The 72089-nt window shown below is 42.3% G+C and overlaps 1 protein-coding gene across 1 annotated transcript; it reads right to left on the minus strand.

The window, feature by feature from the left end:
- Window positions 1–956: 956 nt before the first annotated feature.
- IFNGR1 (interferon gamma receptor 1) lies at window positions 957–26189 on the minus strand. Its single transcript, XM_086743993.1, has 7 exons — window positions 26012–26189; window positions 16453–16567; window positions 15868–16040; window positions 14222–14382; window positions 13318–13495; window positions 12159–12274; window positions 957–6151 (listed from the first exon to the last, which is right to left on the minus strand). Exons 1-7 carry the CDS (start codon window positions 26088–26090, stop codon window positions 5657–5659), a joined length of 1317 nt encoding a protein of 438 aa, XP_086600119.1. The 5' UTR covers window positions 26091–26189; the 3' UTR covers window positions 957–5656.
- Window positions 26190–72089: the final 45900 nt, after the last annotated feature.

The raw sequence follows: 72089 nt of genomic DNA on the forward strand, positions 1-72089 counted from the left end.
GGTATGACTGTTCTTACTGGAATGAGCCAAGAAACAGCAGTACTCATCATCTTAAGAAGTTACTCGGAAAGAGTAAATGTGTTGATAAGGAATAGAAAATGTTTTTAAATCGCACATTCTAGATTCAACAGACAAGTGAAACCAGAATTCTTCTAACAGTAGCCTACATTCTTTTATGTAAATTAGCATGATACTTAAAGACAAACAGTTGATTTCCAAGATACATATAAGAATGCATATGCTCATTATTAAGCAATAAACATGACATAAGGAAGAATTTTGTGATCATTTAAACTTCAAATAAGGTATTCAGTAAGAGTTTCAAGGAAGTCAAACTTTCCTTGCTCTGTAGCAATTAAACCATTGAAATGGTGCGACCACTTAATCCTTATCCATAGTTTGGGTAGAACATAAGGACAGTCCCCTGACTTAAGCAATACAACTGGACTGAAGTTATTGCAGGCTGCATCAGTTGCGTCAAAGGGCAAAAAAGAAACTGCAAAGCTGATGATGTAGCCAGAATTCCTGCGTGTCAGCCCTCATTCCTCTCCAAGATCAACTACTGGAGTAGAGCAAAGGCACCACCTCACATCTGTTCAGGAGAGAGACCTCTTTCAAAACAAATGGATGTAAATCATGGCCTCAAAGTCAGACTTCCACAACTGCCTAGAGGGAGTGGAACTTCACCCAAAGGGTATCTTTGACAAATAAAAAGTGACCTTAGTTAAAAACTAATTCTTCTACATGCTAACATATCTGGCAAGTAGAAAACAGTAACTGGCTACATATAATTATATACACACATACATGCTATACATATCTCCCACAAACAGTTTTCTATTAATTTTCAATAATGCTCAAGCATACACTACATATGTAACATGAACTGAGCAAGCTTCAAAAGCAGATTTAGTCTTCAGTACAAAAGCTAACAGTAACAAAAAGGTGAGCACACATTTTTGAGTTTTTAATTCAATGTACAAAACTTAAAATTAACAGTATTTACAAGTAGTTTAGTTACAAATTTCAGACAAGAACCAAAGTATGTTCAGCAGACCCACTGTGGATAATTAAGTTTCTGAAGTCAGGAAGACTTGCGACATTAAAAAACACTTTCTAGGGTTAAAGAACTCCCAGAATACAGTGGCTGATGGGGTCGTGGAATCTTTAGACAAATGTGTAAGAGGAACAAAGCAGTTCCGGGTACAAGAATGAACTGTAGACTCCTGGAGGTCCCACGTAGCCCAATGACTGTATGCGTTTAGAGAATACAGAAAGTGTATAACAAACAGGGGTTTTGTCTATGAAGGTCACTTATAAGATGAAAGGTGCTTTGTGTCTGGTTTGTTGTTTTGGTTTTGTCTTTTTTTTCTTTTTAAAGACATGCTGAAACTATTAATTTGAACCAAGTACAATAGCTCTTATTTATTAATACTAAACTGTTTACATGGCATCACTTCAGAGCAACCAGTTACTTCTAGCATTGAGGAAAACAGATCTTCTCATGCAAGTTTGTTTTCCTGCAACCTTAACTAGTGAAGGACTACATACAAATATAGGCACGTCTCTTCTAAGCAACTGGGACACTACAAGATGTCTTGTTTCCCCAAGATGCCAGTACACTTGGCAAGAATTATTTTTTTAAACTACATTATTGATTTGCTTGGAAAAAAGCCTAAAAGCAGAACATTTGATGCCGCTGTGCCAGCATGCATGTTACCACAATACTTCATTGTTAACTACAGACCTGATATTAAAAAGTTACAATGTCTGTGCAAAAGTGAGAACTAAAGGAGTTCTTAGAAATGTTGTCAGGTATTAAGCTAAAGTTCTGTGGTGCAATTTCTCTTACATAGGGTATAATGTTTTGGAATCTTATATTCCATCATCTCCCAAAGAGTCTTTAGCAGACAGGAAGCGAGGAATGCTGAGAAGTCATGACAAGGGTAAAAAAAAAAAAAAAAAAAAAAAAAAATTACCTGAAACAGCTTGCAGTGGTGAAACCTTCTACGTATGTCATACTGGATAGATGTATGTCTTTAAAAGGCATGAATATTAAATGATTTTGAACCTGATAAATGTTAGGCACTTATATCCTGTGTCAAGGTGCTATGCATGAATATCTAAAAGCTTAAGCAAACTACTTCTTAATCACAAGAATATTAATTTATTCAACTCATTTAGTAGTTAAGTGAAAACATACGGGTAAATACTGACAGCTTCCAAACCACATGGCTCAGATATTTGGTGCTACAGAACAGCAAAAGCAAGGCTAACTAGCTCTAGCTAGTAAGGCATTTCTACATTCCCTATCCCAAGAAGCCCTCACGCTGCAGGCTGCTGGACTGTGTCCTAGCAGAAACACCGTAATGCACTTGCCCTGTTTTTAGGCAATCTCTTTTCACCACTACTAGCAACTGCTGGAAACAAGACTGGGGGGCGAGAAATAGAGCTTATTGTACCAGGGAACACATTCTTGTCTCACTGTGGCCTCACGTTTTCAGCTAGTCAAAGCTAAAATGTTAAGAATGCTTTTATTTCACAAATCTAAAATCTGCAAGTTGGTCTGAGCAATTTAAACATCTAAACTATGCCCATGCTGTTGGCTCTTTGTTAGGTACACAGCACCCAGAAGACATGCTTGCAGAGAGGGTGATAATTCACTGGCTTCTGTAATTACAGTTCAGAAATTTTCATTTAAAAAAAGTACATTTACTCTTGTGATAGTTACAAGAAGAGGTCAGTTGTGCACACACATACGTATTTTGCATAGCACAATGCACTTGTACTCCTGTGCTTGATTTTTAGTTTACAGAATAACAGTGCCTCTCCATTATATGTAACTATCCACCATGTTGAATTTTTCCCATATGCTCATGATATATTTCTGTGTCACTTCTGATTGATCTTAACATCCTTGTCCTTAATTATATCCTAGCACCCGGCTGGTTCCTTTTACTCACACAGGACTCCATATGACTGGAAAGATTCAGGACCATGTACAACATAGGAATGTTGCAGGGGGAAGAGAAAAGAACCTGACACAGTCACTTGGTTTTAAAATGCATCTATCTGCCCTCACACAGGCCAAAAATATCATTCTTCCAGTGTGGCAGCAGAACCTTCTTACCAAAAAAAAAAAAAAAAAGCTAACCTCACAGTTTCTAAGGCTCCATTTCTCCCTTCTGACTTACCTGACATTTATAAAGTCCCAAGGTATTCGTTGCAGTTCATATTTATCAACAAACCTACAAAATGTGAAATAAATGACATCAGCTTCAAGCTGTGCACAAGACACGGCTGCTCATCTCCCTAGTAGACAGACTGCTAAAAGCACGCTTCAGTGGTGAACCGTATTATTAACTGACAAGTCAGTTTAGTTGAAGTTTCAAGTGCAAGTTGCACCAGCAATGCCTTCTAGGAACTCAACCCACAATATGGCATTGAAAAAGTTACTTGGGGGTTCCGCTACATTTGAACATAATGCAGAAGCAAATCAAAGCCAGCTAACACATACTGACATCTTTTATAGTTGGGCTTTCCATTACACCATGGCTACAAAATTCACCTGTTTGATTTGGCTTTTCCCAAAATTATCAAAGCCCTGCTAACAGATCTGTTATCCTCCCGTGAGCAGAGAAGGGAAAAATAGCTATTGTCTTTAAATCTTTGGGAATTCAGTATATACCATTGTGGTTAATGTCTGGTATCTGCAGGAATGGAAGCGGTCCAGAGATTGCTGTATAAACTAGCTTTATCTTTGGAATATTCATACCATTGAGAAGTGTAAGGACAGAAGTACTGGGATACTTGTTTTCCTTTAAAACCACCTGCTATAACATACAAACATTTCTGATAATCCTACAAAAAATGCCTTCTACAACAAAGACAAGATTTTGTATAAATGCACCACCTTGTGTCTGTAAAAGATCCTTCTTTCTGATCTAAGCTTCATTAAGAACTACTGTAAACATTTCCAACAAACAGAAAATATCCATTAAATCTTGGCTACTGTGAAATGAAAGCATTAGACTCAGAAGTTTTTAAATATAAAAAATAAAATCCTCATCATTCAGTTTTCAGAACTACAATCTCACACTACAAAATTCAGAGGGCTGTCAGATGTCAATAAACTTATGAATGACAACTTAGCACAATACTATTGTCTTGAGATGTACTTTTAGAGGGAGGTAATTTGGTGTAGTTCCTGAGTTATGTCATAAAAAGGAGGAAAATGGCTGTCATTTTCAACCTGCTTGAAAGCATGTTTGAAAGACGTCCTGTTGACTTCTGTTAAAAAAAAAATCATATTGTTCTAAGAATTAGGATAAAAGTGCTCTGGAGGAAAGTAGGCTTTTGAATTTTCAAAATGTTTTCTAAAGAAGTTGTGCAACCACCCATTACACACTTTTTTTTTTCCCCAATGACAATCAGCCAGCACACTAATACAAGAGTTATCCAGGATGTGACATGGTTACACAACTTACCTAGGTGATCCAAATGGATGCAGCTATATACAAATAACAGCACTTTTAAAAATAGCTTTTTTTAGTCACAGGACTTAGGTTACCAAGGAAAAAGCCTATTGTTTACTCACTGAAGTGTACAAAAGTAATGATCCCAGAAACACATACCTATAGTTGCAGAAAAGACTATAACTAACTGGTTCTTGGACACAGAATCAAATTCCTAAGAAATACAGAAAGAGGCTATAGGAATATTCTTACCTAAAAAGAAATAGTAGCATTTCATTTAATACAAAAATACTCAAGAGAAAAAGACAAGCAAGAGAATATCTCAAATAAAGGCAAAACCTCTCAGATATTTCTTGCAGATCTCTATTGTAGCCCAAGTGAAGGACCTCTTAAGCACTATGTTCATCAAATTAATTTTGAAAAGGATTTGAAACAAAAGGAAATAGTGATTCAGTTGCTGTTTCATATTCCTTCATGAAGTCTGTTCTCCATAGAGCACTGTTAAGAAAACACAGTGCTATTTCAAATAGGAAATAGTGAGTTATGTCATATACACAAACACTTCTAAGCGTGTTATGCTTTTTATGCTGTTCTCAGGCAATACTTTCAGTCTAATTTCAGGATCTCACTGTATTAAGTTGTGTACTTGTTACTCTGGTTGGATCAGAACAAGCTGGATCCTGGAGCAGAAGTCTTATGAGGAGCAGCTGAGGGAACTGGGATTCTTTAGTATGGAGAAGAGGAGGCTGAGCGGAGACCTCATTCTCTCTACAACTACCTGAAAGGAGGTTGTAGGGAGGCAGGTGTTGCCCTCCTCTCCCAAATAACTTTTGATAGGACAAGAGGAAATGGCCTCAAGTTGCAGCAGGGGAGGTTTAGATTGGATACTAGGATACTCTTTACTGAAAGAGTGGTCAGACACTGGAACAGGCTGCCCAGGGAAGTGGTGGAGTCACCATCCCTGTGACAGTGTAGGTGTGGCACTTCAGGACATGGTTTAGTGCACATGGTGGCGTTAGGTTGATGACTGGACTTGATGATCCTGGAGGTCTTTTCCAACCTTAAAGACTATGATTCTATGAAGTACAACTTGTAGATGTTCATAATACAACACAGACTTTCCATAATCTTTAATAATGCTGTTATTCCTGAGTTCTGGTTAAACACTTCAGCTATCCTGGTTATTCAGTCGGTCGATAAGCAATCACAGGCTGCTCTTCACCAACATCTATCAACATATCTAATGGCACATGAGGCTTGTCATAGCCAGAAAACTTGAGACAGCTGCTTGGAGTGACTGTTTGTTGTATTTCTGTGGCAGGAACTTCTGGACCTGAAGAGTTACTGCATATATCCATTTGGCTGCTGTCAGAAATGAAATAACTCTCTTTTACTTTGTGATTCTGTTCATCATCATAAGATACCTCCTCTGTGCCTTCCTGCACAGACACCTCTTCTGCTTTGGCTGGTGCCTCTGTGGGAGGAACAGGAGACGCTCCTTCACTGGAACTCCCAGGACTAACAGCTTCTTCTTTTGGCTCTGCCTCCAGCGAGGTTATTTCATCATTCACTGGCAATGCTGACTGGCCTGTCATGAAGCTTATTACAGATATGTATTTTGCCTCCGACTTTGATTCTAGAAGGCTATCTGCATTCAGGTTTCTTATCACACTGACCTTAAATGGAGAGGAAAAAAAATAATTACTTTTAGTTCCACATTAGCTACTAATTTATTGGCTTTATCTTCTGTCAAAGTTTCAAGGTTAAAAAAGATACAAATTTATAATACAAATTTAATGTAATTACAACCAATCCGAACAGAAATTACCAAATTACAATCTGACAAGGTCCTTAGCCTATCTCTATGACTTCAACTGTTTTGTTAACACTTTTATGCAAAGTCTCAAAAATGTTTTATATATGAAAACACAACTGGCAAGGATCAAACCCATTTCACATCACCCACTCTATTTTAAATCATTTGAAGTTTGCAATGTAGAGGAAAACAGTGAAGAAAAAAAGTTGTAATTCTCTTCAACTAACTGGGTAAACCTTTCATACTCTATAGCTGGGCACAGCACACTGAAAATACAGGTTGAGACAAATTTGGAAGAAAGGGATGTAGGTAGGAGGAGAAAAGGGGGAGAAAGATATGAACCTCCCAGTCCGTATTAGTCTAAGAACCAAGAGCACCATCAACACCAGATCATCAAATCTGACAGTACTTTTCAAGAATCTTCCTTTATCAGAACGCTGTGAGGCTGTATCTTTACATTTATACCTTCACAGTGTGCTGACTTCATTAGAACTTGCCTTCATCTCTCACTTCAGTCCCATACCTATCCCCTCAGTTGCCCCGGTATCTGCTGAAGGTACTGTCATTTACACTGGATCAATGAAACTACTTGAGTTAAAAAAAAAAACAAAAAACCAACAACAAAAAAACCCCAAACAACAAACACCACCACAAACCAAACAAACAGTCCCTGAGGAGCAGTTATTTGTAATCTAAGTTTTACAAATGGCTGTGTTAGCACCACTAAGGTGAGGTGATCCCCTCGGGAATCAAGGGCTGCCACTGGAAAACTAGTAAAAAGAGCATTAAGGAGGCTCCTGACACTAAGAATATACCACACTACAATCTAGCTACCATTGAGCCACTATTCTCTCTCGATGTTCATTTTCTCTTATGCAGAAAAAGTCAGAATACTAATAGAATATTCGCAGTAATTTCCATGAGTATGTATGGAAACCATCCATTCGTAACATGCTTAAAAGGCAGCTGCAGAAACCAGAATACAATCAATAATGCATAGATACTGAAAGTGTTATGAACAGTTGGTGGGGTTAATGTAGCTTTTGAAAACCTGTTTATACAGATGTAAGAAAAAATACTGGACACATGCTATACAACACTGACCTTGAAGGGACTAGCACCAGTATTTTTTTGGGGGGTAGCAAAATTAGTCACATAGTATGTGACAACAGAAGATAATTCTCTGTGTAAGCTAGAATACTTGAGGAATGTCAATTAAAACAAAATGCTATAGAAACTGTGGCTAAAAGCTGCATTGACAACTTCCCATCTCTCCAATACCAGTACATGCTATACTAAAGTTATAACAAAAAAACGATGAGTTCTTATTTCTGTCCTTTTAGGGTTTTCACATGGCTCTAGAAACACAGTCCTAAAATGTGTTAAGGGAATGCCCCGAACTCTTCACAGGTTCTGCATTTCAGTGCCAGCTGGCAATGCTTAGAGATAGACCCTGATGATAAAATAAGTACTCTCTGTACAACTGCATCCAAGACTTTTGTTCTCAAAAAGGAAACCCATTTTTCTCTTGGTGAGTTTTTGACCAAAGCAACATGGTGCAAAGACACTCCTGTTCCCACTCATGAAAGAAGGAAGCCATCAGAAAAAAAAAAAAACAAACACCCAACAACAAAACAAACAAACAAACAAAAACAACAACAAAAAAAATACCACTCTTGCGGCTTTCCTGGTACTAAAGGTTCTTTAAGAGTCACTGAGTCATGACTACAGAACAATTCAACAATTCATGCAGTTATTTCTCACTTCAAAGAGAAGAATTACAGCTTACTGAACTAACTGGAAAGCCATTCAAAGCACCTCACACAACAAGGGTAATTAAGATATGGATGCTATTTGAAGAAAAGTATTTACCATAGGTAAGTTAATATTTTCATTTCATGCACATTATCTTATACTAGCAAACTGACAGCTTAAGTGAGCTTAAGCAGTATTTCCTGGTATGTGCAGGCGCTCAGATATCTTCCTGTCTCCAATGAGGGCACCTAAGCTTTCAGGTCTTTCACTGTCTCAACAGACTAGGGAGATACAGCAGTGGAACCCAGGCCCTAGGATACATATAAATAACATACACCAAGGAATCAGTAACAGTTAAGCTAATCAACAGTTTCTTTCTTAACTTTCTTTTCTTTGGGCTTGTCTACCTACAAATTCCCACTAATTCTGAGGTGCACATTTTCTGGAGGGGAGTTTGAGAAGTCCATTTGGACTTTGACAAAAATCTGCATGGCCTTTGCATGGTTCCACAACAGATTAATGCTGGATCAACATATAAATAGAAGACTATGCTACTGCCCTATAGACACTCACAGGGAAAAAGAAAACTCTTCACAAGAGCTAATGAAGCAGCTTCTGTCTTGTAAGATGCCAATTATTTGTGGCAAATATCAATCAAAAGTTATAGCAACAATTACAATTTCTCCATATCAAAAATATATGTTGTATAACCAAAAAAGCCAGAGTCAAAGAAAATTAAGTGTTTTGTGAATATCCGTAAGTGTTCTATAACTATAATGAGAATCACTCCTGTCAGGCTCAGAAAATGCACCAGCAGGTAGCCTAAAAGTTGACTTAAGTATGAGCTAAAAAGGAAAGTTGATGCTTTTCAACAAGTCTCTTATACAGTAGGTGTTTTCTGCCTACTAAAATATTTGCCACCATCTAAAGATAGGAGGCACTAAAAAAAAAAAATAAAATAATACTAATAAAAAAAAAAGACAGTGAAGTTAGAGCACAGGGAGATGCCCGCAGCATATCTGTACATTATGGCCAGGCTCCTCTTAAACTGAATAAGCCCTTATCGCAATTCTTCTAACAAAAATCTAGTACAGGACAAATTGGAATAACTGAGGATAGCAGGTGAAAGGACAAAGCCTCTTGAAATACTTTTTGTGAGATAAATGAAGGAAAGTGAACGGCTCTAACCACAGCTGGACTGCTGAAATATCAGACTCCTGTGATCCAGCAGAAGACTAGCATGATGAAGTCTTGTAAAGGAGTATGTCCCATTTCACTACATGTGTATTCCTGGTGGGATCCTACTATGACTAAGGATGTTTAAAATATTTAAACAAGCACTTTCTCTAATCAAGATAACCGTTCAATGTCTATACTGAAAGGCAGTTGCACTGCGGAAGTAGGACCTGTACATAACTGACATGCTACTCTTGGGAGTCACAAACAGCACAGAAAAAGCAATACAAAAGTTCTTGAGATCCAAATGGCAATGGATTTTTTTTCTTTTCTTTGGGTACATGAGACTCTCAGTAAAGGCAGCTGCTTGACGGTTACTCTTCCTTATTTTTCCTTCTGCTGGAGAATTCCAACTTGCTGAAAGTCATTCAAACGATGTTTTAGCATCTACTTAAAGCTACCAGGGAGCAGGTCACTGGAAGGCAGCAGTGCTCCGGTGTGACACCTTGCCTAGCCTTTTAACAGATGGAAAAGCTCCCTAGCTGCTTCATTTTCAGACAAGCTCACGTAAAGTGCAATGGTCATAATCTGTATGGAAAGAAGTGTCTAGTACACATTCAAAGGCTCTCAGCTCCAAGATGTCTACAGAGATAACTTTGCATCATTAAACTTATTATTCATATTAATTATTTATTCATTAAACTATTACTTTTAATTATAGAGATAACCAATAATTAGTTATCAAATCATTAAATATTCATTTTAGATTCCCACATTATTCATATCACCTGTATTGAAACTACCCTTATGAGTTCTGCAATTTGTATTTGTCACTAGAGACTTCGAACGGATTTGGAGAGAATTACAGAACATCCTGAGTTGGAAGGGACTCACGAAGACGACAGAGTCCAACTCCTGACTCCACTCAGGGCAACCTAGAAGTTAAACCATACATCTAAGAGCACAGTCCAAATGCTTCTTTAACATTGACAGGCTTGAGGCCATGATCACTTTCCTGGGGAACTTGTCCCAGTGCTTGATCGCCCAGGTAACAATCCTTACAGTTATAGGTTTCATTCAGCTCCTTAACAACAAGGCATGATGTGGAATGTGAACCAGATTGTTGTATGCTGGAACCCAGATACCATAATATAACATATAGGCCAGTAAATTCAGGATATGAGCAAATTAGTTTCTACAAGGTGAGCTAAAGTGTGAACTTGGAGTACCCAGCAGGAAGCTTATGTGAGTTAAGGAGCACACATCCTATCTGTACACTATTCTTTTTCCTGATCCCTTAGATGCAGTACCACAGTGGTACTGGGAAGCCAGAACAACTATAGATCCATTAAGCATAGCACTGTCATTCTGGATGAGCTGTCTTTTGCTATAATGAACGACCTTCCCAAAAATTACTGGGTGTATGTAGGACATAGTGTTACATATTCAGACATCTGGTGTGAAGATGAAAAAAAATCTCCAGTGTCTCACTTTTTCCACAGGCCTGTGTGTTTTAATACTGGGGCCTAGCTGCAGATTCTATCAGACAGGTTTCTCACCTTTTTTTTTTTTTTTTAAAGTTTACAGTGTGAGTGGCTCTCTCTGAATCAGTCTCATGGCTCCGTCAGAGTCCATTGAAAGAAACAGGCATTTTAGAGAGTGTTTTGTCTGATCAGATGTCCATATTATTTTAGAATGAGACAAATTATCTCGTGCTGCACAAGTTGATGGACTAGATTACTGCTTAGTACAAAGGCATCCAGGCAGCACCACTGGCTTGGAGATCTCCATATAGTCAGAGCAACCTCACCTCCTAATATTCTATTACAAAGAAAGCCAGCTCCATGCGGATCTTGGGCATTGAGCTACCCCTGCACTATGAAGGGGTCACTTTAAAGGGTCTTGAAGTTGACGAACATGGAATTGAAGATCACTGCCTCTTCTCTACAGAAATCTTAGAGACTTCCTACATCTGCTGAGAAGACACACTCTTGGTATGATTACCATTTACTACTGCCTTACATAGCAGTTCTTGAAAGCTGTTTCAACTACTGCTGATTGTTCAGTTGCTGTGACTGAGACTAGGAGTACATTATAACAGTACTTGTCAGATACACCACTCTTGCCTGACGTGAAAGCAAGGAGTGCTGCTGCTCTTCAAGGAACACCCACTGTTTCTTAAAGGTAGCCACAGGAAGCTTTTAAGGTACAGCAGTTGCTAACCTCTCTTCCCTGTGACTGCTCAGTACGAGAACAGATTTCCCCTAGTTGTTCTTCCCTCTTCCTACAGCACTATTACTCCCTCCTCTTACACTACACATAACTTTAAGAACACTGTAACACTTAGCAGCATTACCATGTAATGAAGGAATCTCACAAGTGTCCAGCAACAAGAGGAAATGGGCACAAACTGAAACAGATGGAATTTTATCTAAAAGTAAGAAAATTTTTCCTGTGAGGTAAGCTGGAATAAGCTGCCCAGAGCAGTTGCGGAGTCTCCTTCCTTGGAGGTATTCAAAACCCAATTGGACAGAGTTCTGGGCAATGTGCCCTCACTGATCCTGCTTGAGCAACAGGATTGGACTAGACAATCTCAAAAATCTCTTCTAACCTCAGTGATTCTGTGGTTCTGTGTCTCTCCTAGTAGAACAAATACGAACCTGTCTGCCTACAGAGACATCAAGTTTTTAAGAGCTAAATTTTCAAACTCAACCAACTACTGCTACTTCAGTTAAAAAGAGACTGAAGTCTAGCCCTAAAACAAATACAAGGCACCCAGTTGCAGAGACTGTCAGAATATTAGACAGATTTAAATCCTAAACATCTACAAGACCATTGTAAAAAAAAAAAAAAATAGACAAGTCTAAAGATGTTATAGTTATAAAAGCTATCGCATCAGATCTTAAAATATCTGATGCAGATAAGTCTGAACTTACCAAAGACTTAGGCAGCTTTATGTTCTTCTTCCTTAGTTTCTTACAGCCACAGCATATTGCCAAAATTAGGCTCAGGCTCAGAACACCACCACACAGAATGATGACATATTGTGTGCCTAAGAGTTCAGAGCAAAATCTATTAGGAAATTCAGAAAAGTAAACCCCAGTTGTATCACTTAGAACAACTTCAGAAACTTTTAATAGATCAGAATGCTTAGCTGTAATGTGTGAATTTGTTGATTTACTATCTTTTTTCACTCAGTAAAACTTGATTTATAAAGCATTATATCGAGTAAATAAAAATTAGAATGACACAAGATTTTCAATTTATATAAACACAGTCATGTTTTTATAGAGGTAAAGGAATTTTGTAACTAATTTTTTGTTCCTTAGAGATGACAGATGGGGATCACACAGGTCTGTACGTTTTCCACGTGATTAGCATATTAACTAACATAATAATTACACATAGTTTATGTACAATAAAACTTCAAAGTGTAACCTTCCAAAACACAGAAGTGTTAACTACTGCTAGTAAGATTCCACTAGCCTGACTCTCCTTAATGTCCTCCTCCTCAGTCACATTGCTGCTTTTGTGCATAAAAGACAGAATACAACTGCTTCTATCAATTTTACCTCTTTTCTCTAGTGAAGTTTTGGGCCATAATGAAGTAGCATTAAAAAGTTTGTAAGAGGTTATCACAGACAAAGTTGGGTCACTAGCTGCCTTTGTTCTCTTTAACTAAAAAAGTTATTTATGACCACAAGTTTATAGTTGCTTCAAACTCAAGAAAGTCTATATACATTTTCTTCAGTGATAAGACTGCATGAAAAGCAGTGCTAGATGAGAAAGACAATGCTTTTGAAAACCATATAACTGAATAATCCATTTGTCATTTGTTAATTACAGCAATGATGAGGTGCAACAGAAACAGGTTTGTAATACCAATGAAGCAGGAAAAGCACCAAAAACAGTCAGGGTTACTTTAAAACTGGGAAAGCACATTTGGAAAAGAATGACCATGCTTTCCCTTTTTTTCTTATTCTCCGACAGACAATCCAAGTCATCCCATAGGTATATCAGAGCTCAAACACTTAGCTACAATGGATCTCTGGTCAAACTCAGTATCTTCTTACTAAAGTTTTAGAATTCTCTTACTCAATGTTTGCTTGAGAGGAACATGAATACAGCTTTCTTCTGATGGAGCAGTAAGTATCAGATTATCATACAAATTTCCCTTTGCTGAAACACAGTAAGTGGAACCTTCAGCGGGAACTGGGATACTAAGGCTGCATTTATACATCGTACAGCTGTCTTCAGGGAACTCTTCCTTACTCTGCAAAAAAAATGAAAGTCACATTATATCATTTGACTCAATACAACAACATAAATGTTGCAGTACGTTCCAACACATCCAAAAATGTTAAAAACACTATTACATGTGGCTCCTACATCATCTATATGCCTTGCAGAAGTTGTGTGAACTTTAGCTATCAGCTTATGAGCTACCTTAAGATGTTATATTTGATCAGACTATGGTGCTTTCAGCTGAAATCTGTGCTGTTCGTAGTCTAGATACACATTCCTAATTCACTTATAAAACTTGTACCTGGATGCATATGAAAAGTTAACTGTAAATAAACATACCTACTATCATTTTCCTCAAGTTCCCCCTCCATGTTGGCTAAATAAAGTAGTATCAATATACTGAAAGGTAATATTCTTAAATGAAAGGTCTAGCTGAACAAGTGAAAGGGGCACAAGTCAAGTTACCAAGGTTTTAGCATGTATGCAGGAACAACAGCATGGAAACAAGTAACTTTATCTTGTCTACAACTAACACAATAATCTCATTTTTGTTATGTCTATATGGATAATTAAAATCCAGATCTTCCAGTCACATATCTCATCATGACGCACTTGACATTTTAGGCCTTCAGTAGTCCTATGTTATGTTCAACTGTTTTCTTGCTGTTGCTGTGTGTCATAGGCGTGAACCTCTTGTTTACATGTTTAAGGCAAAAAAGTATTTTTAATCTGGAGTTTTCATTTTGGAACCTACCTGATTTTTAGTATCCCAAAAAGCCACTGAGTATGTGAGCATCGAATAAACTTCTCTGACCCAAGGAAGAAGCTCCACAGATGGGAATGCAGGATGGTAAATATCAACCATGATTTTATCATCGTGCCTTGAAAGATTCAGTTTTGGTGGTCCTATTTTTCCTGCAACACATTGCACCTTTGCTATTAGGCCAAAGCTTTTTAACATAAAAGACAGTATTTAAAGCTGGCTTTCGAAAATTCATCAGATATATGAGAAGAATTACATGTTTATTTCAATGCTGTTAATATTGCACAGCCGTGACATGTAGGAGTAACAGAGGCATTTGGATACACTCATGAATCTGCTTCTAAAATGGAAACAGAAATTATCCATGCAGAACTGCACTGTTAAGCAACCCAGCTTTCCTATACTCATAAGGTCATAAAAATCCAGCTCACTGACGAAAGAAAAAAACTAACAAAGCAATTAAACATATATATGTGAACAAGAACAGAACACTAAATACTGCTGACTAGATTCCACCATAAATCAAGCTCAGCTAAACCCAATAATGTACTGAAACAAAGGCGATCTGAAAATCTAAACAAATCTATTCTTGAGCAACAAGTACTTAGGAAGCCTGATTTCCCATGGCAATGGTGAATTTTTAGTGTCTAATGATCTGACTGAACATATGAGTTTCCTGTTCAATAGGAAAACAATTTTGTCTCTCTCCTCCATACTTGGCTACCAACTTTCTGCAAACTGTCAAATTCAGGATTACTACCATGACTTCTGTCCCTCTGTCAAACACTAGAAACCAGCCACTGATTCAAAGTCATGGAAGGATTGAGTGGGGAGGGAATAATAGGGGAAAACAAAGAGGGACTCCATGTCTTCAGCTCCAGCAATGCAGAAATCCAGCTCTATCTAAAGCACAGCCAAAATCAGGGAGAATCTCATGGACAATGTCCTGACTGAAAGATACATGTTGAGGACAGAGCAAGTATGAGAGGAAGTCTCCTAGTCTTTCCTTGCTCTGTTGTGTCTGCTTTGCACTGCCCATGCAATGCTGGGGCCTGCCCCACTGTTTGGATAGTTTGGCCTGGAGTCTAGAGACACAGTTTAGTTTTACAATATTGATGTGAAAACTGATTTCTCCCAAAGTAGCCCAAAGGATTTAAATTAAGAATTAGTAACTGTTAGTATCTAGCTACAGTGAACTCCCATAGCCTCTACATAGTATCTAGACAACCAAAGCTCAATGGGATTACAGTGTCAAGGAAGTCATCACCAAGCACCTAAATACTACTTCAATGATGCCTAAAGGTCCACAGCTTCCAGTGACAGTTTCCTACCCTAAATTGGTGTCTGGACACCAGGCAAGAATATGGGGAGCATGCACAGACTGTGCTGTCAGCATCACTTCCTTGCCTTTAGAAGTTTTGAAAAATTATTCAGATACCACAGTGACAGGGCTAACAAGTCCCTACAGAGGCAGAACTACAGAAGTTCCTACTGAACAATCATTATGGCTCATTTCATCCTGGACTCCTGACTTTATGGTATTCTCAAATGAGACACAATAATATATTGAAAAGGATATTTACTAACTTTTTAAATTTTAGGAAAAATTACACACTTTAGTTTATGATGGAACGTACCATGCTTTTGCAAAATAAACTCGTTTGTCTCAACATACTTAGACTGTTGTGACCCAACAACAGCTTTAACTCGAAGCCAGTAAGAGTCAAAAAGCCCATGTATTTCCATTGAGAGATCACAAAAATGAGCAGAAATGTTCACACAAGTTGAGATGTTCTTATAGTGACCTAACCTGTAAAACAGATCAAATAATAGTTAATACAATTTCAATTGCACAATATTGTACAATACACTGCCTGTGAAAAAAATGTCTGTGAGGGTGACAAAGCACTGCACAGGTCACCCAGGGAAGTTGTAGAGTCTCCATCCGTGGAGATATTCAAAAGCCATCTGGACGTGGTCCTAGGCAACCTGCTCTAGGTGATCCTGCTTGAGCAGGGGTTTGGATCAGATGACCTCCAGAGGTCCCTACCAACCTCAACCATCCTGTTATTTGACAAATTTGGCTTTAATTTACACTTAGGCAACCTTAATCCTACATTACTTCATCATATAGAAATAAAATAGTTTACCATGGAGTGACTACTTTTGGATGCTTCTAGAGAATATCAGGTACAGGAAGTGACAAAAGAGTAAGAACTTACTTGTAAGGTTTGATTTCCACAATGAAACGAGGAGTTTCAGACACAGGTGGGTACTGCCAATGCAGGATAGTTTTGAAATTTTCAGATGTTACTACAATCTGCGTTGGTGAAGGCACTAGAATAAATAGAACAATTGCACTTTGACAAACAGACCTAGTAAAACATAAGAACAGCCAAATATATTTCTAAATCATTTGGAAAAGGCAACACACTGGAAGTGACTGGAAAAACTAGACATAGAAATTGCAAATACTTCTCCCCAAATGGCCTAGTTTGTCCCCAGTACTAACACATAGGAGCCCTGCAAGCTGATTTATATTATTCTCGTCTGCAGAGACAGCAACCCAGAACCTCAGATAACCCACGCCCACTGAAAGCAAGTCCATCAGATAGTCCATATCAGACTCATAAGCTGCGATGATTATACCCCTATGTTGATATTATACAGATACACCAGCAAGACGACAGTATGAATTTACTGAAGTTATAGAGACCAAAGCTGCAGTGTCAGGGCCTCTGCTCCAGGGGCGTCCTACTGCATCCTATTGCCTTCTAACTCAGTCTTGCCAAAATACAACAGGCCTGCTGGGGAAGGCCTGGATTCGGTCTGAATTTCTGATAATGACAATTTTATCACTTCAGCCGTATTTTTAGAAAGCTGTGATAATAATAAACTACTAACATTTGTAAGGAATTTGAACGCTGAAGCTATCATGTAGTTCCATATTCAGGAAAGTATTTGAAGTACATTTAGTAATAAGCATCAATGGTAATGTAGTAAGCAATACAAAAATAAAAAGTGGCACTGATAGTTTCCTCATACAGCAAGGTTCTGTTCGAAGCACCAACAGCAACAGGGATATTGGGGGAGGAACTGGAAGGGAAGAAAAATTGCACAATCCTGCAACTATTGAAGGCTGTCACATGGCATTCAGAAGGAGAAAAAATGAAGGTCACTCAATTGATTTTAATCGTTACTTCTTAGCTTCTCAAGGTCTGGTTTGGCATCCTTAATATTCTCTTAATATAGCTTTTGTGAAACATTGACAGATAAAGCAAGTGCTCCAATTTCAGTCTGTGACTTGAGGGAAAGTAAACAATTTTCATCTCTTGAGAACAAGACCACAAAGATAACACTCTACAGAAAGTAATACACAGAGGCTGAGATACGCTACTAACCACGAAGGTTTGATACATGGAGCATATATCACTCTGCAAATGGTACTGTGGTTTAGTTATGTTTTAATACGCACAAAAGTGGTATTTCAGTTATTGGAAAAAAGGAACACGATCATCAAATTCTCAACCACAAGAAAAAAAAAAAAAAGGTGACAGAAGAGGTGTCAAAGCACACAAACATTACTTCAAGTATTTAGTTTTAAGGCACAGTGTAATAAGTCTTATAAAATGTTACTGTTGTGTTCTATTATACAAGTAAAAACTACACTTAACAAAATAGTGGAAAACTAAACCCCAGGACATATTTGAATTTCCAGTAGAAGCTACATGGCTTTTAGTTATGCAACTACACACCACTTTGCCTTCTCCTCCCATCCCACATTTTTCTTTCACTCTGTACATAGAGTTGCTACCCTGGATTTCAAGAGAGCAGAATTTAGGCTACTCAGGGAGGTACTTAGCAGTGTCCCCTGGGAATCTGCTTTTGACAACTTAAGGGTCCATAAGTGCTGGTCAGTTTTGAAGGACTACCTTTTAAAAGCACAGGAGCAAGCAATCCCATGGTGTCGTACGTCAAGCAAGCAGGGCAGACCTGCTCAGCTCAACAGGGAACTCCTCTTTGGAACTCAGAAGGAAAAGAAATCGTACGATCTCTGGAAGCAAGGTCAGGCTTCACAGAAAGATTACAGTGGTTCACAGGGAGAAGACACAAAAGGCCAAAGCTGAACTAGAGTTGAAACTGGTCAGCGCTGCGTCAGACAACAAGAAAGGCTTAAGTACATTAACAGCAACTGGAGGTCTAAGGAAAACATTGGAGCAGTACTTGTTGCAGACTGTCATCTGACTAGTGAGGATGCAGAAAAAGCAGAGGCATTCAATGTTTGGGGTTTTATTTTGCCTCAGCCTGTAACAATACTGATAGACCTTGGGCTGCCGTCTCCTCTTGAGTCAGAGGATCATGAATGCAGTAACAGTGACTTTCCATTTGTGGAAGGAGCCAGCTTTATCAGTTGAATGTTCAAAAGTCCACGAGGACTGATGAGATCCACTCCAGAGTACTGCAGGAGCTAGCAGATATTATGGTAGGATCCCTCTCAACGGTCTGCCAAAGGTCTAGGAAGGTCCTTGCTGACTGGAAGCTAGCCAACAATATTCCAATTTACGAGAAGGGCGTGAGGGAAGACCCAGGAAACTACAGATCTGTTAGACTAAACTCAGTAACTGGAAAAATTATAGAGAAGATCTTACTGGGTGCTATTGAAAGAACAATACAATCATCAGGCAGAGTCAACATGGGTTCACAAAGGGAAGTCCTGTTTAATCTAATATCCTTCTACAATAAGGTCACCTGTCTAGTGGATGAGGGGAAGGCAGTGGATGTAGTTTTTCTGGATTTTAGTAAGGCTTTTGATACTGTCCCTCACAGTATTCTTCTGGACAAATTGTCCAACTGTGGGATGAGCGGGTTCACAGTGCTCTCGGTGAAGAACTGGCTGAACAGCAGGGCTCAAAGGTTTGTAGTGAATGGGTTTACATTTGGGTGGTGATCGGTCACCAGCGCTGCTCCTCAGGGTTCAGTTCTAGGGGCTGTTCTGGTCAATATTTCTACCAATAATATGGATGCAGGAGTTGAACGTACCACTATCAAGTTTGCTGATGACACCAAACTGGGAGATGCTGTTGATACTCTGAGGGGACAAGAGGCCTTGCAGAGGGATCTAGACAGACTGCAGCACTGGGCAGTGATTAATGGGATGAAATTTAAAAAGTCCAAATGCTGGACTCTGTACCTGGGTTGGAGTAATGCTGGGCACCAATATAAATTGGGAAAGAAGTGGCCCAGGAATGTAATGCTCAATATTCACAAGTACCTCAGGATAACCAACTAGAACTAAAAAGCATCTAACGAGTCACTCCTCCACAGCTTCATGAAAGACTATTCAACCTAATCTCTGGATGGAAGAGTGGAGACTTATTTTTAACGTGCTCCAGCTCTGGAGCAAACGAGCAGAAAACAAGCTTTCCTCGTGAAAAGACAAGTTTCTTCACAAACTATACGACCATACAAACCACCCTACCAGCCACCAGGAACGTCACCACCAACATGTCAAGATCCCTGATGGCACTACAAGTTGGCCTTGATCACTTACAGGAACGAGTTTACACATACCATCAGCTCATCCTTTTCATCCTCACTTTTAACAACTTTGCTTTCAGTGAACAAGTTACTCAAACAAACACTATCTCCCTCTCTGATATTTCACTCCATATCCTCAAGACCGACCTAAAGGACACCTTTCAGAATGAAACGAGAAGCTAAAAGTCTTAATTCTACTTACAAACAAAAGCCAGTAAAGAAATATGTTTACAGCACATTTCCTCTCATGTTGTTAACTTCTGACATTCCACAGACCAAGAATTATCTCCCTCTTTTTCTAAGGGATGACACCTTATTACTCCTTCTACCACTTCCCTTACTGGACAGCACCAGCCATCTTGTCTCTCAAGTGGTCTAACCTACATAAAGTCAAAGGTAAATTGTTCTCAGCTTGTATTTATTTTTGAGGTTTGCTGGTTCTACTTTTAAGTCAAAGAAACCCTGAAAGCTCATCTCCTTTCACTAATTATTTTAATGGAAGATCACCTCTACCTGCAAACCTTGCCGAATCAACTGGAGTGACCAATGACCTTGTATTTTCACTTCGCAAAAATACACAGAAACAGTGCAAGTGACAGCAGCTTAAGATGCAGAAGTGAGTGCTCAGCACCACAACAGTTCAGATCAAAAGGCCTCAAAATGGCCCAAGAAAATGAATCAGCTTGTTACCACCCATAGAAAATCTACTTTTAAGACCTGGATCAGACAATTCTAGTCCCTTTCCTCAGGTTTGTTATCTCCCCTGCATGCCCCCTCTGCCAACCAATCAAATGGTCTTCATTGTCCAGCTCACAGTCTCTTTACTCAGGCTGCCTACCTGATTTCTAATGGTTTCTCCTCCAGTCAGTGCAGTGACACTTTTCACTCCAGCACCAAGACTACAAACCATAAAGAACACTACAGATTTTCAAAGTGCTAACATTTAATCTTCACAGATGCTATTTCTGCATATTGCTAGTTAAAATGCCATAATATTTTATGTGAACACTGTTTTACTTAATCCATAACAAAGCATTAACTATTTAAGCATGTTACACACTGTTCTATGTTGTTCAGCAAGCACAACTGGAGGAAGATGATAGTGGCTAGTGCCACAATGGTAACCGTTAAACACAGGCCTCCTAACTTACAATAAACATAAGTAGAACAACACTCAAGGTGCAAATTCAAACAGTGAGAAACTAAATGTGGAAAAAGTGAGAAGAAAATTGATCAGCAATTCGTGTTGTGATGCATGATACATGGCATTCAAGAAGTTCTAGTTTGCTTGCAGTTCAAATGCAGTGATTTCCATCATCAGTTAGTTCTGTTCACCTTGCCCTGTAAGACAGCAATACTGTCCGACAGAAAGGCAAAGACATCACCAAGAACAATTTTTTTCAAAGAAATTCAGAAATTTAATCGGGTATATGCATTGTGGAACAACATAAGAGAAACTTCAGACAGTAGCTCTATGCCCAAAGAATAAAGGAATAAAATGCAAAGGTAGGCCAGTCAGATCTACATTTTTAAAGAGTAATAAAAGAAACTAAGCATGCTTAGATTTTGAGGACAAAGAACTGGAATGCTGGAAAGCAAAGCTAGGAGAAGAGGGGTAAAAGCAAGCATAAGCATGACCGCAGGGTGGCCTAGAAGTAGAACATTTAATAGAAAACAGACATGGGAATGCAACCACACAGTTTATCTCAGCAAATTCACACCTGCATCTGTTTATAACCAACATATATAACTCACAGACATCTGAATATTTATTTGTTCATATAAAAACAGTCCAGACTAACTATTGCTTCCATACTGGTAGCAAAGACCTCATCAGTTGTGACTACTGTGGGGAGTATGTGTATATATACATATATATACATATATAAAATCAAATATCATCTCAATGTGCAATTATTGTAACTGATGTATTTAAGTTTTGAAGACATTTACATCTTCAGCAAACTTTCATAGCTGACAGGAAGGAAATACACGTGAGAGGAAATTAAAAACCAAATGTCACTGCAAGGCTTGTGTTTTGCTACAAATATCTGCTGCTTGGTTACAGGCTGTCAAGAAATAAGGGGGAGTTTTTTTGGTGGCACCCCCCCACCAAAGGAAGAGGAACAAGTGTACCTAGCTGCATCTTCTAACACTAAGGAAGATAGCACATAGAACTAACACGCTAGTTGCACACAATACATAATACAGTTCTGCTTTAAAAACACCAAACCAGAAAATTCTTGCTTGTATCTAAAAGACAAGTCTAACTTGTCTTGTTCTGTACATTCACTTCCCCAAGTCAAGTGCAACCACACTGCACACCTTTCACAAATCTCAGCAGAGTCAGACACATGCAAACTGAGAAAGCCTCATTTCAAGCTAGTATAGAAATCTATCTTGTTCACTACATAAATGCTCCCGAACAATACTACCTATGGGAAGTACCTGTGAGTTTCAAGCAGCCACACATTCAATAAAATATATTTTAAAGCATATACAGAAGGACTTAAGATTTTTATATTTCATATGTGTGTGTATGTATGTGTGTGTGTATATATATACACGTGTACATGTCTCACCTGTTCACTGAGTCTCAGTAATGCATTACCCAACAGCAAAAATTACGTCAATGAACTGGAGAACATCAGAGATGTAAAAATGAGAAGGCCTTTAAACTGATGTTATTATCTTGTGCAACACCGAGGTTCCTTCTTTCATTCTGGCAGACGCCACAAGGCATTACTGCATACACAGAGGCATTTGTTACCACTGTTCACAAAGTGGAATTTAACTGGAAGTGCAATAATGCATACAACAGAACAGGGCCTGGTGAGTCCACAACAGTCTCTGTCTCTCAGCTATCTGAGACAACAGTGACTTAAAAAAACCAGAGTTAATTCAAGTTGCATGTGCCTATTAAACAATTAAACACCATTTAGGCACTGAAACACAGATTGAAAGCACATACTGAAAGCTTAAAAAGACAAACTGTGAAGAAACAAGTAAAAAGATATTTTCAAAGTCTGCTCCTTTTTTGGATTTCCATGAAATACAAACAAATCCTTACGGTCCCCAAGTGACACATCATAGGAAATCAGTTTTAAGCCATTTCAATAGGCCAGGAGGGACAACAGTTTGAACTTTGCTGTGGATTCATGCCAAGTGGGTAACCCATCATTTAGCCTGTTAAAAGATATAATGCTATCAAATCAGTCCCTTCTGGGCCCCTGACTTGGAAACAGCGTGCCTTCCTTCTGCCAGCTCTGTGCTCGTGTTTCCACTTTAACTGCACCCAGAAAGGGTAGCAGCTTTGGTGGCTTCACAAATGTAAAAAAATGATTCTCCTCGGCTTTCATCACCACTAAAGGAGAAGACAAGGAGAAAGATCAGACAAATCGGCACTATTTGAGAACGCTTCTGTAGGACTCTGTAGCTATACACAACAAAAAAAAAATTAAAAAAAAAAAAGAAAAAGAAGAAAAAAAGAAAGGTGGTAAAAAGGCAGCCTATACCCTGGAAATCTGATTCAGAGAGTAACAATTCTGTGCTAAGGGTGAAAAACAGCACATACAAAGAGTTTAGCCTGTTTCCCAAAGCTCCATTTCCTTCTACAACAGACTTCTTTAACCATTTAGAGCCACGCTTCAATCTGTTCCAGATTGGACAAAATTGGCCTGTATTAAAGCAGAGTACAGCCATCTGGGAGCTAGAACAGGCCTAGGACTGTCCAGAACTGCAGGACAGAACTTCAGCAGGCAGAGGCTGGCATTCAGCACAGGCTGCAAGAGCACCACGAACGTGCCACGGGCAGAAATGGAAAATGACTGTCAGGGAAGTGACTCTGTCCGCTGCCACGTTCCGTGGGGCAGAGGGCGGTGTGTTTGTGGATTCAGCTGTTCAGACAACTGCTGTCAGGTTGTCTGGCTTTTCTAAGGAAAATTGTGCCCTACAACAGCAGATGAAGACGACTGGGCATTTATTTCCTCATTACATGCACAGCCTTGAGACATGATTACAGTAGTGGCACACTGAAAGCCCTACTTAAGGAAAAAAAAAAAAAAAAAAAAAATAGCCATATCATTGCAAAGGAAAGTGTCATAAACATGCTTTAGAATTCCCCCCTTCTACTTTCACCATTCCACTGTAAATGTGCATGTTTGTATCAATGTAATACTGAAGCAATTACACGGTATTAGTTCATTATTACCAATACAACCAGCGTTTTCATTTAGCTACTACACAGCAATATCTATTAGAATTCCTTTAGAATGTTTCTTTCATTAAAACCCTAAGTTTTTGCTTAAATTATGAAGTCTCTGGCTACAGAGGCTGTGGCCAACCTACGTGCTACACACCAGGAAAACTCTGCTTGTGGTTTCAATACCTAACTCAGAAGTATATTCTGCTCCTTTCATCCGAGGGTTTGCTACACTCAGGCACAGAAAAATGAGCTTTCTGCTTCTAGGCAGCTTCCCATGCATCAATTACACCACAACATTGCTCTGTAGTCTTACACCAAGGTAACTGTTGTGCTGGGCTGTGGCAGGTTTGTTTTATAACAAGTGATTTATTGGTATTGTGGTTTTACCTTAAAATTGCTCAATGCAATGTAAAAGTAGCATATTCTATTAGCAATAAAAGCATGCCATTAAAAGAGGTGAAGCCAGATCTCAAAAGACAGCATATGACATAACAAGCCTCCTTGCTGCTAATTTTTTTTTTTAAAGGAGCTTCGCTGTTAACCAGTAAACCTTGCCATCAGCCACCAACTCAAACAAACTGGATACTGAAGAGATAAGTGACAAGCCAGCACACATTACCATTTTTACTGCTCCTGGTCCACACCAGGTAAACCTAAGCAGTCTTCCAAAGTCCCATACAGCGTGGCCCATCCCCAGGGGCAACCGAGTTGAGTCACTCCACCTGGGCGTGGATCTAAACTGCACAAAGTCCCAGCGAACCTGCATTACGCATCTGCAGGATCCAGGGAGCTCGAGCACATAATCAGCATTTCTGTGACCAACTGTAAGCAGCACGTTAGCTAAACGCATCTTGCTTTGTGGGTAAAGCTCAGGAGAGCACTGTTACATTTATCTGATGTGCAGACTATTAGATAATGTCTGGACTACTTCAAGCTCTTTTCTGAAGGGCATAATGGGCAGCACCCTCAATATTCTTGAGGGCACTCAATTCTCAATATTCTTAAAAATTAAATGCACGTTCTCTTTTGATCCAAGCTATTAGACAACAATTTCTGCTTTTAATGAGCTATTGCAGTTGGGAGTGAAATTTGTAAGCCAGATTCAGTATTTATTTCATATTTTATTTATGACAACTCTTCCCAAACTGAGACAAAATTCAAATGTTCTTTGCTGGCAGGCCACTCCCCCTTCCCCCCATCAGTGCCTGGCCGAAAGGTACCCCCCCACCAGTGGTCAGGGCCACGATCCGGATGTCTTCTTTGGACTCCCGGGTCTCGCACTCCTCATCTTTGCTGCGCAATTCCCAGTTTCTCCACTTTTCCGGCCACACATATTTACAAAGCACAGTAGAGCAGCCCTGTTCTACGCACACCCTGCTCTTGCTTTACATGACAAAATGCACGAACACCTGAAATAACGGCCGGCACCAGCCACCGTTACGGACGGTAACCGACAGAGAAACCGTTAAGCCATCTGCAGACGGTAACCCCGTATTACAGGTGCGATGAAGTCGGGGTTCTGCCTGTAACACTGACCAGGCGGGCCGGGACCGGGTTCAAAATGCACCGACGGCGTTACCGATTTGTGTGCCACCAGATCATTTCCGCGGCAAAGCTTAATCTTGCACCCCAACGAGAGAGCTCAACCGGTACCGGGTCACCTCGGCGGGACAACACAGCACAGCCCCCGAAAGGTTGGGGAAGGGGCGGGTAAGGCTGAACAACGCGGGACCCGCTTCCCTCGCCGCCGCCACCGCCCGCCTGCTCTCCCCGCGGCAAGGCGAGCCCCGCCGCCTCTCTTCCGGCTCCCCGCGCCCGCGGAAGGCTACGGCAGGGACGCGACCGCCGAGGTCCCACGGCGGCCCCGGCGGTGCTCGGTCACGAACGACTCCGCGACAGGCTGGGCGGGGCACCGGCGGCGCCGCCAGCCCCGGGCCCGCCGCCCACTTCCGCGCCTCTCAGGGGACCCTTGCGAGCACCGGCTCACCCATCCCGTCCCGTCCCCTTCTCCCCGCCCCCGACCCAGCCTCGCTCGTTACCTGCCGGTGGCCGCTCCTCACGGGAGGCCGCGCCCCAGTGGGGGCCCAGCAGGGCCGCGAGGGCCAGCAGCACCCGCATGGCGCCCGGCGGCGGTTGGGGAGGGACTGCGAACGGGGCCACTCGTGCTCCCCCGCCGCTCTCCGCGCCGTTCGTCTCGGCTCCAGCGCCTGCGCGCTGCGGCCCCCCCAGACACGGCCGGGAAGTGGCGGTCGGCCCTGCCCCCCCGGGAGGAGGCCGCGCGGGGCGGGGGCGGGCGGCCGCCAGCTTGTCGGATGGCCTCTCGCCAGCTGGGCGGAACCGGCCTGAGGGGCCCCGCGGGCCCGGCGAGCGCCGCCCGGGCGGAGGCGGGGACAGCTGCGGCGTGGTGGCGGCGGCAACGGTTAGGTCGCGGTAGCAGTGAAGTTAGCCTCCGCGCTGCCCTGGCTTCGTTCATTTTGTGCTTTATTTTGGTGTTTTGAAGTGCCGGTACTGTGTCATAGCTGTCAGCCCCAGCCTCTGAAAAAGCAGCATCCTCCTGCTTGTCATGTCGGGACCTCTGCTTTATCCCAATTTCTTAAAAAACACAAAGCGTTCATCCTGTGGAGCTTTTCAGAAACAGTACTTTGAGCTTATACGTGTAGAGGAATCCTAAATTATGCTGAGGGAGTTTCTTTATTCTTGCAAATAACTTAGATTTATATGCACTTCAAAAAATTACATGAAGTGCTGCCAAAAAAAGATGGAAATGGCGGCTTTTTCTACCCTCCTGTTTGTGTGTCTCCCACCCAGCGTCCCAGTGCCAGATAATTCTGCACCTTAACCGTTCAATCTCAGGGCCAGCCCCTGGCCACATGAGAAGAAGGGTGCAGAAGAAACCTCTTCTGCTATACACCTCCCTGGCTGTAAGGAGGATGTAACGGCTTTTTAAGCTCCTGGCAGAGGCTCTGCAAGTAACTCTTTCTCCAGACCTAAAATGGAGGCCGCTTGAGGGATCCTTGATGCCCACGCTTCTTCCCAGCCTTTCAAAGAGGAGGAAACGGAGCTGCTGGCCAGAGTCATTTTGCTTCCCCTTTCTCATGCCTCTCTTGGAAAAAGTTACTTCAACTGCTTCCTCACCTTTTTTCCTGTTTCAAACTTTGTCCTGCTTCCTGGAGAAAGGCGTGCATTAATCGTTTCTCTTTCCATCCATATTTGCAAAACTGAGGAGACAGGACAATTTGCTGCACGGGAGGGAATGAGCAGCGAGGAAAGAGGAGGTCAAAGCCAGCACTGCTGCTGAAGGAAAGGCCCCACTGGTACGGCCTCAGAAATGATGGTGTTCCTACAGGTGGTGCTGTGGGGTGGAGGGTCACCGTGGGCTAGAGAGCCAGCATCTCCCAGCTGCACTAAGGCTGAAGAAAATGGGCTGTGAAACTACACTCACATTTATGTAGCAACACTATGCTCACAGACTGACCCTTGTGCTTAATGCAGTAATGAGGTTCACAGCCAACAAATGCTGAACTGTCTTGACTGCCACTCACTGGCATCTGGATTTTAACTTCCTGAATGGTGGCATGCTTGCATGATGTTTTCTAACATATAATGCATTTTCTAGCACATAACAATAGGATGAGGACGAGAGGAAATGGCTGCAAGCTGCACCAGGGGAGGTTTAGATTGGATATTAGGAAAAATTTATTCACCGAAAGAGTTTTTAAGCACTGGAACAGGCTGCCCAGGGAAGTGGTGGAGTCACCATCCCTGGAGGTATTTAAAATATGTAGTACAGACATGGCACTTAGGGACATGGTTTAGTGGTGGACTTGGTAGTGTTACATCTGCGGTTGGACTTGATGTTCTTAAGGGTCTTTTTCAACCTAAGTAATTCTGATTGAAGTGGTATTTTACACAAAAGTAAACGAGAACAAGGAATCACCAGCCCTGAATAGAGGTTAGGTGTTCTGAGAGTCATATGAAGGGCTGACAATGTGCCTAAGGTAGATATCACATCAGCAGAGCTTAATAAGGTTGAGTTCTTCTATGACAATACTGCTCAGACTCAATGGAACCTTGTGAACCTTGTGAAGAAAATGCATAAAAATTAAATCAGCTCTCTACAGAGAAATCAAGGAAATATAATTCCGCTTACAAGAGCTGTCCCTGGCACACCTGCCTGTGCTACCAGAACCTCTGTACACAGCTCCCAGCAGGGGCTGCTCTCACTTTGGTGTCAGTGGAGTCCATCCCCACCCAAACATTACAAACTTGCTAAAATTTTTCCTTGTCTTGAATTGTTGAACATTGGACAAGAGAAAGAAATTTGCCATTACACTGTAAAGCGTCTTGTAACTTCCTCCTTTGCATTCCTTTTCATGCTCAGCCCAAGTCATGGTCACATGCCTGTGAGAAAGGTCTTGACAAAATAAACAACTTCTCACTTCGTGGGATAAGTTTCCACAACCTTTTGCTTGTTTGTTTGTTTGCTTGTTTGTTTTTTTTAGCTATCACTTAATTGTGTCACAGAGTTATTGTTCCTTCATGTGCACGTGCAGTAGAGCACGTGCAGATAGTTTTGCTATCCTTGCAGAAGTAGTCAGAAGATTTTCACCTCACTTAGTCTGAAATGCCTCCTCCTCTGATTCATCCTGACAGTCATTGCAGTTACGTACATGCTTTCTCAGAAACCAGACTACGTTCCGGACCTTCAAGTTTTTAACTTTGAAATACCACCCCAAGGTCCTTTAAAAAACTAAGGCAGATACAGTATCAGTGTGGGAGCAAATTTGGAGCCTCTGTGAGACTGTATAGGATACTCTTTACTTTTCTTTAAGTGCCATCACGAGGAGAAAACATGGACACGAAGTTCTCTCTAATCAGAGCTTTTCCCGAGCGATTAAAAGCATTAGTTGTGTTCACCTTCAAAAGGTACAAATAATCAAACCACCCTCCCTCAGGAAAAAAAAAAAGTGCTCATTAGTGATCATTTAGCTTCTATACATCCCATGAATCTGTTAGAAAGTTCAGTGATCTTCTCATGCAGACTTAGGGTAAAAATACAAATTTTGATCTTCCAGGAGCATCATTCCTAACTCAAATTTCTTTCTATTTTTACCGTCCTCAGCTACCCATTCTTTCCAAATTCACAGTTCCAGGAACCAGAGAACAGAAGCAAAGAGACCTGAAGCAGTCTAAGCTGTGCTCTTATCAGAAACTTCTATTACTTGTTCCAGAAGAGAAAGAAAATCTTCCACTACTAAGGAAATTATCTAGATCCTAGGATTAAAGCTCTTTTAAATGACCATGCTGCATATCCTATAATTACCCTTGCTCTGAATCCTGAAGGAAGTAGATGAGGACAGGCGGAGAGAGTTGGTGCTGTTCAGCCTGGAGAAGAGAAGGCTCCTGGAAGACCTTACAGCGGCCTTCCAGTACCTAACGTGAGTTTATAAGAAAGACGGGGAAAAACTCTTCAGCAGGACCTGGTTTTATAGGACAAGTGATAATAGTTTTAAAATAGAGGGAGGTAGATTCAGATTAGACATCAGGAAAAAAATTTTTACCATGAGGGTGATGGAACACTGGACCAGGTTGCCCAGCGAGGTGCTGGATGCCCCATTCCAGAAAACATTCAAGGCCAGGCTGGATGAGGCTTTGACCAACCTGATCTAGTTGGAGATGTCCCTGCTCCTTGCAGGGGGGTTGGAACTAGATGACCTTTAAAGGTCCCTTCCAACCCAAACCATTCTATGATTCTAGGAATATTGCACTATGAAAATTGTGGTATCACCAAACGCTGTTATTGGTCTAGTGGCAGCTGACTAGGGTGGTCACCTCTCCAGTAAAGCAGCAGCCATGAGTACTACTTAGAAGTCAACCACCAAATCAAAGACAACAGATTTATTTGAGGCTGAGGAAGGTACTTGTCTGAATCATAATGTAAAAGAAAGCAAAGAGAGAAAGGTGGCAAGGGTAGATGAAGAAGACGGGGTTGTGAGCGGAAGAGCAAGTCTCTAAAAGGCTGCAGTGTTTTGAGTGTAACAGCTGCTCTGCTGTAGCTGCTGTGTTGGCGGATGACCTTTCATGCATGTGTAATCTGATATGTAGACAAAACTAGCCTAATGGACAGTAATGCAGACCAGCTGCATTACTGGTCTGCTCTCAGGCTGGGAAAGGTACCCTGACAATTTGGGATAGAAAGGAGAGTCATTAACCTTTATGAGTAAAAAGGGAGTGCCTAAGTTTACTTAGAGCTCTGAATGAGATGAAAGAAGGAAAACCAGGAGCTTCTCACTTTCTAAAATATATCTGAACATTCTGAGATGCTTAAAAAAAGAGAAAGCTAGACACAGTTACTGTGTTTAGGGGGTGGATTGTTTTTCTTTTTTTTTTTTCTCCTAATACCGTAGTCTTTTGTGCTTTATAGATAAAGTTCTTTGTAAACCTTATGTCCAGGTTTCAACTGAGATGGAGCTAATTTTCTTCTCAGCAGCTGCTGTGTTTTGCATTCAGTATGAGAATTTGTATGTGAAGAATGTCGATAATAATACACTTACGTTATGATTTGTGGCTAAAGAGGCCAAGGACACTTCACTTTTCAGCTTCCCAGGTTTTGCTAATGTTCAAGTGCAGGAAGCTGGGAGGTGTATCGGCAGTACAGTTGACCCAAACTGGCCAAAGAGAGTATTCCATGCCATAAGAGATTAGGAGGTAGATTCAGACCAGACATAAGGAAAAAATCTTTTACAATGAGGGTGGTGGAACACTGGAACAGGTTGCCCAGAGAGGTGGTGGATGCCCCATCCCTGGAAACATTCAAGGCTGGGTTGAATGGGGCTCTGAGCAACCTGATCTGGTTGGAGATGTCCCTGCTTCTTGTGGGGGGGTTGAACTAGATGACCTTTGGAGATCCCTTCCAACTCAAACTGTTCTGTGATTCTATGATTCTATAAACATCATCCTCAGTATATAAGTGGGGGTGGGCCAGTGAGCTGGCTTGCGTTTCTCCTGCTGTTCAGAATCGTTCTGGGATCGGTTTTGTTTTTTTTTTCGTTTCATGATTGCTGTTCAGGATAGGCTGTATTGGATATTGCATCACTGGGTGGTGAGAAATTGTGCATAATTTGGTTTTTATATTTTATTATTCCTATTGTTATTCCTATTATTATCATTATATAATTATATTTTCCTTTGCTATCCTAGTAAACTGTCTTTATCTCAACCCACAAGTTTTCTTTTCTTCCTGATTCTCTCCCTCATCACCTGGGGTGGGGGAGGGTGATTGAGCAGCTGTGTAGTACTCGATTGCTGACTGTATCTAAACCACGACACCTTACTGTGTGCTAGTGTAGTTACTGGTCGCATCCCCAGATACAAGTCTGAGTAAAAGGCTAACCTCCTTGCTTGTCAAAAATAGCACTGTTACAGAAATGAGACTGATCCACTGTCTTGATTAAGAGGTGAGGAAGGGATATCTCAGCATGTCTTTCCCTGAGCATGGGAAGGACAAGCATGATAAACAAAATAATGGTGGAGTCAAAAGCTCTGTGCAATGCTATTGTGAACTTCTGTATATTTACATCTGGCCTGGACCTCACAAGAGTCAAAGTGTAGACCAGAAAGATCATATCTTCTGTAACTTTTTGGAAAAGGATGCCATTAATCTAGGTGGAAAAATGTCTTCTGATAAAGAGTCCCACCTCATAAAACAGACTAGCACCATAATCAGTCTCAGAAGAAAAAATGTTGGGTCCTTTGTCTCTTTCAGTAATCCAATGTCTCTGTCCCATGCAAAATCATTGCCAAATAATGGCTGTGATTTAGAGATACTGCATATAGTGCCTTTAAAGACCCATAGTTATCCTGTTATACAAATCAATCTTATACAGACCACACTCTTGTTTGACAGACTACTGGGGATAAACTAAAGAATGGAAATTGTTTGCTCTGTTTAATGTTATGAATTTCTAAAAAGCATGTTCATAGCATGAACAAAGTATCACAATGGGAGATACTGCAGTTCTGCATGGTACCCAGTGATTAAAATTCATAGCAGAACCATCATGTATAGTCAGGATAAGCATTATTCCATTCAATCCAATTAAGTATCCTCTCTTGTAAATCTATGTAGGGACTATTCAAAAGCAGAATGGAATTATAAAGAATGAGGAGGTCTGACAATGGGCACAGATACTTTCAACAATACTTGTAATATAGAATAAAATACTTTATGAAAAAAAAAGTAATAACCTAACTTTAAGGTATTTTTTAATCCTTATGATTGGATGGATTCTAACTGAAATTTGTGTATGCTCGTAATATTGGTTGTGATTGTACAGATACTCTTACTTCATTGGAGACCCTTTTATTTTCATTTTAAGGTAATCTAAGAAACACCTCCCAGTGAGAGAAAGGTATGCAATATATTGTCTTCAGCAACAACCACAAGAACATGATATCTGACTGGCTGTGCTATGTGTGTGGACTGCTGAGCCGAGCAGCAGGTGTATAACACGTATTGGCCATCTAAAGTGCTGCCTTTGCCTAGTGAAGATGTCATAGGGGACATGATGAGAGGATGGGACTTGGGAATCAGCAACATAGAGCCGTAGGAAACGAGTCTTCATTAATTCTACTGCTCACAGAAAATTTTCTGTGAATAAGTGTTTCCTGGAGCAAGTTCTATTATCTGGAAAGAGAGGAGGCTTGTGATTTAACTCCAGCTGGCAACTAAGCCCCATCCAGCCGCTCACTTGCTCCCCGCAATGGGATGGGGGAGAGAATCAGAAGAGTAAAAGTGAGAAAACATTTGAGTTGAGATAAAGACAGCTTAACAAGTACAGGAAAAGCTGTGCACACAAGCAAAGCAAGACAAGGAATTAATTCACTACTTCCTATCAGTGGGCAGGTGTTCAGCCATCTGTAGGAAAGCAGGGTTCCATCACATGTAGCAGTTACTTGGGAAGACAAACACCATAACTCTGAATTTCCCCTGCTTCTTTCTTCTTCCTCTAGCTTTATATACTGAGCATGACACCATATGGTATGGAATATCCCTTTGGTCGGTTGTGGTCAGCTGTGTCCCCTCCCAACATCTTGTGCACCCCAAACCCCCTCGCTGGTGGGGTGGTGTGGGAGGCAGAAAAGGTCTTGACTGTGTGCAAGCACTGCTCAGCAATAACAAAAACATCCCTGTGTTATCAACACTGTTTTTGGCACAAATCCAAAACATAGTCTCATACTAGCTGCTATGAAGGAAATTAACTCTATCCCAGCCAAAACCAGCACAAGGCCAAAGCGTAATTGAAATAAGTACCAGAAAAAGAAGGTGGAGTCAAACAGAAAAATCAACATGTTAAAAAGACAAGGGGTGTACTGATACCAGCCAAGCTTTTTTTGTTTTTCACAAACATCCAAAGAGAATTAAACAGCCATTGCAATAGACCTCCAAGCGTTGATTAGCAGCCGGAAGAGGAAGCTGAGGACTTCCAGATACTCAGTGTACACAATGTTATGCTGTTATCCTTAGACAGAATTGAGATGGGGTAGGGCTGTGTTCAGAATCCCACAGGGAAAGTGAGTATTCCTGAACCAGGGTACTGTTGCGCTTGTCCATGGAAATGTGTTGCTGAGAGATGTCTCAGAGTAACCTCAGATGACAGAGACTAGTTTTCAGTTATTTTTTAAAAATGTTTTATGCTTGCACCCATCTTGCCAAATTTATCAATAATCCTTTTAACTGTCTGTTAGATATAATTTGTTGGTTTTATGCTTCTGCTGTTTAAAAAAAACTACAGCACATTTGATAAATTAGTGGTGGGTCAGGAAGCTAACATATGAGCTGAAGCCAGAACAAACACTTGGTCTTTATTCTATTCAATAATTTATTGTGTTGGGAAACTTGCTGTTATTGAAATGTGTGCTCATTATCAAGACTATGAGCAATGGTATCAGGATTTTTTTTAAATCAGTTATCAGGCTGATCAGTTGGAAGCATGTTGAATCCAGCAGAGAGAGTGAAATATAAATTCCATTGTTGGGGGAAGCAGATAGATGCCTTCTGCAGCGCTGCACTGGACTGCTCACCTCTGGCCCAAGAAGACAAACACAGCCAGGAACAGGTGCTGAAAGGAGCTATTCCCATCAACAGTTCAAAGTGGGTACCCTCTCTTCTGAGTAGAGGCTAAAAATGCTTGCATTGTCTAATCTGGCAAAAGACACAGCTGAAAAAGTGTGCTGATTTTGTCTGGGATAGTTAATTTTCTAGCTAGTATGAGACACTGTTTTGGATTTGTGCCGAAAACAGTATTGATAACAGAGGAATGTTTTTGTTATTGCCAAGCAGTACTTGCACAGAGTCAAGACCTTTGACCTTGAGTGTTTCCAGGGATGGGGCACCCACTACCTCTCTGGGCAACCTGTTGCAGTGTTCCACCACCCTCATTGTAAAAAATTTCCTTCCTTATGTCTAATGTAAACCTACCCTCTTTCAGTTTAAAACCATTATCCCTTGTCCTTTCACAGCAGGCCCTGCTAAAGAGTTTCTCCCCATCTTTCCTGTAGGCTCCCTTTAGGCACCGGACGACCACTATAAGGTCTCCCTGGAGCCTCCTCTTCTCCAGTCTGAACAGCCCCAACTCTCTCAGCCTGTCCTCATAGGAGAGGTGCTCCAGCCCTTTTATCATCTTCGTGGCCTTCCTCTGGACCCTCTCCAACAGGTCCATGTCCTTCTTATGTTGGGGGCTCCAGAATTGGACACAGTACTCCAGGTGGGGTCTCACCAGGGCAGAGTAGAGGGGAAGCATGACCTCCCTCGACCTGCTGGCCATGCTTCTTTTGATGCAGCCCAGGATGTGGTTGGCAATGCAAGCACGCATTGCCGGCTCATGTTGAGCTTCTCATCCACCAGCACACCTAAGTCCTTCTCCTCAGGACAACGTGATATGCAACAAATAGACAGCTAACCAACCAACTAGTAGTTTCTGTGATTTTATTTTCCTGAATTTTTGCACAACGTTTTCTGCAGTTCCTTTATGTTTTCCCTGAAAAACAGCATGAAACTTGTGGTGGCTTTCTGTTACTGGGAGAAGGAGCATATAGAGCCAAGAAGTTCAAAATCACTCATATGCCAGGAAATAGGGAGGGTCTCTGAAATGATGTATAAATATAAAATCAGATAAAATTACTCCACTCAAAAGTGTAAAGCTGCCAGGAACATACAGGTACAGTTTGTCCAGAACATACAGGTATCATTTTTAGTGCTTTTTCTCTAAACTACCTGTGCTCAGTTGCAGAGCCAGTAATCAGTTTTCTAGGAAAGACACTGGGAGAAAGAGATCACAGAGGGCTGAATGTGCACTGCAGATTTAAAAAAAAAACAGAGTGTGATAGGTGAAACCACGATGTTTGCATTCCAGTGGATTTTATTTGGTAGAACAAACTTCTATAGATAGAACAACGGACTTGAAAACCATGTTGGAGAGCAACTGACCACACAGAGGGACTGTTTCACAATTTGGTTCCCTAACCATCCTGTTCCTAAAACAAAACAGGATGCTGTCATTCAGGCAAATCTTTGCACCTACATTGTGAATGCACTGGAGACAAAACCACCCACAATAACATCAGAGAATGATGTACTGCTCTTTGTTCTCATCCAGGGCATTTTATTTTTATGGAAGTTAACCAGGAAGAAAAAAAAAATCATTCAGATATCTTGGGTAAGAAATGCACCTTTGAACTTCTTTGTTTTAGTACAAGTATTCAGTATTTGGGTATGTGCATCCGTAAAGACAGACTGTGGTGATCGCGTGCAGGACTCAGCCAAACAAATGCACTGACTGGACCCATTTTACATCCAACTGGCCTCCTTTATACCCTTTTTTGCCTACACCCCTCTTTGTTCCTCCCTGTGCCCCTTCCTCTCTGCATCTCTCAGGAGTTTGTACAGCTCTGCCCATTCCCACACCCCTACTGGTCCAGGTCTCCCAGGCTTACAGTCCCAGCTGTTGCAAAGTCCAGGCTGATCTTCCTGGAAGTGGTGCCAGTAGTTTCTTGACAGCCGGTCAATATATGGTTGGGTTTTGTCATTGCTTTGCCAGACCTGTGTCTTTCTCTATTTGTTCTGGGTTCCTCTCTTCTCCTTTTAGTTTCCCAATTGACAAGGTCCCCGATCAGATAACCTTGCTGGAATAAACCTTCCCACACTCTCACTCGCCCCCATCTGTTAGTGTGATTGACCAAGTTTGATTCCCACCACTGCCTTCCTTACCATTTGTCTGTCAGATTTGTGTCTCCATAAGTCCTTTTTTATGGCTTCATCCTTTTCTTATTATTCTCTTTCTTCATTGAAGAAGGTCTTTGACCAGATGCCCTTAAAGGAGAAGATACTCTCCTACCACTTTCTCAGACCAGAGTATACATTGGCAGATATCCAGTAGACAGAAAATAATTGTATTTTCCGTTTCCAAACTGATCTTTGTTGTTGTTGTTTTTCTGGGGTGATCTTCGCAATTACTATCTTTTCAGTACAAATGGAAGGAAAACCAGAGTGGCCTGAGGAGTCAAGTACTGTCACAGAAAAGCTTCAGAGGAAGCAATGTCCCAGTTTGCTCCACACCCCCCTCTCCCCCCCCTATAAATTGCTTGCATCTTTTTAACAACTTGGATTGGCGACTTCTTGCTGTAGCAAGGACTTTACAGAGCTGGAGAGTGGAGAAAAAGATTAGAGAATGAAAAACCACTGCAGGTGCCACCTGTATTTACAGAAAATTGGGCCAGTCAAAGACATTAGCTAAGACCGTCCAACAGAAAATGTGATCAGTTTCTTATTAATTTTTGCCTGTGAACACCCTGTTTCCCAGCAAAGGTGGGCCAGTTTGCCCACACTTAAGTAATACAAAAGATTCTTAACACTAGAGAGAATTCCTCTGTGAGATTTGTTCAGCTCAATTCAACTTCATGGTGCAGATAAATAGTGGTAAAAATGAAGAGGAAGATTCAGGCTGTCAGCTGGAGAGGTCCAGCAGAATTTAACCTCAGAAAAATATCTGTCTTATCCAGTCCAGGATGAGACTTTAATAGGAACCAGAAATAAATCTGAAGTAAGAAAAGAAGAGCCATAACCTGGAAGTGTGGTTGATCTGTGGAGAATTTTGCTTTTCTGAGATTCCATATACCGTGAAGACATCAAAATGGGACTGGCAATAAATGAAGGCATATAGGCACACGGCTACCTTTGGACAGGTGCATTTTGGTCTGTTGAAGGTGGCTGAGAATGTGTGGGCAGGCCATGGGATTTGTGGCAAACACAGTGGAAGACAAGAAAGTTTGAAGGGCACTCTTGGGGATATGCTGTTTCCAGATATTTAGAAGACACAAGGCATAATATTGATCAGTGCTGGCCAAAAGGGGTGGCTGCCTAGGTTGCTACAACACTGCTGCACTGACAACCAGTCAGCAAATAACTGGATAAAATGCGTGACACTGCTACCAGTAAGAACCAGAGCCTAGGACTCCCCTTTTCCTGATGAAGCCTTGTCACTGGTCTTCACAGCCAGACTTTCTCTCCCCCTAGCCAGATGCAGCTTCAGCATGGGGAACAGGGGATGGGGAGTGCTATCTCCCAGAGTTCTTACACATAGATGTCCTCTTTCTGATTGCATTGGAGCCCCTTGGTCAACAACAAAAGTTTTGCTCAGGGAAGTGTATAATGAAAGACTAGGTGTGGCAGGATCTCCATGCTTGAATGCTATTTTTTGGGGTTTTGGCCTCTCTACACAGCTGCATTTATGCTATTTGTAGTCTGTTGTTATTTCTTTTCCCTTCACTTTTTTTGGGCCATGCAGAATGTCATGCTTTTGTATTTCGGTGGCGAGATGGGCAGAACTGAGAGAGAAGATGTTTTAATTACTGAGGCTGTGAAAATTCACTGCAGCTGGTGGACATGACTGCAGTCCTGCACTGAGGGCATGCACACTTTTTATAGGTGAAACAGCAGGATCTCCTGCTCGAAAACTGGACACTATGCAAGTCAGAAGCTGAGCTTTGTGAACCTGGTAGAAAGGGATGTGTGGCTATGAGCCCTGCAGCAACAGCACTTGGAAGCACATGGAGAACAGAAAGGAAAAGCAGAAAAAAACCCAAACTATAAACAGAAGAAATGATCAGTAGGGAATAAAACAAAGAACAGGAACATTTTAGGAAGAACACCACTTTGGAAAAAGCTTGAAGATATTAGAAAAGACATTTCTACTTTTGTTATTTATTTCTTAGAATGTTCAGATTCTGTTAGAAAAGAAACTGTGACTCAATCTCAATTTTTGCTCATAAAGGAAACCAAAGTCACTGTAATTTTCTGCACGTTAGAATCAAATGGCATGTTCAGTAAATAACAGCAGATGAGATAAACAATGTGGAACTGAGATAGCCCTTCATACATAGTGGATCTTGTTACTATAAAGTAAATATGAACTTTGCTTTTACTTTACAGATCAAGGATGAAGTCTTTATTTTCATATTGGTGTCAAAACACCAATACTGTGTTAAGAAGGAAAAAAAAAGGTATCTTTTAAAATTTTCTTCCATTTTTCTCCTAATGCTATGCATTTTGAGCAAAATTTAATAAATGTTAAGATATGTGATGAAAACCCACTCAGATGTTAAACTGTAACATAAAAGTGCCCAAAAAGAGACTCCTTTTCAAAGGATCTTCTTTGTCAATGCAGGTAAGTTGGGCCAAGGCTGAAGTTCATCAGCAATTTTGGACTACAATGTGGTTCCTGTACTTTCTGTTAAATTTTTAGCTTCTGGATGGAGGCCAAGAATGCATCTGTCTTTTTTTTTTTTTTTTTTGGCAGCCTACCATGTCCTGAGATGTTTCACTGTGTGCTGCAAGCTCAGCCTCGATATGCTGCCAATACACTGTATACACTAGAGTTTTGAAGTGGGGAGCATTAGGCATTTGTTTCATGCCTCCTGCGGCTGAGAGGTGATTGTCTTTGGCTGATAACACATGAACAAAGCTCTAGGTTTCAGAAATGTGGCGTGGGCCTAAAAGGGAGCTAGAAATAATTACTTAGTTTTCAAAGGCAGTGATGTAGTCCCGGAGATTGTGTTCATTGCCAAGTCTTTGAATGATTTTGACCAAAGAGGAAGTGGGTATTTTTTTCCTCAAGAGATGGAAATGATAGACAAGCACTTGCCTACCCAGTTTGCTGCTATTCTGAAAGATCAGTAACTTGGCTGGCAAAATGGAGTCAAGAAGCTGAATGTTATTCTTTGTACTGACACTTCAAGATATTAAGCTCTCTGCTGAAAAACAAATGTTAGCTACTGTTACATTTCAAGGCATAAAAAAGTAGATTATTAGATTTAATCATCTGTCACAAAGCAGATGATTCAATTGCGCCTGTGTTTAAATGAGTGGTTGTGATTGATGCCGCAAGAGCTGTGCTCTTGACAGTTGTTGCTGGAAAAGGGAGGCAAACAGGTAGAGTTTAATGGTTAAACACACCATACACACTAGCATGCATTTGCAGAGGGAAGTGAACATAAACATAGTAGCTGCTCTTCTTTTTCTGTTTTAACATGACAGAGTGATCTGGTTTGCAGCCAAAATGCTGCTCTCAGCCTGACCGTAACAAAGGCTTTGCTATGTGAATGGTATCTTGGGGGATAAACAGAAGTGGGGAGAGGGAGCCTCTGCATTTTCCTATGCAACTCTGTGTGGCTGTTGTGATGACTGGACAAAATGTCTGTGTTCTTCTCCTTATGAGTCGGATTTCCTGCTAATTTTCAAATCAGTGGCTTCCGGGCTTATGTACGATCTTTAGGACAAATAGAATTAAATCAGAGGAAGCTGTAAAGAGACTGCTAGAGAAGCAACAAGGAGTACTAACACAATAATGCCCAAGCCAGCCTCAGGTGCACAGTTTCAGAAGAATTAAGATGAAAACAGCTGGCAGTGTTTTGACTAAAATACTTCACCCTTTTAGAGGCAAGAGTGCAGAATAGAAACTTGATTGGGATTTCAAGAGCTGCCCAAGCATGACAGTGAAAAAGCTAACTTGCTGACATGACCTGTAAAAAGGGAGATAATATTGCAAGCAGTACAGGGTTTGGTTGATTGGGGTTTCGTGCTTTGGTTGTGTTTTTTCTACCCAGAGATGAGGAATGTCAGCCACAGTGTGGTAAGAAAATTTAAGGGAGAAGACCTGTAGATCTGTTTGTTGGTTTCATGCTTTAGCCTTGCATACTTTGTAACATTAGGTGAAAAAATAAATACTTCTTTAATCTGGAGAAATGGATAGAAAGCCCTTCTGAACAGCTGTGTCAAATCTTCTTGTGGAAAGGCCTAGACTGCAAAGTGAAGGGGTGGCTGGTGACTCTGGGACCTTTGAAGTCAGAGACTTTGGGATCATGTCCCAGAACAGGCACAGATTTATCAAGGATTACAAGGGCGGTAGTCTTTGCTCGTTAGCTATCATTTCATCTGACTTGATCTCCTCCTCCCTGTTGCGGTACAGGCATCTCAAGTGGACAGCACTGCTCTGCAACCCTCCAGCTCCTCCACAGCTACCAGCCAGCACAGCAGCTTCTGCCAGTCCCTGTGGTTTTCCTCTTCTGCTCCTAAAGCCCATTGCTTTGACAGGAGATGTCTTGCAGAAAGGGAAAGGGGAATTGAAGCCCCTCTTGTATCATTCATTAGTGACTACAGTAAGCCTGAGACCTGACTCCTGTGAAGGTACGCTTGGGCAAGCCTTCAGGAGAGACGCTGGAGCAGCTAGCCCAGCAATCATGACATGCACAGTACTCTCATTTTTATTTCCTCTCATACAAGGGACTCACGTGGTGGCACCTTTACTTTTAATCTCCTGATGTAGTTGTTTAGATGTACTTCTGCTAAGGAACGCCAGGCCTGGGGAGATATAGCTGGTGTGTGAAACTGTACAGCTGAAGCATCTTTACCCCACCCGTGACTCTTTCTCTGGGGCTGCTTTGCTGCCATTTGTTGAAGATCATTCTGCTAACAAGCCACACACAACTAGAAACAAGTGCCCAGGGAAGTAGAAACTGTCTCCCTTCTCAGCGCTCAGACCCTGCGAATCAAGCCCCTGTGCTCCTGCATTACAATGAAAGACTGTGTTACGACAGTCTGTGCCCTTTTAGTCCCAAGAGGGACTTATGAGCCCTACTGTGAAATCTGTTGCTGCTGAGAGTGACTGTGTACTAAGTGCACCATTACATGACTTTCTCCCTTATCATCCTGTGCCCCCCAAAGGCATCTGTCAGATCAAACTGGAGAGCCATTTGTATGAGATACTTCATGTGGGATTGAGGGAGTATTAAAAGCTGCAGTTCTAGTGTTGTAGCATTGATAAGAAATAGCCTGATTTATAGATTAAAGAAGGTGGCAAAAAGAAGGAAAAAAGAAAGGCACTAGCTTAAGACCTAGGAGCCAGGGATCCATTTCTGGTCCTGCTGCTGGCCTTGTCAAATTACTTTTTACAAGTGATATCTTACAGCACTTCCTCAGTTTTCCCTCTTTCTAATGAGAGGAATGAATAGGTACTATTGTTAGCACATGTGTCAGAAAGTAACTATGGGAGAAAGTACATCTGTGTTTGAAAGACAGTGAAAAAACCCACTGAATTATGTTTCTGTCTACAGCTACATTCCCTTGAAGTTTGCATTAAAAGTACACGTGCAGGGAGAAATTGATGTAGCTACTTCACTAATGTGCATTTTTAACACTGTAAAATCTGCAAGTTAAGCACTGAAGGGCTTCTAAGTCTAACACAAAGGGCATCACATCTAAGTTGACTGAGTACAGTGTCATTACTTTAATGACATATAAACATTCTCAAGAAATAGTTTCTATTCTCGAAGCAGCAACTAGAAGACTAATAAGATCCCATCTATATGATCTTCTGAAGTTAAATGTATGTTTCATAGAATCATAGAATGGTTAGGGTTGGAAGGCACCTTCAAAGGTCATCTAGTCCAACCCCCCTGCAAGGAGCAGGGACATCTCCAACTAGATCAGGTTTCTCAGAGCCCTCTCTAACCTGGCCTTGAATGTTCCCAGGGTTCGTCTGAGATTACAGCAAGACTGTTTTATTTTTACTTCATATCACTTGCTCTCGGAATATTGTTACTGTACATAAAGATAATTCTATAGGAATGCAGTAATAGTCAGTGGGTAAACTCATAGGTCTTCCATCCTGCCAGTGAACACTCACAGACCAAAAGGAGCTTGGCAGGTCTGGCTTTTTGCCTTGACAACTTCTCTTTAAATTTTGTTACATTTGTTCCATCCAAAGTCAAAATGAAGCTTTGTATGGGAACAAACTGAGGCCATCAGATGGATGCAGTTTGTGTTTAGGAAAATCTAGAATTGTAATCATTGAACTTACTGTTTGGGGCATATGCTTGTGGTGAGGGTTTTTATTTAGTTTAGATCTTTGTACTACTTCTAGCAAAAATGTACCCAAATGTCTTTATGCCTTTACTTTATAGGGAAAAAAAAAAGTTTTCAAACTTAGGAAAAAAAGTTATCAAAAAAGCACTAAAGTGCTTCCTCTCTGTCAAACCATGACTTCAAAAGGATAGCATGTTTGTGAGGAAGATGTCCAGCATACTGTTTAAAGCAACAGTAGAAAGTATTTTCTTGCTTTTCCTTCCAATCAAGTACAGTTGGCAAAATGTATATCAAGATGTTTGTGGGGGGAAAAAGTGTTGCTGTTGCACGTTCTACCTGTTTAGCATCACATGGTTCTGGTAACAGATCAATGTGGAGAGCTTTGTTGAGTTTGCTAGTGAGGTACTTTGCCAGATACTAGTTTGTGTTGTCAAGGAGAGAATCTCTCTGTATCTAAATGAGTGCACATACCCTATTCTGAGCATCTATACACCCTATCATAAGTGCCACTGTGAGGACAAGGACTGGATGGACATTTGGTTTTACTTAGGATGCTACTTCTTATGAGCTCCCAATAGGAAGCTGTATGTCAGAGAGCTAACAGAGCTCTAGAGTGCATAAGCAGAAGAACATCAGATAAGTGTAGAGGGATGCTATGTTATAACCATAGATAAAATATTTGGGAGAGATACTTAAATGTAGCAACTATTTATGGTGCCTAGATTCCTTAAAAAATGCAGAGCATCCAGAAGAGAATAGTTTAAGATCTGGAAATTCTTCCTGATAAAGAGAAAACAAATCAAGTCTGTTTATTTGACAGAAAGTAAATTGGGGTCTCCCTACATGTGGAAGAGTCTTCTGATAGAAGATAGATCTTCGGTCTAGGGGAAAAGTTGTAAACAGATGCAATGCAAAAAGGGCATCTATATATTTTTTTAACAATATATCCCATTAGAACAAATAGTACAGGGAGCTGATGGGATCTTTAGCACTTCTCATTAAATCAAGAGCAACTGTCTTTCTAGAAAATATGCTATAGCTTAATAGAAGTTCTAGTTTAATGTAGAAGCTAAGTGTCATGCAAAAATTAATAAGTGCTTACATTATGCACAAAGATGGAGCAGATTATCATGATCGTCTCTTTGGATACTCAATTGTACAAGAGTACATAAGAGTCTGTGAAAATTATCAACCTTGTCTGGTAAGAGAATGCAAAATGCTCACATTGTGCAAGCGTGCCACATGGTACAAAATATTTCAACTACCACTTCCCTGAAAGAGTTTTGAAACCCTTTTTCTATGTTATCTGAGGAACTGTAAAATTAGAAGAGAACGTCTGTTCCTAAATAAGCTGACATTACATACTACAGGACATGCAAAAAAAAACCTAAAAGAACTCACAGAGATTTCATAAAAAACATTTCTTGCCTCTGGTAGAGCTGACTGGGTTGTGCTGCCTCTTTTTAACCCCAAGCTGCTGAACTTTGAATGCCAGTGGCTTCTAGTAGGAAGGAAAACTGATGACAGAGCAAGTTATTTTCCTGACGAAATCATCTTTGTTTGCAATAATGTATCATAACTGGTTTGTTTTGGTTTGGTTTTTTTTTTTTTGTTTTGTTTTTAAACTGGGATTTAAAGAGCTGGGGATAATCTTCCTGTTTGTTGTTGGGTTTTTTTGTGTGTGTGTTTGTTTTTTTCTTTTCCACTTGTTCTTAGAGAAATTTCAGTCACCTCTTGAGACAAGGAGGGATGCTATAGCAATGGAGAGATGCTTGATGATGCTAGTCAAATAGTCCTGAGTGGTTTAGATTACTGCCATTGTGCAACCTAATTTCGTGCCGTGTATCTTTCGTACACATGTACCAAGTGTACCTTTTGTACTCTTTTTCTGCTGTGGAAGGTGTGCCTTATTGCCTAGGACTGTGAGAAGGTCACTTGGGAGACCTTATCCTCATGCATCAATTCTCTGCATTAGTGGAAAACACTAATGGCATTTGAAATGCTACTATCACGCCATCATGCCCATCCCTTAGAGTGCTGCTTTGCTGTTAGCAGATCACACTTACGCTCTGTCACTGCCTGGCAGGAGTTTAATACCTGACTAACTCGACTGTAGCCTAGAGTTGTTTAGGCAGGTCTGACTCAGGCAGCAGATTATCGGGGTTTTGACTGTGACAGAGACTGGTACCCTGAGGCTGCTGACATGCCTATCTGCAGAAGGTGACACTGGCCCTTTCCCAACTAAGGTGCCCTGGAATCACAGCACGAACAGGCACTTTGTACTTGCTCATCGCCATTGATAGTAAGTCTGTAAACAGGACCTGGTGTTCAGTGAAGGCTGGCTAGAAATCCCTTTTTCTGCTATCACAGTTATCTCGGGGGCTATGAATGCCATTTACAGCCCTTGCACAACTAGGGGAACTGTGTTGAAGGGACGCTGGTGGCTGAGCTCGCCCCTGACACAGACGCCCTGACAGGATTTTCATACAATAGTTAGGGTTGGAAGTGACCTTTAAGTCACTTGAAGTCCCCTTTAGGGACCACCTAGTCCAATCCCCCTGCAAGGAGCAGGGACATCTCCAACTAGATCAGGTTGCTCAGATCCTCATCCAACATGGCCTTGAATGTTTCCAGGGATGGGGTATCTACCACCTCTCTGGGCAACCTGTTCCAGTGTTCTACCACCCTCATTGTAAAATTTTTTTCCTTATATCAAGTCTGAATCTACTTCCTTCTAGTTTAAAGCCATTACCCCTCGCCCTATCACAACAGGCCCTGCTAAGGAGTTTCTCCCCATCTTTCTTGTAAGACCCCTTTAGGTACTGGAAGGCCACTGTAATGTCTCCCTGGAGCCACTCTGAATCTCTTCTCACAGAGTGAGAGGAGCTGGCTGTGATCAGCCTTCAGAGAGGTGACTGTCCAGGGAGGCACTGCTCTCAAGGAGGGGTCCTATCCCTGCAGGTGGGACACTCGCTGCCGGTGTCAGGTGCCAAAAGTACCTCTCATCTCCTGTGCATAGCTGTTAATTTATCATGACTGACAAAATGTCCTGGTCCCACCAAAGTGTGCTGGGCTCCCTCGTTATGCACAACAACTTCTTTATGAGCAGAGGGGAAACTCACTTTGTGTATAAAGCCAGTAATCTGTTGTTAATATGAATCAAATCTCAGCAATGTAATAAAAAAAATTATTAGTAACTGTTACAGAAAGGAAAAGAATATGTTCTTGCAGAAAAAGTAGCAATAATGATAAGACAGCTAAAACCATTGTACACATACTTATTAATTTATACCCTTTTCCCCGATGTTTTGCTCACCCCTCCCTTGCTCCTCTGGCTCCTAGGGTTGGTATTTTGACTCTGGTGGGGGTGGGGGGTGGTGGTGTTAAGAGAAGTTGTCAGCATCTGAAGTCCTTCGCTGGAGGAATATGATGTTCTTGATGGTAGTTTCAGCTTCCTTACTCAAGGATCCACTTTAGGTGCTTTTTATAGGCTTGCTAATTTGTTTTTAAACCTTCCTCTTTCTCTGGTGGCCTGCAAATCCATGTTGCATCTGAAGGGATTGTATCTCGTGCCTTTTATGGCTGTTAGGTCCTATTTCTTTGTTCTTTTTGTTGTCTTAAAACCAGTTTTGTCCAGATCTGCATTTCTTTAACTGGCTGTTGGTAAATTGTGTGTACGTGTGGGATCTCCAGTGCCAGGCCTATGCCTGATCTCTTACAATCCTGCAATTGTACTCCTCTGTACTGCATCCTGCATCTCCACTTCTCAAGGCCTCTGTTACCATTCCAAGCCTGTATTTCTCTACACCACACATTGTGTAGATTTGTAAAACCACAACAGTACCAGAAAAAGATAAATAAAAATTAAGAATATATAGTATAGACAGATGGTGAATTAGAAAATTTAGAGAAATGCCCTTTTAGTAGCAATGGCAATACTCTGTTACAGCCTACATGGTTACAGCTTTATCCAAAATCAGGTGGTAGTGACCCTCTAGAGAGTCATGGAGCAGAGGGTTCCCAGGCTGGAATGGCTCCCTGGTGTTGCATGGGCTGGGCGAGGAAGCAAGTTGTTGCTTTGCCCACCTTCTCCAGGTTTCTGCCAAAGGGCACGGAGGAGGCAGCTTGCTGGCCGGGCTGCCTGCCAGTCCAGTGCAGGCCCTGAGAGGATTGTGGCCTCCAACGTACAGTGTTCTGTGGCGTGGAGCGGCCTGGCGATGGTGCTAAATAGTGTTGGTTAGGAAAGGCCTGATGCAATGAGATGCAAAGCACCCTAGGTAGCTGCACAGCCTGAGCATGCTCCCGCTGAAGTGCAGCAGCATTTACAACCGGTTTGTAGCACCTGGGTCGTGAAAATTAACCCACCTTCCAATGTTGCCAGCAGATACAGAGCAGACATACTCAGTGAGGTATGATTCAACCCACAGCTGTGTATTTTTCCTTGCATGTAGTCTTTGCATGGTTGATTTGTAAATATGCACACTCTGAAATTATCTGCACCCGTATCTGGAGCTAACGAGTGAAGCCATACCTGCAGTTCAAAAACATGAACTTCCCCTGTATTCTGACTGCACAAAGGCATTTGCTGTTCAATTGCTTAGCCAGTTGTCATTTTCTAGTACCTCATTTCATATGACTAACGTAGTATTTTCTAATATACAGAAATTAAGAAATAACTTGTGATCTGATTTTCCTGATGCTGACTGCACTCCTCAGTGCACTTGCTTAACTGTACCGACCTACTGTATCTGCAACAGGAGTGAGTGCACAGTGACTTATGGTGCTGGTAGCATTAAAGATTTTCGGCTAGATTCATGAGCTTAGTCAGTCAGTTTCTTGTTCTGCCTTAAACCACTTGAGTCAGCATTATGTGCTTTAAGTATGCATTTTAAATAGAGGAGCCAAGCAAGAGTCAGAGGAAAGTTGGAAAACACTTGGGCAGAAGCAAGCCCCGTATAACAAACAAGAGGTAAGGCCTCCTGGCAAGATCTTGCTTTGGAGATGGTATCCAGTGTGAGGAAAAACTTGGAGAGGACATCAGGAACAATAGTATCTGTGTGTACTCCCCTTTCCTTGCCAGACCTCGGCTGCAGTCTTGAGCTTCTCAGCAAAGCCAGGGTCAGAGGCAGCAGTAGGAACGTTTCACCAGCTTTCAGCTCAGTGGCCTCTCTTTATGGTCTGTTTAAGTCAATTGGTCTGGTGAAACTCTGGGACACTACAGCTTGTCTCGAAAATGATCTTCTCAGGTATTGTTTATCTCTAAGGTGATCAATGTTGGGGCAACAACTGTAGTTATTTATATGAATAATCCATATCATTATAGAGATAGGGCAGGAAGGAGAGCCTGGGATCAGATAAACCAGGAGTATGAGGGGTTGTGACAGACAAGGAGGAACAGAGAGATACTTTTATCCATAGCCCACTGAAACCTCCATGTCTCCTCCTAGCCTACAAGCTCAGTCCTCCAACTGGTTCTCCTCAGCTTCCCAAAGCCTGCCTGACCTCTCCTATAGCCTTTCCTCACCATCAGCTTCTACCCCACGGAAGTGAAAATGGAGTTTTTTCTCACCCAGGACTGGGAGAATGTGAGCTGGTACTGGAGTCTGGTCAGAAATTGCTTTGGAAAGCAGGTCTGGCATGAGTGGGCTGTAGATGTGCTCACCACAGCCACACACAGTGGCTTTATTGCTCACAGTTCAGCTTTCACCCCAATTGACTCAAGTGTCTGGTGCTGCAAAACTACGTCCAATGGAGAGGGAATGGGATCACAGCCACCACACAGGTATTTTCATCTCTACGTACCTCTTCCCCATATATACTTATTCTCTGCCTTTTTCCTCTCCAAGGCTGACCATGCTGCCTTGAAGTTTCTTCTCTGCTTCCAAATGGCAAGAGCATTTCCAATGAGCATTTTTCCTGAATGTCCACTTGTTTGGAATAATTTATCACTCTGGATTAAACATTCAATACATGTTCGTGGAAACACAACCGAGCCAAGATTTCTCCGGTTTTAGAAACTAGTTTCTACGCTACGATTTCTTACTAAAAGTGTCTGCATTTTCTAGGATAAAATACAAGTCTTTTCCCTCTCCTTCGTGATCAGGTATCCACCACAGCTGCCTTCCTTAGGAAACCCTAGCACAGCCCCTCACAACAGCACACCTCCTTTTCTGTGGCATCAGTGCCATTCTGGCACCAGCTATCCATGGTAACAAGAAGTTTGATCTGCCTATAGAGGTCTTGTTTTTAAATTTTCAACAGATACAACTGTTGCTTCAGCTTTTCTTGTGACCTATTCTTCTCCTTCTGGCTCTAGGAAATGCCAATACAAATGTATCAGTCACTCTATGAAAGTTGTTCTTCCTCAACCTCACAAACACATGATAGCTCTTGAGAATAGGAATTTTTGAAGAAGAACATAAAAATTAACATTAGCAGAATAAATGCGATTCAGCAGCAGGAAGAGAATGGAGAGAAAATTGATACAGGCAGTCAATGCATTTAGCATCAGAGTAGCTTCACTCAAAGGCATAGACTGCCAAGTTCCTGTGCTCTGGCAACTGTGATTTGTTTCTATCGTTCCAGGACAAATGTGGCATTTCCAGAAAGCAACATAACCTTTGCATAGAACTACAGGAAAATAACGTGATTCATAATGAGCAGTGCCTATTTTCCATCTTCCCTCCTGTGAAAGAAGCAGAGATTTCTGTCCTTGCAGGGATATTGTTAGAAAATTGTTTGAGAGACAGCATTTGAAGCATTTGAAAAAATTGCCAGCTGTTCATTATGACTTCTTATCTGGATGTTGCCCCCCACACAGCTGAGCTGCTGGAACAGATCTGATGGGTGTTCCCTACATCATAAAACTGGACACATTAGTTCAAGAATCAACAGTGGTTTCAGTGTGTCCCCTCCCAATTTCTTGTGCATCCCCAGCCTGTTCGCTGGTGGGGTGGTGTGAGAAGCAGAAAAGGCCCTGACTCTGTGCAAGCACTGCTCGGCAATAATGAAAACATCTCTGCTGTATCAACACTTTTTTAAGCACAAATACAAAACATAGCCCCATACTAGCTAATATGAAGAAAATTAACCCTATCCCAGCCAAAACCAGCACAAAAACTGAGGGTGCAGAGAACAACTGAGATTTCTGTGTAAGCTTTGGCCTCTGCTCGGTCCTTCTATTCTACACCCAGGTTTCACATGTCCATACTTGAGAAACAATCCAGCATTGTAGCCTGGCTGGCCATGGATCTGCATCTTCTCTGGTGTCTAATAAGGCTTTTCCTGCAACTGGAACAGTCAGAAAGTGTGTGTATACGTGTGTGTATACGTGTGTGTGTGCGTGCACACATGTGCATCTCTCCCTTTTCTCCAATTTCTGATCGGTAGCAAGGGTGGAGCCTGTACAGCAACTTTCCCTTCAGCAGGAGCTAGAATCTTTCTCTTTCTCTGGCTTTTAATTTTCATGATATTTGTAAGAATTCAGATGGCATTTAATTGAAATTGTCCAATTCATTCAAAAGTCATTGGATGAGGATGGCCTGTCATGGGGCGAGCACTCATGCGTGCACATACATACCAAATTCCCTTCCCACCCCCCGAATGGAAATGAGGCTATAAATAATTTTTTATCTGTAAACTGTGTTTGCAACTGTCACAAAAATTTCAAGAGAAAAAACTAAACAAACACAAGCATATAGGCAAAAATACAGCTGTTTTTTCTTTCCTGATCCCAAGTTAAGTGGCAAAATGAGAAATCAATGCTAATACAAAAAATAAATATCCATTTAACCTTTTTTGCTGTTATTGTTCTGCTCATCTGGCATAAATTAAAAAAAAAAAAAAAAAAAGAAGTCTTTTGGGGGCTGTGTTTCTTTTAACCTGCCAGTAACCCCCTTGAGTTCATCAGAGCAAAAGACAGCGAAAGCCTGTTTATTGTCCAGCAGGCACCTACACATGTTGTAAGCGAAGTTCCATCTGGTCACAACATCGCGGATCATCTGGGTAACAGCCAGGCTTCATTTGCTTCATGTCCTGGACAGCATGGAGGCAGCCGAATAGGAATATTTAAATGACTGACCAACCGCAACCGAGTTTGCCCCTGAGGATTCATCTAATAATGGCTCCTCGCTATGGAGCGGTAGTGGCTCTATGAGTTGTTTTCTTTTTTAAATGACTCAAGCTGGGCTCCGGGAATGGTTTATTAGGTGCTGACAATATACTGGCGGCACGATCTGGCTCTTACCTTGGAAGATGTGAAGGTGGATGTTGACAGTGCCTGAAATTCCTTCTGAAACATGTTTGTAAGCAAAAACCTGAAGAAACTTGGACTGCATAGCACAGCTGTTCTTCTGGGCCTGGCAGGGTGCTTGGACGGGGTATATTTCACACCTACACGGAGGGCGGGCATGTAAAGCGCTAACATATCAGAGTTTTCCAGGCATTTTAAATCATTCACACCTGTTTTGCACCAAGGCAAGAGACAGAGAAAGCTGATACACCACTTAGTTCTGCTTAAACCAGGACCTGAGCATCTCAGAGAGACTTTTGGCAGCTGGTGCTGCTGCCCCAATGGTGGGGTCAGGTGGGCAGGGACCCTCAGGGAAGCAGTGCCACTGCCTCCAGAGCTTCCCCAGCTCCCCAGGCTGGGCAGGAGCAGCTCATGGCCGGCTCTGCTGCCTGCAGCCCCAGTGGGATGGCCCGCTGCCCCATGTGTGGTCCCCTTGGAAAACTCTGCACTGCTGAGATGGGTGCTGGGCTGTGAAAGGGCAGCAGGTAGCTGCCTAGCGCAAACACATGCAGTTTGAATAATAAATGTTGATGGAGGCAGTGCTTGCTAGGTGAGTAATACCCTTTACTCAGGGTTAGGAGGATATGCAAATCCCAACATGCTGCATGAACAGTAGTAAGTGCTTCCAAAAATTCAGTCTGTCTATAAATTCTTTATTGGTGGTGCTCAAAGAAGTCTTTCTAAGCACAGCAAATCTTTTCAAGTTCTGTAGGTGGCTCACTGCTTGTTTATGATAACAAACTTATTCAATGGTGTCCCTGCCCGGGGGGGGGGAGGGGGGAGGGTGAGGTGGAAATAGATGATCTTTAAGGTTCCTTCCAGCTGAACCTGTTCTATGATTCTATGAATGAATGATATGGAGAAGTACCTGAATTTACCTTCAGAGGTGTCTGTGAGAGGTATTCCTTTCTGCTTTAAAATGTCGGCATCTTCTATAAAGATGTCATGCATGTATGATCCTGGAGTAAAAATTACCCAGGAAAAGTGGCGGAGATACCACAATAACATCTATAGGGATGGTGCATGGGCCATTCCTTTCAGAAAAATCTCAGGAAGAAAACCAGGGCGGTCACTCACCGGATAAAGTTGTGCCTGAGCCTAAGGAGGCCGCAGGCGCTGAAGTTTCGCTCAGCCCGATGGAGCCGCCCCAAAGCGAAGCTGCCTTCCCCGGGCGCGGCAGTAGCTCCGAAAATCCGCCGGGCGTCAGTGTTCGCACAGCGACCGGGGGCGGAGGGCGGGGGGGCGAAGGAGGGGGGCGGCATCACCCGCGGTCCCGTGGAAGGGATGGGGATGGTGACACACGCACGCGTGTACCTGTAGACCGCTGGGCTGGAAGCTTTGGGAGAAAGGGGAGCACAACGGGGAAAAAAAGCGGCGCGCTCGGTGGTGGCAGAAGGTCGCAAAAAACGGGCAGAGCACAGCTGTGGGAAAAGTACTGGCCTCCGGTTGTAAGTTGTAAACAGCAAATGGTGGATTTCATTTTTCTTTTAAAACTTCCACGATTTTTTCTGCTCCTGTTATACAGAAAGTCTCACAAATGCTGCAGTGGTTAAGAGCGATTAAAAAACCAAAACATTTTACGTGCCAGTCTCAACTGATACGAAGTATTTTAGCATGTTATTCAACAAGATAACATGCTGTACAACAAGTCAGCATTAAAATCAGTAATTTGCAACGGTGCAGTTGGTGGGGAGCTAGAAAAGCATTCTAGTTGTAAGTAACAGTATTAAAAGTCTATGAAATTATTACCTTACTGTTTCGGTGGCTAATAATGACTCGAATGGGCATGAATCTGTTTCAGTTTTGTAAAGAAATCTTGTGTGTATTTCAGAGATGGGATGATTCTCCCTGGGCAGAAGGAGCACTGCCATGTCTGTCATGAAATATTCTGCTACCCCCCATCCCTTCTCCACATTATTGTGTCCAACCCCGATATTTAGACCATGTTGAATGAGACATTTATGGCATCGTTTGCTCTAGCTGCCACGTCCCTTTTTGTCTTGAGCATTCTTATGCCAAGGGTGACGTATTTGCTGCCGAACAACATCCTAAGCCACCAGACAAATCCGTATCGAGTTTGTTTAGCAAAGGGTTGAAACTGAATGCAGAACTGATGCCGAGCAGGCTGCAGCCACAAGCTGCCGTTCTCTGGGCAGTTCCAGAGAGGCTGTGGCAATTGGGATTTAATGGTATTTGTTGGAAGGGTGAGCGTGGTGTAAAGCACTGGATGGGAAGGAAGCTACTGCCGTTAGCCTATTCATGGCAAGGGATATTTTGAAACTAACTTAAAAAATACACATCAGCCCTTGTTCTGAATACACAATATATTTTATTTCTGTGTAAGACTGATGACAAGTATAAAATAATTTTAAAAGAATCATTTCAGTCACCAAAAACCAAAATACTTTTAAACAATAATAATCACATAATTATATTCTTGCACCTTTTTGGGGGGAACATTGTTTTATGTTTAAGAGTGATTCATTTATTTGAAATTGTTTTCAGCACTGAAGTTTTAGTGATTGTTATAACACTGATCTTGTCAGCAGAATTTGCTGAAAGAAACCAGAGGATTCTATCTTGAATATTTCTATAAATGTGCTTATATACCACAGAATAGGACACCAGTGTTTTGCAGTGTTACAAGAGTAAAACTGCCTGTGGTGCTGTGCAGGAGAACACCAAAATGGAGACTTCCATAGCTTCTGAAGGAATCTGAAAATCTGTCACACATAACTATAACTATTCAGGGAAAATGCTCTGTTTTGCTCCTGCCTGGGAAGGATCTCAATCCAACTCCTGTAGACCTCAGTCTGAAGAATGCAAATAGCAATATTTAATTATATCTTTTTTTTCCTTCAGCTACTTATTTGACCTGAATTTTGCTTTCCATCTGAAGCCTAATTTGTCTCTGCTGAATGGCATTATTTCTGTCTGTATAATTAAAGTGAACAAATGCACACTTAGAGTTTCCACTGTGGCAAATGACAGATTTCGTTTGGTTTATTTACCTTCATTCTGCCTGCTCAATCCAGCCCCCGTTTGCATGCTATGTATTTCTGCAGCAAACTCTCTTCTGATATATTACATATATGGAGGTGTTATATAGTATTTGTGGCTTGCTTTAGACTTTTCTGGATTTCATAAAAAGCCTGAATGCAGCATAGTTGAAGAATCTGAAATATTTCCAAGAAATACAGATCCAAACAAATAAAGACATTTTCAATTTGAGCATTTTTAAAAAGAAGAAAAACTCTTGAATAAACTTTCATAAATGTGCAGTCACTTGTCTGAGAAGTGCTGTTGCAGAAACTATATGAACTGTAATTTAGGATTGTTTATACTATAAATGTGGTCATTTGGCTCTTTTTAGCATGTGGTGACAGCTTAAATTATCCAAATGAACTGTATCACAGCATTTTTCAAGGTAATTTTTGCACTATTTTTTTTTATTTGCTAGTTAGAAAGTACTCGATGTTCAATAAAACACAACTTTAAGGAATTAATGAGTTGGTGAGTACTGTAAATGTGTAAAACCAACTCTGAGTACTGTAAATACATAAAACCAACTCTTTAACTTCATCAGAGGCACTCTCTGACCTGGAAGGCAAAGAGATGTTTACCGAGTTAAACCACTGTCATTAATTTGACCTGAAGACTGCTACTAGATTTTGGAGGCATTTGAAGTGTTTAATAATTTAACAAAGGGCAGCCAATTCCTTGTGTTACACTCCCTAGAGGAAACTTTCAGAAGTTTTAAAAGCTAAATATGCAAACCTCCACCTAGGACATTCCCCCAGGGCATCTCTGGGGCGATCACTGAGCTGCTCTGCATGGAGAAGAGCACCTCAGGTGTGCCCTCCCTGTAAGCAGGAGGATGGATTAATTGAAAACTGCAAACTGTCTTAAGAGGGTGAGGACCTCATGGCCGTATGAGAATGTAGGAGACTGAAACGCAGCCGAGGGTGCCTTAGGAAAGGGCAGGTCTGTGGGTACTTGTGGAGATGGGCCACTGGCTCCCAGCCTGTCCCCTCTGCCAGCTTTCAGCACAAGGAGAGGAGACTTGACCCTGGAGCGGGCACAGGGACTGGTGTCTCTCCACCACAGCTTCTCGATAGGGACCCTCCAGACTCCAGCACCTCTATGGGACTCAGAGGAGCAAGCATGCCTTCAATTTGGTAGAAGACGGATGTGTCCTGAGGAGGCCAACACTAAGTCGTGGCTTTGCTAGAGCATCTCCTCTGGCCATTGTTTCGTGATGAATCACATTGCTCCCCTCCACCCTGGTTTGTAAAATGTTGTAGGTACGCTTGTTTGCAGGCGAAATCTCATGGTGCTTCTCCATCTTGAGCCACTTGGAAAGGATGGGCTAGGCTTTAGGATGGTGGAATGAAAGCTATCTGAGCCCATCAAGGCACAGGGTAAGCCCTGGTTTTGCCAGGGAATATGTCGCATTCACCCCGATAGGACTGGGTTAAATTCACCAGGTGAATTAGAGATTGGTCTCCCGGTGACTAAGCATCCACCATCACCCATGACTGCAGAGACAACAGCAGCCCTGACAATGGTGGGAATAGACACACTTCTGACAGAACAATATCAGGGATATTTTCTCCTAAAAGACATGTATTTTGCTTTGATTGTCTTAACTTTAAAAACATTGCCTGATATATTTGGGGGCTCTTGTGGAAAAAAAAATGAAATAAAATGAGAAAAAATAAGAAAATTGAATATTACCTCTAACAGACAAATTGAAATTCTAACTGGTAGGAAAATATTTATAGTTTTCAGATTAAAACTAATCTGTTGGATACTGGGATATTTTAGTGTTTGCTTTATTTTCTTTCCAGCTTTTAAAAATTACAATAATGACAGTGATCTTGATAATTTTATCTGAATGATGATGAATGACGTTGAATGGCACCAAAGGCATGAAAAGACAGTTTTCCATATCTCATCCTTCCCTACTGATCTGAAAAGGTAGGAGAAAGGGAAGAGGGGAGCATTAAGATGGTCGTTTATCCTGCAGGGAAAGGAAAAACCTCAGCTTCCTCTCAAAAGCCCCAGAAAGCTTGAAGTCTTTTGCCTAATGCTGTTTCATACATTTTTCTGCAGGATAGGCTGAGCACTATTCCCTTTTCATTGCCTGGGATAGCAGTTGTTAAGTATCGTGTCCCACATGTCTGCGCACCAATGAGTCCTCACGCTGAGCCAGGAGCGGATCCCATGGCCAGGGGATGACATCTCCACGGGCCGGGGGAAAGCGAGGGCAGGCTGAGTCTCCTCGTCCTCCCCGGTCGCGTCTCCTGCTCAGGCTCTTTCAGCCTTATTCATGAGCAGATCGCTGAGGGAAGGGGACAGGGAAAGTTATTTGCATTCCAACACTACGTTTAAAAGCTATAAATTACTGGCAACTATAAACAATCTCCCTGCTGACGGCACTGCTCATAAAAATCTGGGTTTGCGTATGTGTTGTATTCACATGTGTGTGCGCATATTCAGCCTCGTGGGATTTCTCTCCCAGTTATGACAACAGTATTAATTCTTCTGGGCTCTGAATGCAATGCCTGATGCAACAAAGATTTTTGCTGCTTTTTCTGGTTGATGTAGGTCCAGCTGAAAAGTAGAGTCATTCTCACTGCTTTGAGTTAAGTTTCAGCTTTAAACTGGGAGAAAAGATTGTGGACATATTGGCTAAAAGCCAGGCAAATGGCAAAAATGCTTTTAAATGAGTGATATTAATTGTAGCCAGAAGGTTACACACTCCCAAGTCACTGCTGGAGAGGAAAAAATGTTAGGCAGAGGGAAAAAGGAGGAGGAGGGCAAAAACATAATGTTTGCTCCGTGTCTACAAACAATCTGATGGGAGCAGGGTTTGAAAATGGAGGGAAAATGACTCTATTTCTGTCAGTACTTTGCCCCAGCCTAAAGATGTGACTGTGCAGGTAAATTGAGAGTGGTGATGACAAGAGGTCTGTATCTCCGCTCTGCAAAAATCTGTTGAGCATGAGGGAGTCACAGCAATGCAGTGATCCTTCAGCCTTGTGGATTCCTGGGATTCAGGAATTTCCCAAGCTTTCCAATTCCCAAGCTTTTCAAAGCTTACTCAGATTCTCAGTCTGATGCATAATGGAAGGAATGAAAATCTGCTGGAAAAAAAAACCCAGAGTGCTTAATATGTATTTTATATGTATTCTCTGAGGTAAACATACAATAATGAACTGCCAGATTTTTCCCTCATGGGATTTAATTCCTGGCATTGCTTCATCGTGTAGACACATGCAATGTCCCCAAGCTGGCAGAGTCCTCAATCCTTGTGCTTGGGAGGCTTGAAGGCTTTGGCTGTCACACTCCATTTCTGCAGCAAGCAAAAAAAAAAAGAAAGAAATCCACTGCTGCTGCTGCAACAGAGTGAGCATAATCTGTGTACGTCGAGAGCGGGCTGCATTTGCTGGGGTGGCTTGACAGATGACCAGGGAAGAAGGAGCGTTGCAGCCCACCATTTCATAACCAGACAGGGAAAGGCAAGAGTGCTGTGAGTGCGCTGGAGGCCTTCAGGGCAAGAATCACAGTCTAGAAGAGTTCTTGGCTCAGGAATAGATGGTTTTTCCTGTGGTTTCAGCTAAGTGCGATTAAGAGTATCTGTAGAAAAACCACACATAACCTTCTGTCAGGCTGAGGTCACAGGGTAAGGACGGAAATTCTGCTATGAATAACACAGCCTCCAAGCAGGATTAGTATTTTCAGCCTCCAAATAAGAAGATCCTTTCTGTTGCCAGCTGATGTTAGGTGCAGTACTGCGGCTCCTGTGCTTCAGTGGCATGTTCCGTGTGGGAAGATCAAGCGTGCGTGGCAGGTCCTAGCACTCATGTCCCAACTAACAGGCAAGTTGCTAGTGAAAAGCCACCCAAGAGTTAGTGTTGATGCTGAGCTGGGAATGAATGTCCGCACTGCACCCACGGACCACCTCAGAGAGAAGTAGGGTCCAGGCACAGATTTGGGAAAAAAGAAGGAAATGGGAAGAAAGGGGGAAGGAGATGGGGGAGAGCATGTGGTGCTGGCAAAGTGATGGAAAAAAAGGGTTTCTGGTTCACTGGTCACTCACTAAACACAGGGCATCACCCTTCCCCTGTGCCCTGGTCTCCTCTGAGGAGAGGATAGGCAGGAATCACACATGTTTTCTCTCAGTGTATTTGGATATGTGGGTTTTTCCCTGGATCTTGTTCTCATGAGGCCCACTAGCAACATCTGTCAGGTCATTTTCAATACTTGCATTGGGCAACTAAACGGGAGCGGGAAGCACAGCGGGATCATGGCTGCCCTTTGCAGGGCTGGTGCCATGTGCTGGAGACCCATCAGTTTCTCTCCAAAGAAGGAGGTGTTGGCTGGCTAGGCCACCTCCCCAGGAAAGGCAGGGCTTTCCTTACCACGCAGGCTATGCTGAGTCCTGGGTAACTCATCTCATTGCAAGCTGAAACTTGGTCTGGATCAACTCAGGGCAGTCTGAGGGATAGTTACACTGGAAAGAAACCCCTCTGTTTGGATTTGTGATGGTTTGGGATAGCAGCACAACAGACGCATGAGCTGGGCTTCTCCAAGTAGAAGCTACAGTTCAAAGGGATTTCCTCTCTGTATCCCTTCAGCCCTACGGGCCGTTACTGGAGGAAACCAGCTAAGTGAAAGTCAAGTAAGTAAAAATAAGCCAGGTGTCTGCCTTTCACATGGCTCTGTGATCTTTTCCCAAGATCATCTGTTGCTGTACTGCTGCTCTGCAGATCAACCCGCAACATCAGGCCGAGACTCCAGTGGGGGTTATCTCCCTCATCTCCCATGCCGAAGATTAAAGAACGCAACGCTGTGTGCGCTGGCAGATACATGTCCCTACACAGATCTGTTTCTGAAGGGGATGCTGGTGAGGAGCGTATGATGCTCTGGTGGCTCCCATGCCAGGTGGAAGGGACTGGTTAAAAACCTGAAAAAAACAGAAGCGGGTCCTGGCCAGCCCTTTGCGGGCAGTGAGGGGGAGAGAGCAGGCCCTATAGGTCTCCATGAGAAGCGCCACTCGCTCGGCAGGGAGAGCGGAGCGGGCTACGCCTGCGGTTCACATCTCTTTGTCAATGGCATCCAGCCCCTGGCCTTGGGAACTGACTGGCGGCAGTTTGCAAATGTATGTGCTTGGCTGGGAGCCTGCAGTTCCCTTTGTCCCGGCGGCGCAGGGGGGCTAATAGGGAAGCCGGAGCGTGTCATCCCCGACTGCCAGAGCTTCCAAGCAGTAACATGACGGGCAACTTTTCAGACAATATCCAACATGAACATTCAAGGCTGAGCCTATTCTTCTTCTAGACACTGGTACTGACTGATTCCACATGCTGTTTTCCAGACTCTGTTGCTGTAACAAGCTCCAGTCCTGAATATGGACTGTCCTCCTGGGGAAAAGTCCCATCGAATTCGAAAGGGTCAGAACTGTTTGGGATTATTAAAAGCTGAATGTCTTTGAAACTCGTATATAATTCTGTAGACATAAAGGAACAAAGTATTTGTACAGAGTTTTGTATCATGTACACAAAATTATTTGTATTTGCTCCACTCTGCTTTGCACATCCCGCTCCCAATGCTTACATGCATCTTGCGTGGATGTGTATGCAATTAAACTGTGCTGTGCTGCACCAATTTTTAAGGTGAAATAATTACAAGTTAGAGAGTGTTTGAAATGGGAGTGATAATGGCAGAAGAAACATGCACCTTCACTCACGGGAAAATCTGAATCAGGTAGTGAAAAATCTTTTGGAGCTTCCATTGAACTTCAAGTTTAAGGTAAGAAATTTTGTTTTTCTGGAAGGTTAACTCTTCTGGGATCTGCTAATAGGCAAAGACAGTTAGTAGAGAGACCTTGTGCTTCCCAGATTTGATGCTGGATCCCACTGCTTCCAGGTAGTTAAGCTTCAATGTCGCCCCTGCCTGCCACTGTCATCACGCCTCTTCCAAACTGCGTGCTGATGGATTGCATGTCATGAAAACAAGGAAACACTCATAAAGGCACAGGTGGGTTGGAGACCTACAGATGAGCTGTGTTTAGGCTTACATCTAGTCTTCTGACGAGTGCACAACTGCCATGGCTGACCTGACCCAGTGCTGGCGATGGTCCTACTTTGAGTGGGTGACTGGACAACATAACCTCCAGGGATCCCTTCCAACCAGCATTGCTCCAGTCCCTGAGTCCATGATAGTTGACCTGGTAGAAGTATGTGCTGCCTACATTTACAATAAGGTGCAATTCCCATAAACCAGCAAAGAGTACTTGTAAATAGCTTGGAAGTTCTGCTGACTTTGGTGCTTTCTTACCCCTTCTTTCCTTATTGCCAAAAGCTAAATATAAAAGCATCCCAGGACAATTTCTACATGAAAGGCTGTTAGCTGGAAGTGCTTTCTCCAGCTCTGCCTCTCAACCTCCTGAAATGGCTCCAGTGGAGACTAGCCTGAATTTCACCATTGCTTCTCTGGAAAAAAAAGGTGCAATTTCATATCCTTGTCTGCAAATGCTGTCAGGTGACTGTGAAAGACAGACGTTTTCCAGTACTCCCATTACAGCTCTGATTTCTTCTGCCAGAAACACAGTAGTGGTAACATTTGATTTGCAAATCTGGCATACAGGCGTCAGCCTGGTTGAAAACAATCAACAGAAGCCATTTCCTCAGTGCAAGTAAATATATTGACATGTGTTGACAATAAACTGATTTTGTGCACTTTTGGAACGGCAGACGGCAGCTCACATGTTTTAACTGCTTAGTTCCTCTACAGCAGTATGCAAAAAAATATCTTTCATAGGCTATATAAGGCATTTCATCTTTTGTATTTCTGGAGCAGTCATGATGTCCTCTAATTACAAGAATATGATTTTTACAGAGTATTCATGCTGCATTGAGCATGACAATAATATGTTAAAAAGTATGTATAAAGCATATGTTTAAGGATATGTGATGGAGTTAGAGTTGTTAAATAATAATGTTTATCCTGTTACTTCCAGTTAAACTATGTAAAAGTATTAGTAGAGGCTTAGAAACCATTTGCTGCTGGCAGCAGGGCTGAGCCTCGGGAGCCAGACTCCCAGAGCCCTCGCTCCTGGGGTGGTCACACTGCCCAAACTTCTGCGCGGGGCCACGCACCCCCCAGGCCAGCAGACTCCCTGTGTGAGCACAGGCACAGCCCCGGGGGAGATGCTGGCATTTCCTGGGGTGCACATCGCAACGGTGTGGGGGCGGTGAGCATGGCTTGGCATCGAAACACCTCAATTTTCTCAAAGACATTTTCAGACTGCAACTTGGAAGTCTGCTGAAGGGGGAAACACCTCATTACAATCACAAAAGAGAATAAAAAAATTATAATAATAATCCCATCTAGTGCTTCTCATCACTAGATCTCAAACAGAGTCTGTCCACCCAAATGCCCACATCTGTAAAGGATTGTCTTGGGCTGCCTCAAGGAATCAAAGAAAGAACTACTGGCCTGCCTGGCAGACTTAGGAACAAGACCCTGAGAGAATGGCTTGTGCTTGGCAGGGTTTCTGGTAGAAAGCAGAGCAAGAAAAGGCTGCTGGATCCTGCCCAGGTCTCTGCTGGAGCTTCAGGGGCCACTGCGGCCCTCCCAGGGGAAGCTAAGCTCCGCGGCTCTAATTGCAGGCTCTTCCACCAGCATTCACCTGTCAGCACAAGGTTGTGCCAGCACATCTATATTAAGCGGAAATTGGAACAAATCCCTAAAATAGCTCTTCTCTGTTGTAGGGATTCTGTGCCTGCATGCCTTTGGGTTCCCAGCTGCTGAGCTGGAGGGCGCACAACAGTGATTTTTACGGTGAAACTTCTATTCTTTATGGACATCATAGAATTATTTTTGAAACCAGCTGAAGTCTGGAGGAAAGTTGGCTAGAAGGAGTCTTGATGTGGGGAAAATGACCTGACATAACAATAGAGAGAAGTCCTGAGTCTGAGCCTCAGACTTCAAACAGCCCAAAATCTGTCTGCGTCTCTCAAGCTCTGTGAGCTCTACACGTGAACGTGTAGGAAACTAATAGGGAGAACGTTGCAACCAAAGTGCCTCACCTCTGGTTTTGGGCAGCGTTTGAAGATAAGGGAAGCAGACTGAGCATGCAGTCATGTGTTATCTCAGACAGGGAGTCCCTCTGCCAACAGGATGTGGTCCTGTGTCTGTAATGATCACAGCGCTGTTTGCTTATAGGCAGATTTTCCAGTAAGTCCCATTTTCTTACGCCAGCTTTCGTCACAGCTTTGGATCTGCAAGAGACTTCTTTTTTTTTAATGGCAGGGTGGGACTTTCTTCCCTCTGCTCCAAAGAATGCAGAAAATTTAGTCACTAGAGTAAAGCAGATTGTTTTTATCTGCTTTCACTTTTCTGTTTTAAAATTTTCTTTACAACATTACAAACCTCTCAGTGAAATTCTTACTCGTGAAAAGACGCGGTCCTACGACAGTCCTCTGCTGCAGCTGTTCCTGTGCAGGCAAGGAGGTCCCCACGCAGCGGCTGCCGCACTTGAATGCGCTTGCCAAGACAAAGACCTAGCATCAGCCTCCGCTTTGGAAGTCAGGGATTTCGTGTCGCTGTGTCAGAGGGAGACGTTTTTAAATAAAACCAGTAGCTTCAACACAACCTCTTCGCTCCTTCGTAAGACCAGTGTAACTGCAGCTTATGACACTACTGCGCAGAAGGGCAGTGCTAACTCATCGACACCTTTAGAAGATTTTTACCTCATCATCTAAATCAGTACAGACACAGACGGTCAAATCTGCACCCACTGGAATTGTATTTGCTTCTCTAGCTGCTAATATTGCCTAGAGAGATCTGTGGAGAAAACAGGCAGTGAGTGTGCAGACAGCCTATTTGCTAAAGGCATTAATTTAGCAATTAATGAAGTGTCAATGCAGCTATTTAGCATTACATTTAGGCTGTATTTCACTTTAAGCATGGGCTTCAGCCATTTGATGTCAAGGATGCTGCTAATGCTCAGTTGCCACTTGAAATTGTAACGAGCAATTCTGCACTGCGTTCTCAGAGTACTGGCTTTGCACAGGCTACTGCCCTTTGAAGACCAATAAGCATTTTCTGTAACACCAGGATAAAAAAGGGTATCACATTTTTGAATATTTGGACCCATATTGGCTCAGGCTGTGTTTTACAAATGGGTTAAGATAGATACTGGTCAGCACAGTTGAGTGGAAAATGTCAGTTATTTTTTCTTGGTTTGGTTTTTTTTTTCCCTTTATCATTTCTGTCAAAACTTACAGTATTTTATGTTTTTGTTGTCTACTACAGAACAAAAACTGAAGCAGTAAATGCCTCAGTTTTCAAAAAAGCAGTTTGAGGTAAACATTTTGACTGTGGATAAAAGAAAGTCAGTGGATAAAAAAAAGGAAAATTCGTACAGAAATGATTTCATTTTTACTGGTTTGCATTTTCTTCCACTAAAAAAAAATACTGAAAAAGATATTTTTCTGCAGAAATTTTATGTCTAAGAATCAGTTCTCACTTGAGTTGCTTTTTGAAAAAGGAAAAATTCAGCCAGCTCTCATTTCAAGCTGCCTGAGAACAAGTTCCTCACAGAAGGGAAAAAAGAAAAAAAATGCCTTTGAAGCACCAAGCTGAGGGGAATAATGGCACTTCCAGTCGTCTCTAAAGGTCTTCCCTAGAGATTATGCTTTAATTTAGGAGAATTTTGCAAGGCTTATTCTCTCTCATCTTCTTGGGCATCTCCTTAAAACTACCCAGTTTATCTATCTCCTGTAACTGCGCTCTGAAAATCATAATGTACTCACTGATGGCGTCTTTTCCTTATTGCAACCCTGACCTGCCCCAGTGCACCACAGAAGTGCATGGCAGCCTTTATAAAACAGGGCTGGGCTGTAGCAAACAGTTAAAAAATTATGAACAGCACACTCTGCTAGCATTTTAATGGAAAATAATTGTTGAAGGACTTAACTTGCCCAGACATATCCAAAGCGTTTGTGCATTATTTTAGCTTATATCTGTCAATAAAATCATTGCCTTAAATGCTGTATAACTCACTAAAAAAAAATCCGAGTTAGAAACACTTAAAATATTTCACTGTGACTGCTTTGCTGTGGCACTAAGGAGTAAAAATCTCTCCCAAATGTATGAACGTAGTGTGATAAACTCAGAGCTCTGCAGCCATTGCAGTCAAGTGGAAATCCCAGTATTTTTATAAAAAGGCCCATGGCTTTTAATATAAATTCAGTTGTGTTATCACTTCCTCAGAGCTCATGTTAAACAAAGAAACATGTTAATAACATTAGAATGAGTTGGAATTTAGCCTGGATTCGTTTTTATTTTTTAAAAAAATGGAGAAAAAATGTCCCAAATTTTTATTTTTTATAAGCGCTTAACCTTCCCAGATTACAGCGGTGGCTGTTTTGTTTCAGTCCCATTGACAGACACATTGAGCGTTACCCACACTCCGTCTCAAATGATGCAAACGAGTTTTCTGAGCTATTTGCAAAGTGTGTGAAACATTGGAAGCGAAGCCGTTTTGCTATTGGTATGATTGAATTCTTTTGCAGTGCAAGAAAGCAACTAGTTATTTTACCGTGCCAGAAGATTGGTAACTATTTATTTACACATTTATTATCTGCTCCACTCCGAGAATAAAGAATGAGCCTGAACTACAAAAGCTGAGCCTGCATGAAGGCCCATCAGTCTCTCCACACTTCTGCTGTCAACCCTATTATGGAGGAAACATTATTCAAACTGCAGGCTCCAAACTCCCAGGTAACTAGAGACAGCAGGAAGCTCTGTTTGATATCAAGTATATTCTTTATCAACCTTTTTGTTGCGATGGGAAGAAATGATCGAACTTTACTTTCATCTTGCTCTGTCCTCACATCACCCAGTAGGTGAATTGCTTTATTGGTGAGCCTTGGCCAAAAGCTCTTTGATATACGTTGCCCTTTGCAGCCATAAATTTTCCATCTTTCAGACAAGGTTTGAGACTTTCCCTGTCCTGCTATTCTGCCCCTAAGTGATTAGATGCTCTTTTCAAAATGAAAGATGAGCTTTCAGGGAAACTCTTGGCCCTCTCCTAGGTACCATAAAATAGCCATCATTTGATTTTCCTAGCACTGATAAAAGTTGTGGGTCATCATGTGGAAATGGGTTGGTGCTGAGCCTTGCGCCAGCACAGCTGCGGCACGGAGGGACGGCGAGCTCCTCCCTGGAGGCACAGCCAAGCAGAGAGACCGGGGGTGTGCTGGGCACAGTCTGCTGGCCACCCCACACTCACGCCCGAACACAGCATCCCCTGGCCAAGCCCTGCCCGTGCTCCCAGCTATCACATGTGCCCCTCTGCCCCATGCCACCCCGCGCCCCGACTTGACTCTCCCACCCTGCCCCTTGTCCAGAGCTGACCTAGATGAAAAACCACACTGCATGGTGTTCAGTTGCTTTTGAAGTGACCTGAGGCAGGGGTCTGCACCCAGCTCTTGCTGCTAACCCACGGGAAGAAGAAGGAGGAGGGCTGCACACAAGGAGCAAGTAACTTAAAACCCCTCGTGCTTCAGCAGCAACCTCTGTGAGCCTGGGCACTTCATCCTCTACTACAATCTACCTCTGTGACATGTGGAATATGGCAAAAAACTGCTTCCTCTTCTGCTGAGGGCAGCTACAAGGGCGATGTTAGTACAGGAGCAGTCCCTGCTCATACAGGGTTTTGGACATACGAGTGCTGGGGATTACTGAGGGTTATTTCCCAGGGACATCAAGAGAAGAACCAGCGAAGAGCTGGTGGCATCCTGCCTTCACAATTAGAAGTCTGCAATTTAATAAGGACAGCTGGGGAACTCTTTGTTTATTTATCTTATGAAAAGGACCAATGAAAACAATTTTTCTTTGTCTTGCCAAAATATTTCTTTGACAGCTTTTGAGTTTTCATTAAAAATGAAAACATAAAATGTTGCTGCCTGAAAACTAAGCATAAAAGCCTTTCAGATGACAATAATACTAATGCATGAACATTTCTGCTCAAATAGAAGTTTTGAAAGAAAGTGGTGGGCCAAGCACCAACTGCATTATGCCCCAGACTCTCAAGAGCTGGCGAATCCAATGCTGTGGCCTGGCATCTGGACTGCCATGTTGTTTCTTTGTGGTTTCACCCTCACTGTGACTCAGATGCTTGGTGGTGGCTGGGGGCTATAAGCAGTGGTAGGAGAGTGGGGAGGTCCCGAATTAGGCTGCGTACTCCTCTGCTCCAGGGCTGGCTGTGCACCATGCTGATCTCACCTAGAGCAGCCCAAAGTCTGCTCCCAGTTGCGATGCCAGCCAATCCTACTTTACAGAGGCTATGAAGATGGGCAGGGGTCAGTGAGCCAGAAAGAAACGTATTCACATGGTCTTTCAGTGATGACACTGGAGAACTAGGTGAGGGATGACAGAGGAGTTGAGCCCTTATCTCTATGTTACTGAAAGGTCCTCCTGGCAGAGGGATCGTGGAGCTGATTAATCAGGTTTTACCTGGTGGTGGTGAAAATGCTAGATCTTTACAGCTGAGCATATCTTCAAGCGATAGAATTCAAAGAGTGGTCTGAAATGGTGTAAATATGCTGAAATAGAAACCACACGTGCTCAGGGAAGGTCAGCTATTTGAAAAAAAAAAACTTAACTAAACATTTCCTGCCCACTTACAACTGGGATAGCTGCTGCTTTTAAAAAGAGGACCACATTTTTTCCCTGTGCAGCCCCCGAAAGCCAGCGACTGAAATACCTGCACAAGTGGCTCAGCTAGCACCCACACTGGCACATCGTGCCACTTCAGCCTCTTCTTTCCCCGGCTCCCGAGCACTGTTTCAGCTTCCGTGAAAATGCAGATCGTGCCCCCTGTCCCCATGAGATGCCAATGCCCTGTCAAAATTAACCTATTAGTTGATTATTCACTTCTGAATGGGAAACGAATAGGAATGTCATTCAGTGTTTCCAAGCCAGAGCAGCAGAAAGGATGTTTTTCGGATGAATGGAGGTCATTGTGCGCTCTCTCTGGCATGGGGCTGAGCATACACGTTGGGGACTTTAAAGTAATGTCCTTTGCTGTAAGAATAAAGGCCAACCCCTTTGCTCAGGGGCAGTGATGGAGACTGTTGTACTTACAGCATCTGTTTTTCCTGGAGGACATGGTTCTGATCTTGGTTTTGGCAATTCAATGTCGAGATTCGTTCCGGTTAACTCGGGCGCTGGTGCTGGAGCAGAGCCGGGATGGAGGGGATCAGAGCGAGCCCACCGACCACCCGCTCAAAACTCCGACTCTTTCTGCAGAGAAGCTGCTGCTCTGACAAGGCTGGCTGTCAGCTGGCTGTGCTCGGCCAGGCCGGCTGGGCTGACCCCAGGCATGCTGCAAGGACCGGGGGCCAGCAGGCCACCCGGTGCCAGCGGCACCCGGGCTAAGTGACTCTGGCCAGAGCCCTCAAGAATGGAGTGGGTCCTTCAAAAGGAGACCAACCTTCGACCCGCAGTCATCATTTTGGCCATCAGGTCAACAGTTGTTCCACAGAACATCGGCAATTGTCTTTCTCCTTGTGTCAGGAGGCTCTTGAAACATTATACGAGGATAATTAAGTGGTGAATAAGGGTCAGCGTGGACAAATAAATCAAACTGATAGTTTGAACACAGACTGATTGAGCAAAAACAAGGAATTGTGCCATGCCTGTTAGCGCTGCTCTTGATGTTAACTGACTTTGTTAACATTACATCCAAAGGCAGCAAGTGGGAAAGCTTTGTAAGGAATCAAAAGCTGAGCAAAGAGACATGGGCTTTAATTGTTCAGCTTTATTTTTGAAATAAAGACATGCAGTGCATCAATTTAGCTGACTTTAATGGACCACAAAACTGAACCTATTCTTTAAAATGCTAATTGAGTTTGAAGATTCTCGCCTCTCGCAGAAGCGGGATGCAAGAAATGCCAGTGCCACATTCAGACGCGTCAGGAGCTGTCGTACAGTTTCATTCAAAGCAAGTGGGTGAAGCACATACCATTGGGCAAGAGGAATGTGTGCACATAACAGGATAATCTATCCATAGAGGAGATAGCATCCAGGCAAGTAACAGGCCTGTATACACAGCCTCATACAGAGGAATGTGTCTTTATATGTACGATAATATAAAATTGATGTATGGGTCTTTATACAAACATTGTATTGCAAACCTGTAAGGTGCATGAAAGTTTTCACTCTCAAATCCACAAAAATAAAGGTCATTAACTTATTTGAAGGAACAAAAAAGGGACAGTCAGTCCTTAAAACACTTTTTTAAGGGAAAAAATATATTCACAAGTTCATGCTTTTCTAAGGGAAAAACGCAGATGGACACAGGGATGTAGAACATACATTTTACTCTGTCATCACTGAAAAGAGTGCTGGGTACAAACCATGCTAGTTCTGACTTCCAGGATCAAGGTTATGTATTTAAAGAAGGAAACTCATCTTTCCAAACACACTAGTAAAGTTATATTAAAAAGCAATCAATGTCTTTCCACACTGCTATCTTTCCTTATATACACACACAGCAATTATTTAAGTAAGCTATTGAAAGTGGTAAAAATCAATTCTGAATTTAAAAATGAAGATTGAAATAACACAATTTTCTTCTCTTTTGTTTGTATATCATCGATCCTTTCTAAAGTAGAGTTTGCAGCCAACATTAATGATACCAGTATTATTTTCTTTCTTACTTACAGAGTACTGTGCATGGCACATTACAGACTCATAAAATGTGTCTGCCCCAAATATTTTACAGTCTAGTTCAGACAAATTTAAAATATGGACCTAGCATAATAAAGTTCACAGCTTTCATGTGGCTAGGGTCTGTTATTTTTCCACTGCAGGTCTTTATATAATATTTTTGCGTGTAGTTATTTCTATGCTGCAGAAACTTTCCTTTTGACCAGGTTCCTACAAATTTATTATTGCTGGGATTTCACACTGCAAGGCGCAGAATTACTTCTTAGGCAGGGCACTATGAATGCTTCAACATGGGGAGCTGACACTTCACGTCGCAACTGGACCATACAAAGGCAAGTAAGTTATAAGAGATAAATTTAATGATAAGCATGTAAAAAAATTCTATGGGAAATGTATCTGTGGGGCTACATGAATTACGAGGGTTTGCCAAGAAAGGTGTAATGGATTATGGTGGAAGATGAAGGGGAGCTCCCACCATATCCAATCAGCCTTTTACTTAAAGGTCAGGACATTCTGTCTGGGTCCACTTGAGTTTTTGATTCTGCCGTTTCACTATTCAGTGGCACAATGTAACTGTCAGTCTCAACAACGGTTCCTCGAGCCACTGGCTCCACTGCTCACAGGGCAACACACAATATTTCACAGCCACAAAACAATTCACTGTCTGCATAGGCAAACCATATGATTTCCATGGGGAGCAATATTGACACACCCTACTGAGCGCTCTTAAGGGGACTCTTAAAAGAGTTACATCTTAAAAAAAAAAGAGAAAAGGCCTATGGCTCTACTATTCTTCTCTATGACTAAGTTACCAAATAGCATTTTAATGTTCTGTCTCCATGAGAAGAAGTTAAATGCAAATATTCTCTATGCCTTCTACCTCCTTTCTCATTTTACCAGAGGGAGACAGTTTTACTGCTATGCAAAATCTTTCTGGCCAGTAAAAAGCAGCACGGTAGATACTAGGAAAAAAATTAGCACATGAATGATGGCCAATTTGGATTTTCTCCAGTGAATATTTACTGTGTGATATTATTCATTTCCAGCTCTAAGATAAATCCGGAGACTGGTACAAATTTGTAAGTGCAGAGGACCCTGTTGATGGCATGTGAAGCACTACTGCGCTGGGACGCTGGTCTGCTCCTCACCTCCGTTGAAGGGAGTTACCTACAGAAAGATTTGTGAGCACTGGGGGGATTTGCTGTTACCGGGAAGTCGAGGAACTGAACGTGGGAGTGAGGAGCGGAGGTACCAAGAGATGAAGGGTCACTGCAGAAACCTGGGGGCTCAGCTGCTTCGGAAGCTCTTTAAATAGACTTTTAATTAAGTTTTAAAGTCATCTACCTTGCTTTTAACGTGTTAGGTAGCAGTGAGTGCCACATGCCCCCTCCTACCACCAGACTGCTATCTGGGCAGGTTTTCTATCCTAAATAGATTTTTAATAGACTTTTATTTAAGTAGACTTATAAAATAGACTTTTATTTAAATAGACTTTTATTTAAGTTTTAAAGTCATCTACCTTGCTTACAACAGGTTTAACGTGTTAGGTAGCAGTGAGTGCCACGTGCCCCCTCCTACCACCAGACTGCTATCTGGGCAGGTTTTCTACCCTAAGCTCCTGACACTTCTGTATCTTTTTAGAAATGAATTTTCTCTCATTGTCCCTGCAGCGCTCTCCAGCTCTATTCAGATTATGCAGCCAACTGCAAAATGAAAATGGCGTCAGACCATTGTCGAGGCCTTGCCCTGGCCCCTGATTTCAGGGGAAGCACCAGCCCGATGCCGCAGAGAAAGGAGAGAGGCGAGGGCTGCCTCATCGAGACACAGGTGCAGAAGGCTGCGTTGTCATGGGGTGAGATCCTGGACACCGTGCAGGCTGCAGCCAGATTGCTGCCAAAGCAGTTCAAGGGGCGCGGACTTGGCTCAACATCAGGTCTGCTGCCCTGAGTGGGTCACCTTCGTGGTGCCTCTGTGGGTTATGGTGCTCGTGACCTCTACAGAGAGAAATTTCTCGCAAGAATTGCACTTGGGGGTTAACCATGACTTTGCGGGCACCTTTCCAACACTTGCACAGAGGGTGTCTGAAGTCACAGAGGTGCATAGGGCATGATGCAGCAGAGGCTGGCTGCCATGCGGAGCGGTGCGGATGGAGCGGAGTGATGACTGGGCCTGGCCATGCCCGTATTAGCCGAGTACATTCCTGGGAGCCCTGAGGTGCCTCCACCACGTTTCTCCACTCTAAAGGTGGGAATCTACCTTGCCTCAGGCAAGGGTAGGTGACCCAGAGGACCTGGGACTGCTTTGGCCTCCAGTTCTGCGTGATTTCCCCCTTCCAGCTTGCCTCCTTGCTAGCTGAAACATCAGCTGTGTCACCTGGGGAGGGTACGTTGTGCTGCACAGCTCCATGAGCGGTGGCAATTCACAGCTCCTCTGAGCTGTGAAGCTTTGCAACAGCATGGTCTGAGCCTTCAGCGAAGTCCTGACCCACTCGAGTACTCCCTACTGCCAGCACTACACTATCCTATGGCTGAAAATCTTCCCACTGTTGAAAGTGGGGATGAAAGAGTTTGGCAGCTGCTAAGAGCGCAAAGGAGCCTGATTTGTTTTAAAAACATCATGTTCTGGTGCTTCCAGAACAAAATACTGCAGGGTTGGTTTTGTTTTGTTTTGGTTTTTTTCCCTTGCTGTTAAAGCTCTATATAGAGGACTTCCTGGATTTCTATTGCCTTTTTTTTTTTTGGACAATTATTATAAAGCAGAATTTTTTTCTCCTGATGAGCTTCACTTACATTTCAGCCATCTGTTGCCCTGGCAGCCCCAGCCAGGGCTGTTGACGGCGTGATATAATGGTCCCTTCTGGCCTTCAAAGCTCTGAAACCAGTGCGACAGGATTCTGCTCAGCAGACAGAGCAGGACAAACATATGGACCAACCTCTACTGCTGCTTCTTTGGTCATGCTGGACTGCTGCTGGCCAGCACACGCTGGCCTTCCTTGACATTTCTATTCAAGCTACATATCATGATAATTTTGCTTTATCAAGCAACAACTTGATACCTAATGTTTGCACCAAAAATGGGATTGCAGACACTTGTGCAACAAATCTGGTTTAATCATCTGCAGACATTTTTTTTTTTATGTTCTCCCACATGCAGTGGATGCTGACGTGCACCACGGTACCTCCTTTCCTTCCCATCAGAAGGGGCTTGGCATGAAGGAAGAGAGTTCTGCACTTGTCTTGCATTGATTTCTGGGTGAGATGTACTCAGCTTTCAAGAAAAAAAAATGTTCAGCTTCCTTTGCAAGTTGTGAGGGAATGTGAAAGTCAGGCTGACTTTACAGCTGTCAGTAAATTTCCATGAGTACCACAAAAAAAAAAAGTCCCTTCAAGCCACCTTTGCTGAGCAGCTCTGTTGGTTGCCCAGAATCCCACCTTCTTTCCCTGGGCTGTGCAAGTTCTGCATCATGAGTAAGGTAAAACATTAGGAGATCGTTCTCCTCAGTAAAATCTAGACTGTTTGCTATTTAAAAGGGTCACTTAATACTCATGTACTACTGTTGGGTGGGGAATGTACAGTCTGTGGCTGGATATAACCCATGATTTAATCTCATCCAGCCCATCATCAGCTGGCGGAAGCCCCTCTGGTGACCACTGCCAGCAGA

This window comes from Chlamydotis macqueenii, chromosome 3, assembly GCF_036417535.1.
Source record: "Chlamydotis macqueenii isolate bChlMac1 chromosome 3, bChlMac1.mat, whole genome shotgun sequence".
NCBI lineage: Eukaryota > Metazoa > Chordata > Aves > Otidiformes > Otididae > Chlamydotis > Chlamydotis macqueenii.

What these genes read in the sequence shown, in the direction of transcription:
- IFNGR1 (XM_086743993.1), bottom strand. Translation starts at nt 26,090, where the DNA reads ATGCGGGTGCTGCTGGCCCTCGCGGCCCTGCTGGGCCCCCACTGGGGC. An exon ending in GTTTATTTTGCAAAAGCATG is followed by an intron (nt 14,383 to 15,867) that starts GTACGTTCCATC and finishes AATGTGTTGCAG; the next exon opens with GAAAAATAGGACCACCAAAA. An exon ending in TCCTCTCAAGCAAACATTGA is followed by an intron (nt 12,275 to 13,317) that starts GTAAGAGAATTC and finishes CTGAACTCTTAG; the next exon opens with GCACACAATATGTCATCATT.